At 33.6% G+C, this 72089-nt stretch overlaps 1 protein-coding gene across 5 annotated transcripts; it reads left to right on the top strand.

Annotated features, from left to right (window-relative positions):
* Nucleotides 1–13691: 13691 nt before the first annotated feature.
* Nucleotides 13692–57213, top strand: LOC145739360 (segmentation protein cap'n'collar-like). Of its 5 annotated transcripts, XM_081994809.1 has the most exons (12): nt 13703–14891; nt 32651–32848; nt 33210–33285; nt 45004–45143; nt 45209–45385; nt 47857–48097; nt 48150–48277; nt 49784–49886; nt 53072–53547; nt 54473–54474; nt 55559–56012; nt 56271–57213. In XM_081994809.1, the coding sequence occupies exons 1-12, from the start codon at nt 14463–14465 to the stop codon at nt 56424–56426; spliced, it is 2580 nt and encodes an 859-aa protein (XP_081850935.1). In that variant the 5' UTR covers nt 13703–14462; the 3' UTR covers nt 56427–57213. The 5 variants fall into 5 exon arrangements, with proteins under 5 accessions (XP_081850931.1, XP_081850932.1, XP_081850935.1 ...); XM_081994805.1 differs by lacking the exons at nt 55559–56012; nt 56271–57213 and having other exon boundaries at nt 13692–14891; nt 53072–54557; XM_081994806.1 differs by lacking the exons at nt 55559–56012; nt 56271–57213 and having other exon boundaries at nt 13698–14891; nt 53441–54557.
* The last annotated feature ends 14876 nt before the right edge of the window (nt 57214–72089 follow it).

Below are 72089 nucleotides of genomic sequence, written 5' to 3'. Positions count from 1 at the left end.
TTGTATGCCTGATTTCGTGCTGATAACTTTGTTTTGTATGTCAATGATCTAAAGTGTTTTGTCCGTTTAATAGTTTCAGTTCTTGCATTTTTTAAGTGTTTTGTAAATTTTAGTTTTTGGTCCAGTATTAGTAGTATTTAAGTAGTAGTATTAAAGTATTTTACGTCATGTTTTTTGTTCAGTTATGTGGCCGTCCGCGGTTATGTTTGGGGAGTAGTCTTTGATCTTATGATTTGGTAGTAAAAGTTGGTTTTTAGTTGGGGGTCAGTCTCCATCTGTAGAACCATGTCATAGTATCGTCAGTAAGTGATTGTAGTTTTGACACTGCTTTTGACGTAGTTTTGTCGTGTACTATAAGTGCAGTGTCGTCTGCGTATTGTAATATGTATGTGGTTTTGTCAAATTGATTTTTGTCCTGCTTGTTGAGATTGTATATGTCGTGGCAGTGTAGGTTGTAAAGTAAAGGTGAGAGGGGTGATTCTTGGGGTAGTCCTTGTTCAGGACTGAAAGGAAAAGAATGTGTGTTGTCTATTCGGACGTGCAGTTGTCTATTTACTAGTAAATTTCTGATTGTGTAAAGTAGTAGTAGAGTTCGTTAAGTTTTCTTTTTAAATCATTGTCTTGTGTGTGCGTGTATAGTCTGTGTTCTCTTTTTCGTTTGAATAGTCTCAGTATACATTTTTGCAGGGTATGTTGGTAGAAAGTGTTTTTTACCCGTGGAGAAAACTTTTCTACGGCCAATGTCAATTGTTCTTGTAAGTTTTCTATGGAAGGTATGAAAAAATAATAATAAAAAATATTGTAATTATTATAAAAAAATAAGTGAAAGTTGTACTTAGACATATGTTATATTATTTAATATTTTTACCATACAAGGTTTATTAATGACAAACTCTTTCCGACTTATCAATTTAAATAATTTTTCTTCAAAAGTAACGTAAATTAATTTAATTTTTTTCAAATTTTTGAATGTAACCCTGTGTGTTTAGTTCTCCTAAAGTGTTTGAAATTTTAATTTTGATCAATTATTGTTAAGTGATCATTACCTATTTCCTTTAGTTTTGGCTTACTTAGTGCAATATTGCAAAATAAAACATGCTGGGGTGTCTATTGATGAAAAAAATTTAATTTATTAAAACACTGAACTGACAGCTAAATCGATAATAAATTTGATATTTAAATGCTGTCAGTGAGTTTCACGGCACTCTAGAAATTTTAAGCTACTTATTCTTACGCGTTTTTAGATGATAATTCAGAAAAATTAAAATAGCGCCAAAACAAGCGAAGATAGGTATAAGGATATCATAATGAAAGTTGAAGAGAATTGACAGGAGAATAAAATGCGACCCTTAAATACAGGTCGTTCCATTTAAAAAATCGATTTAACTAATTTTGAAATTTTCTAACTTTCGGGGCCAAATTGGACGCATTTAAATGGGAAGTGCTCTTATTAATAGAAATAGACGAAAACTTTATTTTAGACACGGTTTTTAAGCTACGCACATAAAAATTGTTTTTTTTTTAATGGAACACCCTGTATATTATTTCATTTTTGAAAAGATCTTAAAATTACCATTCTTGATATTTAAAATTTATTTCTTTCTAACGATTTTTGTATGCGTATCTCAAAAACCGTGTATAATAGAAAAAAACTATTTACACTACTGAATTCTACGCGAAAAGTTGGTGTAGAAATATATTTTAGAAATACAAATCAGTGCACCTGGAAGTTTTGAAGAAAAGTACGAATTCTGAGAAGCACCCTATATCTGTCAAACGGTAACAGATATTAACCAACGGTTTTCGTCATTAAGTTTTGTATCAAATTTCAGCTTCAGACACCGACATCAGTTTTTGTCTATCTCTATTAATAAGAGCACTTTACAGTTAAATACGTCGAATTTGGCCCACACTGTACAAAACACCTTGTATGACGCAATATTTTCTAAGCCTATTTGAGCTTTTACTTACATTTTCGACTTCCCTTAGGCTAATTTTGATTACTATACAGTGCGTTTTTTTTAACATGCAACATAGGATTTTACGTGTTAAATTTTTAACCCCTTGTTATTTTCGAACTACAGGTCTAAATCTTGACGGGTGTATCTTTAGTACCCTGAAGCTTAAGTAAGTTTACCAATTCGGTCTAAAAAGTGAATAAAAACTCTCAAAAAATCATCTTTTTTCGAAAAGATTTTATCTTTCCATACTGCCTGTATGTATGCTAGGTGCTTGTTGTTTTTGATACTTGCAGGGCAGGTACCAGGTAAAATTTGGTGTAGAAAGTAAAACAGGGTGGTCAAAATGCGAATATTAACTTTATATGAAGAATTAAGTACAGAAGTAATTTTTTAAATAAATTGTTCAAAGTGACCTCCGTTTGAAACCAAACAGTATCCCAAACGATCGTTACATGCCTTTTTGACGTTATAAATAAATATGTCACTCTACCTGCTACCTGCCCTGCCAGTATCAAAAACAACAAGTACCTACCATGCATACAGGGAGCATGGAAAGATAAAATCTTTTCGAAAAAAGATGATTTTTCGTTAGTTTTTAAACACTTTTTAGACCGAATTGGTAAACTTACTTAACCTGCAGGGTACTAAACACACACCTGTCAAGTTTTACACTTGTAGTTCCAAAACAACATGGTTTAACATGGGCTTAAAAATTTAACACGTAAAATCCTATGTTGCGCGTTAAAAAAAACGCACTGTATTACAAGTCATTAGACAATTAATGCAGATAAAGATAAAGATTTATGTTTTACCCCTAATTTCATAATTTTGTTAAATAAGTTGGCAACGCCGCCACTTTATGCAAATCTGAAAACTGATTCAGATGCAGAATTTTACAAGGAATCCAAATATTCAAAAATATATGGGGTGTTTTATTTAAAAAACAAAAAACATTTTTGCCCCGCCCTTACGCAACATCCTGTATAGTCGAAAGTATTTCTATGTTGTACACCAAATGATTCTGGTAAACTTTTACATAAAGTCTTTTTTTCGAAAAATCAAAAGCAACAACAATATGGGACTTTGGCACACTATTGCGCCACCACAAAACCGTTTTTCCATGTTAATCTCCTATGTCCAGGGTGCTCTTGGACACCTGGTATATTTAACGGCTTTCACTTACTTCCTACTGGAGCACATGCAGGTCGCCATGCATTAATAAAATGTCTAATCATGTAAAAAAATATTATCTGTGGAATGAATTAAGGAAAGATGTAGAAGAATTTATACGGAATTTTGATGATTGTAAACGTTATAAACAGTTGATTTCACATACCGAACCAATGACAATAACATCTATGGCGTCTTCGGCGTTTTAGAGAATATCTTTGGATTTAGTTGGCCAATGCAGCCGGACCCTTGGTTATAATAAATTTATTTATCGCAGTTCGGAATAATTAAGCGGGTGTTTTGCGATGCCACTCTCGAAGATTACGGAGCCAAGATGTTCTTTTTCGTCGTGGACCTCTATTTCCGGCAACAAGGAGGTGATATTTTTCTAGGTGCCTCATCACCTGGCCGAAGTATTCGTGTTTTCGGCTTTTATATCCTTACTATTAACTGCGACCTTAGCAAGTTTGTGGAATGATATGCCTTATGAAATAAAGAGATCGAAACTAGCACTCCAGTTTTTGTCGAACAGTTTATTTTGAGACATTGTATTTCTGATGAGGTTATCTCCCACCAAGGTACTGAATTTTTATCTAGCATATTTCGAGAAAGCTGTCAGCTGTTAGGAATTAAAACTTTAAATTCTACAGCATATCCTAACCAAACCCTAGGTTAGCTCGAAAACACGCATGCAAATGCAAATTTCAAAAAATCCAGACACTTCTTGTTCATGGCTGTTCATACATCAACAAAATAAAGACCTTATGAATTAGTTTTTGAGAAAACAGCCAAATTACCATCCAATTTACTAAACAACATCAAATTAACATCATTTTGTTTAAGTAACAACTATTGTTATGACTACTAGGTATGTACAGGGTGCTGCATTTTCGATGGTTTTACGGGGTACAGAGAAAACGGTAATAGATAGACAAAAAGTAGCATACGTGTTCCGATCTATTTTTCCGAGCTGAGATGACTGGCGAAGAGTGGGCTGCGCAAACTTCTTTTGTTTCAAAGATACGGGAGGCTTTTGAAAATTGGTCATTTTGGAACCTCCTCTATATTTCATTTGCTATTAAAGTTATCAAAAAAGGAAAAACGGTTTCCGGTAGAAGTTTTGACGTAGAATCCAATGGCGTAGTCAGTTTTTTTCTATTACGTTTAGTTTCTGACATATGACAGTAAGTTATATTTTTTTAAATGGAACACCGTATATATTTTTAGTTCATTTAATTATGTTGACTTTTACTTTTTAAACGGTGTAACTATTAGTAATAAAACATTAAAAACTAATCAAGTCAAAATGCCTGAATTCAAAGCTGAATACTTGAACTGCATTCCTACATTTGATGGCAAACCTAATGATCTCCAAAGATATCTAGCAGTTTGTCAAAGTGTGATTGATGCATTCTATAAACCTAATCAACCCAATGATTTTCAAAATATTTACCTACTAAATTGTATTATTGGTAAATTAACAGGAAATGCAAAATTAGTATTAGGAACCCAAAATGTGACAACATGGGACGAACTTAAACATATTTTGAATAGGAATTTTGCGGACCAAAGGGATGAGGCCTGTTTAAATCGAGATTTAGTCATGCTTCGTCAACAAAATAATGAAAAACCAAGTCTGTTTTATGACAGAATTTTGCATATCCTAAATTTACTTTGCTGTTATATTAATGTACATGAGGATAGTGATGCTGCAAAACAATTAAAATTTAACCTTTATAACGAACTAGCTTTAAAAACATTTCTCTCGGGACTTAAAGAACCGTTAGGAACCAGAATACGTTGTATGCGTCCAAGAGATCTACCACAAGCTCTTCAATTCGTAACTGAAGAATATAACACCCACTATTTCCAAAACACTAATAAACTACCTACACAATCGGCAGTAAGACAACAATCACCAACACAAAATTTTAAACCATTTCAAAATCAATTTATGCCTCAAATGCCCCAATACAGACCAAACTTTAGTAATTCATATAATCCTCAAACACCTAATAATTTCTTTAGGCAAGGACCTCAGTTTCCTTCACAACCGATTCCAATTAGACCTGACTACTCTAAACTTAGACAACATTTTCCAACTAATTCGCAAGTTTTTAAACCTAGACAGGGTAACAACGTTTTCCGCCCTAATCAAAATAAGTCCCTTCCAAATCCAACTCCGATGAATGCTGACGCAAATTTTTAGGTACCAGGCCCCAGCAACCAAGAAACATAATACCTGAACCTGAAATAATACCCTTTAATAACGTTAACACAAGTGAACTCTCATATATTATCTTCCCAGAGCATAACTTAAAATTCTTAATAGATTCGGGTTCCACAAAATCATTCATTGATCCCTATGTAGCCAAAAAGTATTTTTCAAGTTGCATATCATTTGACCCTTTTGTAGTTTCAACTGTATTCCAACAATCATCTCATCAGCATAGTCCAGTCATACCCGCTTCCAAAATTTTCAAATTACCTAATCCCCAATTTCTCAATTTTTATCTCTTTAAATTTCACAATGTTTTTAACGGTTTGATAGGCATTGATAATTTGAAATCTTTACAAGCAAACATCGATTATAAAACGGGATTCTTAAATACACCTTATGCCAATATCAAATTACAGTTTCATGAAACAAAAATGCAAGTAAACAATATTACTGTTGCTCCTCGTGCACAACAAGTTGTTCGAATTAAAACAAGTGTTCAAGATGGTGAAATAATAATACCATATCAAAAACTGCATAATTGTGAAATTCCAAACTGTATTAAAGTAGCTAACAACGGTTATGCGATAACCACGATAACAAATAACACTTGTAACCCTGTAACTCTAGATCTTTCAGAGCCTTTGATGTTGAAAAATATGACACCAAATATGACCAACTAATTGATAGTAATTTGCATAATTTTGAGAATGGCAGCGACATACAGAAACAATTCGACCCCTCACAGATAAGAACCGATCATCTTAATTCGGAAGAAAAACAAAAAATTTTAAACTTGTGCAAAGAATTTTCCGATATTTTCTACTATGAGGGAATGCCACTAACTTTTACAAGCAACATTAAGCATGCAATTAATACGAGTGATGAACTACCTGTGTATGCAAAGTCATATAGGTATACATTTATACATAAAGCAGAAGTAGAAAGTCAAATAAACAAGATGTTAAAACAAAATATAATTCGCCCAAGTAATTCACCTTGGTCAGCACCTATCTGGGTTGTACCCAAAAAGGCTGATGCATCGGGAAAACAAAAATAGCGTGTTTGTGTTGACTTTCGGAAGCTAAATGAAAAAACAGTGGACGATAAATACCCCCTTCCGAATATTACTGATTTACTCGATAAACTTGGCAAGTGTCAATATTTCACTACTCTAGACCTTGCAAGTGGTTTCCACCAAATTGAGATGGAGGAAAGGGATATTCCAAAAACAGCATTTAGTACTAAACAAGGACATTTCGAGTACATGCGAATGCCGTTTGGACTAAAAAACGCTCCGGCGACATTTCAAAGAGTCATGGATAACATCCTCCGAGGAATCCAAAATGAAAAATGTTTAGTTTACTTAGACGATATCATTATATTTTCCACTTCTCTACAAGAACACCTAGAGCGACTTAGATCAGTATTTCAGAGACTTCGTGAATCTAATTTTAAAATCCAGTTAGATAAGAGCGAGTTCTTACGTCGAAGTGGCATATCTAGGACATGTAGTAACACCCGATGGCGTTAAACCTAATCCCGATAAGATACAAGCGATTAGAAACTACCCCCTACCTACGACAACAAAACAAATCAAAGGATTTTTAGGCTTGCTTGGATATTATAGGAAATTTATCAATAATTTCGCCAAACTAACAAAACCACTTACTAAATGCCTAAAAAAGGGTGCAAAAATAGAACACAATCAAGAATTTGTTGACTGTTTTGAAACATGCAAAACTTTGCTTATGAACGAACCAATTCTCCAGTACCCAGACTTTACAAAATCTTTTAATTTGACATGTGACGCAAGCAATGTTGCTTTAGGAGCAGTACTTTCCCAAGGCACTATAGGACAAGATAGACCTGTAGCGTATGCTTCAAGAACACTGAATGAGTCAGAACAAAATTACTCAACGATTGAAAAAGAATGTCTTTGTCTCGTATGGGCTACCAAATATTTCAGACCGTACTTGTTTGGCAGAAAATTCAATATAATTACGGATCATAAACCCCTTCAGTGGTTGTTTAGTTTAAAAGATCCAAATTCAAAATTATTACGCTGGCGCATAAAACTTGATGAATTCGATTATAATATCACATACAAAAAAGGAAAATTGAACACCAATGCCGACGCCCTTAGCCGAATAGAACTACACATTAAAGAAACGGACAACTTTCAAAACTTAGTTGAATATATGAACGAATTCAACAAAAGTCTAGAAAAACCCGACAACAAGGATGCTGATGACCCGAATGACGACCCGGATGAAAACATAGATCAGATGTCAACAGTAGTGCAACCTGACCTAGACCAACACAATTTGCCTGAGGAAACAGCAGAGGACGATGACCAAACAGTACACACTAATAGAGATCAAGATCCGATAGTAGGTGTCCCAATTATAGAATCAGCTGTTAATTACGGCGCCAATCAAATAATAATCACACGAGTACGTCATTCACCAGCAAACACTAAAACAGTTATCATGTTTGAGAAAAAACGTCGATTTCACGTTCAATTATCCGAAGATAATTTCGAAGCTGACATAATGAAATTCATTAAGGAGAATATTGTACCGGGAAAATTGTACCCGATTTATTTTGATGATCCAAATGTGTATGAACCTTTCAGTGACGTAATTAGTAGAAACTTCAGATGGCCCTCCTTAAAGTTTAAGCGATGTACTATAAAACTCATAGACGTAATTAATAATGATGACGTAAAAGCAGTGATCAAAAATTATCATGAAGGCAAAACCAACCACAGAGGTATCGACGAAACAGAACAACGAATAAAAATGAGATACTACTGGCCCAACCTAAAAAATTCTATTCAGTCTTACATCAACGAATGTGAAGTATGTCAAAAAAGTAAGTACGAACGTCACCCAATTAAAATGGAAATGAATATCACTCCCACAGCATCCAAACCATTTGAAATCATTCATCTAGATACATACACACTAGACAAAACTAAATTTCTAACTATCATTGACAGCTTTTCTAAATACGCTCAAGCGTATCCGTTGCATTCACTAGCAGCCACAGAAATAGCTGAAAACTTAATCACATTTTTCTCCCATCATGGAATTCCATCTAAAGTAATTGTAGACAATGGTACTGAATTTAAAAACATAACTGTTACCGAACTTTTACAACTACACAAAATTCAGATACATTTTTGCTCACCACCCACCCCCAATCAAACGGAGTCATCGAACGTTTTCATTCGACATTGACTGAACATATTCGACTCTTAAATAATCAAGGATTTGACAAAACACCTATCATACAAAAAATTAAATATGCTATACTGGCATATAATCACTCGATCCATTCATGTACCAACTTCAAACCTATTGACATTTTAAGTGGTCATATTAACAACGACGACCCTTTTAATATCCAATTTGATCAAATGTTAATGAGTAATTATGTTTCAGAACATAAAGACAGAGTCAAAATATTATATTCAAATATTAATGAAAATTTAATTAATAAAAAGGAGAAAGTTATTGGTAAACTCAATGAAGATAGAGACCCACCGACCTTGTTTACACCAGAAACTCAAACTTATATAAAAAAACATCAACGACAAAAATTAGGCAATACATTTCACCCGCCTACTAATATCGAATTAATCGACCCTATTCGAAAAACTGTGACTACAGTTGCTCAAGGAAAGACCCATATGGACAACCTTAAACGTCCTTTTAGACATAAATATAGTTTTAATAATTAAAATTTAACTATAAGTATTTAATATAAGAAATTAGTTTAAACTCTCGCACTCTAACAAATTGTGTTAAGACAATTAGACGACAACATTGGACTTATACCCGTTAAATTAGGAACTGCAAAAATCACTGACGTAAACACCGTGCATATAAGTAATGATGTAGATGGAAAAACTAGTGAACAACCAATCTTATTTCCTGATTTTGCTGACACTGCTGCATCTCTGCCTGTTCTCAACCTTAGTGTACATCTTAGACAAGTGAAGCTGGATGAACTCCATCAATGGGAAAACGAAATTGTCAATAACCAACCCTCGATGATGTTCTCCGAAGTGTCGACAGTTCCTAGCCTTTGGACAATTCTACCCATCTTACTTTACAAAAAGACCCAGAACACTAACGTAAGGGCCAGGGAATCCATAGATGTTGAACTTCCTCGTCTAGCCTAGAAGTTCATTCTCAACGGGGGAGGAGTTAAGTCACCCTAAAGTGCCGACTATATATTTCTAAGTGCTTAGTATACATTTATAAATGCTTAGCTTGTTGTTTTCTCCTAGATAGTTGCGCTTCCAGTTTGGTTAGAGTTAGTCAGTTGAAGTTAGTTGTAAGATACACTTATTTGTAATTTTTAGTAATTAAATAATTTTTTAAAAAAGCAATCTCGGGTTTTGACTAGTTAACTCATGTAAAAATTAATTTAATAGCATGCTGCATTATGTAAAATTCAATTTTTTCTCCAAACTATTTGATTTCTAGTTTTACCATTATACAACCTTCTACTAAATAGAAATGTTAAAAGCACACATTTTGCTTTGAATATTGTAATCCACAAAATTGGGATACAGGGAATGTTACATTTTGTAATTCGACTTGGTCAGCTGTGTCTCTATTTTGGTGTGAACTTTTACGAGTTGATTTAAACATTGCAACTTTCCTTTGACAATCAATATTATCGATTTCATTTATGTTACTTGTCTGTAAATAAGGATGTAACATTTTCGATTGAATAGGAAAATCGGACTGAAACTTATTAGCAGTTTTTGATTTGCGTTTTTCGGAAACGCAAAACATTGAATCCTTTGTCGTATTTGTATTGATTAATTCATTAACGTCGAATTTACCTATAACAGAATGCTTTAAAATAGGAACTGTTCTAAATCCCTTATTGACAATTTTAATGTATAAATTGTGCCCATTTTGCAAAAATTGTGTGCCTACACACAGATTTCTTGGACATAAATAACTGTCTCTTTTAATAAAAATGCATTTCGTTAAATCAGGCACATTATTCGCGGTTTTCAATCTTAACATTATTTGCGTATTTGGTTTTACAATATATTTTCGAGCAACTTTTAATTTTATTACAGGTTTTACTGTTTTTTTCGACGTCAGAAATTTCTACACCCATTAGAAACTCTTTCTGAACTTGGTTTTTAGATGTAACATCTAAATCAGGTCGATAGAGCTTGACTGTAACTTCATCACCGTTGTTATTCGGGGAAATACTCAAAGTATTTTATTGTAATCAATCATTGCGTTAAAATTCGATAAAAAATTATGTCCCAGAATTAAAGGTTTAGAAAGGTACTAATGCTTCAATGTCCAACTTTATGTTGTTAATTTTTAGAGTTACTTTTGAAGTACCAACTGGGTTAACAGTATAACCTCCTACTGAAGTTAATTCGATTTTCTCTGATGATAAAGAAATGTTAATTATAAGATTTAAATCAATTAAATTTGGTTCAAATTAAATCAATTAAATTTTTGGTTTTCCTGTGTCTAAAATTACATCAAACAAATTGTCTTCGTTATTTATTGAAGCTTTGATTGACAATAAATTGCTATCTTTACTGTTTGTCGAATTTAGAGCAACTTCATCGACACTTAACATTGAGTTTTCACATTTACTAGGATTCTGATGTGTAGAAAAATTCTTATTTTGTCCAAAATTGTAAAAATTGTTGCTACCTCGATTAAAATTTTTACATTTTGATTAACAATTATTTCTGGTATTACTATTTCTTATACCTCGATTTTGATCAAACCTAGAATATTTTTGCTTTTCTCGTGACACATTTTGATAATAGAAATCATTTTTGTTTAACTTGGTCCCTTTGTATTTATTATTTCCACAATAATTGTTGGACTGAAATTCACAATTTTTACAATACTTATTTGGCCAAGTACGATTAGCACCGTATTTGTCAAATTTGTTTTTCAACCGATCATTACGAGACCGAAAATTTATTCCGTCCGAAATGTAAAATTTACTTTGCCGATTCATTTGACTAAATAATACACGCTCTTTAATATCACTTATTTTCAAGACTAGTGGGTTTAAATCACTCAAATTTTTATTATTAGAGCTTAGCAAATAATACATTTCAAAACACGACGGATTTAAACCGTTTTTAAAATAATCTCTAAAAGTTTCAAAAGACATGTCTGGGTTAATTTCATTTGCCAAAGTACGTAAGTCACAATAATAAGTTACTGGATGGTAAGTTAAAATGTAAATAAATATACTTATGTACAGATAATATTTTAAAAAGGTTTTCCAAGAACTCTTCCACAAGCAGAAGCTCTTTGGGAGGTACACAAGTTAGATGTTGTCTTGAATCTCATAGTACCATTTCCTGTTATAATTGACAGGGTCAAAGGCCGATGGGTTCACTTATCTAGTGGAAGAGTGTATAATGAAGGATTTAATTCTCCAAAAGTACCCGTATGTACATATATAATTCAATTTTTGCTAACTTACTAAGCTAATGTTTTGTACATTCAGGGTAAAGATGACATAACTGGAGAGCCCCTCATTCAAAGGGAGGATGATAAGCCTGAAGTGGTTCTAAAAAGACTTCAACAGTATGAACAACTGACTAGACCTGTCATTGAATATTACAGAAAAAAAAAAAATTTACATGAGTTTTCTGGAAATACTTCTAATGAAATTTGGCCTCAGGTTCTTGACTGCTTAGCTACTTACCTTTGCAAATAACAAAAAAGTGAAATTAACTATGAAGTATTTATAAATATTTTAACATAAAATAGTATAGAATTTAGTTATTTTGAAGAGACATATCATGTGGTATAATAAATACAACTTTATAAATATTCTATAAGTAATAAACAATGTTTCCTTATAAATTTAATACATTATTAAAAATTTAGCAATGCCTTTTGTAACCCATAGAGTGTAAATCATTCACAAAAAATGGTTAAATTAAACCTCTTCAAAAGCAATTAGAAAAAAACTGGCAAACAGTCAGCAGACATTTGGGTGACCCTTAATAAATTGTAGTGATTATTTTTATTAGGTGCACTTTACTTATGCTTATGTCTACATTCGAGTTTTATTGACGTAAATTTCAAAACGTCATAGTTATTTATATTAACAATTTATTTCGTCTGACCGTCTGTTAAGGCCAGTATCCATATGTCCAAAGCTGGTTTTTCTGTCAATTTTTTGCAGCCATTTACATTTTTAATAAATGTTTCTTGTCTTAAGGTGGTTTTACATTGAAGCAACTAGGTCAACCTAGGTGCTTGCTGCAAGCAACTATATTGTTGTTCCACATTGTTTCAGTAGCATGCTGCAAACGGGTTTTGTCACAGCATGCGACTAACCTAATTACATAGGTACAGGCAACCGATTGCTTAAATTTTTCAACCAGCTTTCTCCAGGATGGTTGGTGGATGTAATCGCATCTGTGTATTATCACATTCTGCGCAAAAATGCGAATTTTGGCATATAAAACACTCAGGAAGGAAAGGGACGAATTAAACGTCCATTCGGTTTTTGGAGAAGTCCCACTTTTCTGTTTTTTTTTTAAATATTTATGAAAAGTAGTTCTTAAACTTTTCACCTATTCATTTCCTTCACAGAAGTTTATAATTCCTGAGTCAACTTTTCCCACACCGCCAATTTTCTTAAACTAAGCGTTTTTTTCGCAGGCCGCATGCTACTTTGATACTGAACCCATTTGTGATGAAAACGCTTGCAATCTCTGTAAACGCCTTGCAAAAGTGGAAAAATCAGCCGCATGCTGTCAATCAGGTTGCCTCAATATAAAACAGCCTTTAGAATACTTCTCCCACCACAACCCAAGAACCACCTTACTTAAAAAAGGTATTAAGCTAAAATCTTGGTGAGATAGGACATGCATATCCATTATCATATAAAACTTATATAGTACATGGACGTGACTATTTTAGTATACAAGAAAAATCACAGTCGTTCGTTTTGTTTGTGTGGCATTAAAAAGTATAATTTTCAATAGGTATAGATCAAAGGGCACAGTAGTATCGTTTGAATTGAATGGACTTTTTCTGTTAACGTATTAAACTGTATAACGTTCACTTTGTTGATATTCTGAATTTCACTTTTATTGCCCATCTATAGAATCTTAATAATAGATCAACCAGCTAATTACTCCCATAAGTGATGGCATTAATCAAGTTAGAGCCGCAGGTAATTCACTCTAATAACTCATTTAAGTTAGGATATGATTGTTAGTGCTGTAATCGTTTTTGCCACAGTATTATCATTATTATATTGATGTACAATAGTTGTATAAAGGAGTAGAAACACGTTTTAAAAAATAGTTTTACATATATGACAAATGCTTTAGGTATTTGGTTGTCTATACATGGGTTCTTTATAGTCTTTATTATGATTGCGTAATATTGCATATTATTATTTATTATCAACGATGTTTTTATGTACGTAGGTACCAAAAAAGTTAACGTTAATCCGAACAAAAAATAAAAATAAAAACAAAAGTAGAAAGCACCGCGTGTGTCGTGTCGTATGTGTGTTGTTTTTACCCCTCTCCCACATTTACGTGAGAAAGAGAAGTCAAATTTCGTTGCGCACTTTGATATGATCATGATACGCGATACGCGAATAATTGTGAAATGTCTGTGGTGTTGCTCGTCCTTTTCGAATAATTTGAAGTTCACACTTGTGGTTTATAGTCAACGTGTAAGGTAAAAAACACTAAGTGAGTTCTGATTTGTTTTAAGTGACTCAGGTTAAGTGTTCGATAATTAGAACGATAATACCTAAATCTTCTTTAAATTGTGTCTCGGTGTATATAACCTTACTTTTGCCGGTTTTTGACCTGTCATCCTATTTAAATATCAGCTGATGAGTTTTTGTTTACAGTGTGTTTACACTGTTAACAGTAACAGTGTACATTCCCTACAATACATAGGGCAAGCAGGAACTTATTCCTCCAAGTGTTCTTAAAATGATTATTAAAAAACGGAGGACCAGACTTTTTGTTCCTTAATTCTAGTAAGGATTATTAGGACTAAAGACATTTTTGTTTGAAACTTTATTTGTGATCATCTGTAAAAAAAAAAACAATGTTGTGTATAAAAAAAGTGTACAGAGAGGAGCTTTTACAACTCGCCCTGATTCTTTCTCTCTCTGACAATGACATACTTAATGGTGTAAATGATTTTGATTTGAACAATGGCACTACTTGGAGAACAGGACTTTCACCTTCTATATTGAGAAGTCATTATGTGCATCCTAAAAGCTTGGATTCAGTGCTTCTCAATTATGAAAGAGAGCTATTTGCAGACTTGAACTCACTTGGAAGATATAATCGAGGAAACTTCAGGCATCGAGATGTGCATGCCTATCTACTAAACATAGAAAGAAATGCTGCAGGGAATGTTTTAACTAACAGTGAATCTAGATCAGCACCACTGCAAAATGCTACTTCAGATACCTTATCTGATGTTGTTCTCACTAATGAAGTTTCAGATGACCTCCAACTCTCTCAAGAAGTAAGTTACATTTTTCTAGACATTTACATTACACACATCACACTTACATTAATTATTAGTACTAACATTTTGTTGATTTTTATTTGTTTTCTATATTATCCACTCATAAAAAGTACATATAGAAAAAGAAAAATTCTAACAATATCTATAGGTTTGTACAATTATGTGTATGAAGTATATAAAACTGGTAACCAAAAAATAAGCTTGTAGGTAATTTTTTTACTTGTCTCTTAAACAAATATAATTTATATTTTTATAAAATTAGTTTCAACAAGTAATAGCTAATTATCTATCCTCTAGAACATCAAAAGCAAAAGTATTGTGACCATTTTTAAACAAATAGATATATTTTTGCAACTTGTTGTCCAATTAGTTGGCTGGGTGGATGGATGTTGGAAAATTAAACTTGATTTTTGTTATATTTGAATCATAAATCTCCCTGAATTTAATCACCAATGTATTTTTTTGAAAATATTCTTCTCTGCAAATTATGCTCATCTTTAAACATAAAAGAGATAGTGTAAGTCAGGTGTAAATCCTTTAATAAAAAATCCTGGACACCCTGTATATGTTTTAATGTATAATGGTGCAATAGAGTTTTGCAAATTTTATACAAAATTTTAGTTTCAATTAATTGAGGGGGGCAAGGATTGGTATTAATATAGTATTTGCCAATCCATCATTTTCATAATGATCTTAGCACTAGTTTTATAGATTATTATTTCAGTTAGAATTAAAATTTAAATGTTTGTTCATCTGGTGCAATTACCAGTTTTGCTTTTACTTAAGTTTCATTTATTTGCCATGTTTTTAGCTTGCAGCCAAACACAAATAAACCTTACTGTTTAAGCTGCTCTTGAAATATATAAGAGACATTGCCAAAAATATAGATCATTGTCCTCCATTTGATTGGTTTACTCAAAATCGTTGTATGTTTTACGTGTTTGCAACTTGGAACATCACTCATTGAAGAGCCTAAACTACTTTATCACCTGGCTGACAGGCAGAAACTGAGATGTTACAATTAAAAACTAAATCAAAAGTCCTAGGAAATTTCTTTTTTTGTTGTGGTGAAGCAAATAAAAACTTGTGCCAGTTACCCATACTTGATTGTCCTGAATGTACTCAAAAAGTGCAAAAACCACTGTGCTGGCATAGGACCAGATGTGAATAGCATAAATTTAGAATTTTTCTTTGAAGTGTGGATGTCAACATTGAAAATTGATTCACTAAATAAACGTCGGCTTAATTATGTTTTGCATGGACATAAGGTATTGGACTAGAGACCTTGACACAAGGAGAAACCTCTGACTCATATGATTTACAGCTATTGTAAAGTTTTCTTTGTTTGCAATAATGATGGGATGACGAAAATCTACTCCAAAATTTATGTTCTACTGGGCTCTTTTATATTTCTAGTAGGTAATATAGTGAATTGAATATAATTAGCGATTGCCCTTGTAGTCCTGGTACAGGTCTAAAATGGATGTCGTAGCATATGGCCACCTTATTTCGTGGTTGGCAATAAAAAAAGAACGCATTTATTTTTATATTCTGTAGAAGTGCAAGTCTGTTGCACTCAAATGACCAAGATTGTATTTTTAAACTAGTAAGAATACAATAACAGCCTCACACATCCAAAATAAAATAAAGTAAAATTTATATTTTCTCCTTGACCTCAACTTTCAAATTATTCTTGAAGGTGACTAAATAATGCTTTGTTTTGGTCTGTATATATTAATTTTCATCAAAGCAACATGTTTCATCAATTTTCCCATGTTGTAATAAAGAACTTTTAATGTACTACTAAAAATTTGTAAAAATTTGTTAATTACAGTGGAGTAGCTAAATAAAGTTTTCCTTAAATATTTTTATTTCAGTATGAAAAGCATAACACTAAATAGAATATTTTTTTTTACCTATTTGTCAATCTATGCAGTTTTCTAGTAAATTTAGTGTTTAGTTTAAAATAATAACCTGATTTATCAATGTGATCAAAAACTTGTGACAGTCTGGCAGTCTTGAGGGTCTTTTTTTTTTTTTTTTTCTTTCTCCATGGGTCTGTCGGCTGTCAGCTCCAGATAGCACGTAAGCCTGATGGCTTATTGTACTGTCCCCATGTTTGTGGTACTTTAGTTACACCAGTCCATTATCCCCGTTTTCCGTACGAGGTGAAGAAGGTCCTTGCTTGGTGCTCTTTGTATCTCTTTCAGTACTAACTTAGTTTTCCCGAAGATTGTTTGTCGCCTTTGACCAAGTGCTTCACATTCACATATGATGTGTTCAAACGTTTCGATTTCCTCCCCGCATAGTCTGCAGTCCAGGTTATCATCGAATAGTTTCATGGTGGACAGGTGTTGTCTCACAGGTCCATGCCCTGTGAGAAGCGCTGTTAGGTCTTTCAGTTCTTTCCTGCTGTACTTTAGCAGTTCTTGAGCCTTATTTTTATTTGGTCCTGCAATAGCTTGCTTACCATGCTTATTTCCTGGGTACGTCTTCCAGCGTTCCAGGTGTTTTGTGTTGATCCATTCTCCAGTGACCCGTCTTGTTGAGCATCTAGGTATGCCAACAGATGGTTCTGGTCCAATCATGTTTGCATTTGAGCCTTGCCTGGCAAGTTCATCTGCTTTTTCATTTCCAGGAATGCCTGAGTGACCTGGTACCCATACAAGTTTTACCCTGTTATGTTCTGCCAGTTCCGTAATTCTCTTTAGATACTCATCTACCAGTCTTGACGATGTTTTGCACGTAAGCAGTGCTTTCAAGGCCGCCTGGCTATCAGTTATTATTAGAATTTGCTTATTTTTGTAAGTCCTTCTAATGTTTTCTTCTATGCACCATAACAGAGCATATATTTCCGTTTGAAAAACTGTGGCGTGTTTTCCTAGTGGTATGCTGATGCTTACCTTAGGTCTCTCGCCATAAACTTCTGCACCACTTCCCCTTTCCTATTTAGATCCATCTGTGAACCATATTAGACAGTCCTGGGTCAGTTTTTTCGCATTATTTACCCAGAATTTTTGATCCAGTATTACCTCAAATTTCCTCTGAATGTGATATTTAGGACACATGTAATCCGATCTCATTTCAAGAATTGGATCCCTTACTGTGTTCCAAATTGATGTTGTACCTGTCGTTGTTATGTTCCCCGGCAGGTCAATCAAGTCCCGGAGCCTTTGGTAAGCACATCTTGCCTCCCCTAAAATTATTAGGTCCAGTGGAGGCAGGTCTAATATAGCTACCATGCTCGCAGTAGGAGTGGTTCTTATTGCACCAGTTATGCCTTAAGGGTCTTAAGGAAGAACATCTCCACAGGATGTCTATTTCTAGCAGGACTAACACACTTAAATAATTACAGAAATACTTAGCATTAACTAAAATTGCACTTGTCAATTCTAAAATCTGTTAATAATCGTACTTCCACATGCATTGCAGTTTCGGAGATCTCCCTGGTGTGTATTTGTTTTTTTTAATCTTGGACTCATGCTATGTTAGGTAAATTCAGTGATCAACCAATGCTTTCTTGTACTGCATTAAGGAATAAATAAAATAATGGTATTAAAAGGATTCTATTTGTATGCAAGATGCAATAAGTTTGACTGCGTCTTAAGGTCGATCAAAGCTCAAACGAAACAAAACGGTTGATGAACCTCATTCACAAGCATGATCATAAAAAATATTTATTTTAAACTTAAATTTAGAAGCTGAGGTTGGTGCAATTAGTAACGCCCATGCACTCACTAGAAGCTGGAGGTAACCCAGTTTACTTAATTACGTTTTTAAGGTCAGTTGTTTTGATTTTACACAGTCTGACTCTATATGGTCAAGACGTATTGTATAATTGATTATTTTACAGGCTAGGGCATTTGAGCAAAAATCTTAATTTTTTTGGTTGTCAGAAATGAGTAAATAACGTACACTAAATTTTAACTACTTTAATACGGTTCTTATGAAGTGATAACAATAAATTAGACCTGAAATGTATCAGTATATTAGTATCTCTAATCTACACTCTTGTCAGTTTCTCATGGTTGTGCACTGCTTTGCAGTTTACAAATTGTTTAGCTATTTACCGGATGTTGTTAAAAATCATCGATTACTTGTGTCAGAGGCGTACTTAATTATTTTCAAAGTTAACAAAGCCCTAGAAAGTCAGTAAATATTAATCCAGGAAATAAAAATTCAGAAAACGTATGAGCATTTTTAGTCTCATCCTTGCCAAGATTATATCAATACAATGCAACATAGGTACTGTTTGGCTGCTTTGTGTTGTTGTTTTTTGTTATTACAAACATAACAAAGACTTTTCGACTACGTTTTAGGAAGGTTTTATATATAGATAAGGCTTATCGCTATAGTTCCATTTATATTGAATTTCTTTTAACGTGTACTTAAAAATAATCTAAATGCTGTATCCAACTATGTAATTAACCAATCCAAAGTACGTTAGTATATTTGAATACTTGAACTTCGTAACTGACATACCGCGACGTTTTGTATATTGTATGAAATCAATAATCTGATTGATTTGAGCCGTTGACACTGACCTATTGCGTATATACCTACTTTCTTTTGAGTTCAAGTCCGAGACAAAAGTTGTAAGTTTTGTTTGGATTACACCAGTGTGCAGTGCAATATATAGGCAGTTAAAAATAGGATTAGTAATAAATCCAATCTTTCTTGAATCTGAAATTTTATGTTATTAGGTATTATATATAGTGTGCTTTGGAATGAAAAGACTTTGAAGATGTTTGTCTTGAGTTGGATAGGGGATCGAAACATGATATAAACGTTCTGACCTACACAGTAAACACAATGCCTGCTCCTCTATTGACTATATGTGAAATTATACTCGAACCATTGTCGAACTTAAGGGTACCTGTTACAGCTTTAATGGGTAATGCTAATGTATCTAGTGAGTAAACTGCAAAGTCAATAATAGTGGTTGAAAATTTCACCGCGAGATGGCGCCACCATCAAAACCAAATTCGTTTTAGTTTTAGCATTGTTTCAGATTTACGCTCTCGCCTGGTTGCTATGGTTAGCTATATGCATGCAAACTTTTATTTGTTTTTAACGTAAATGAGTTTCTAATTGTGTTTATTTATTCAGTTGTAACTAACAAATCCACGAGCCGTTTCTATCTGAACCTTGACGCTTTGAATAAATTTCGTTAATATAGATAATTCAATATATGGGAGTTGCTTCTTAAACTTATGTTGGCATTTCAGTAGTTTGAACTTTTATCTATATAATTGTTGAGTATTAAGTTCTTATTTAAAGAAAAAATTGACATAAAACTTCTGCTTGTACTCCTATGTTTAACTAACAGGGTATCAAAAGAACATTTTTCTGTTTACTTGTTATACTAAAAGAGCAGAAAATTCAACAAACTGTATTACGTTTTTCCACGTGTTGGCACTTGTTTCTTAAACAGGGATATAATCCAGAATGTATAAAGATAACTTTACACTGGGTTGTAGTACCACTTCTCCTGCATGAATTAGAAGCGCAAATCAAAGAGAATAGACTAACGCAACCTTTGCTGTAATTCGTATTCAAGCGAATTTATAATTTAAATGACGATTGACGTCATTTGAAACCGTCTTGAATCAAGATGGAGGCGACAATCTGCTATCTCGCGCTTCGTTTGAAAATATTTAACAGCGTTTCACCAGAAATTGAGGCAACCATACACATTTCGTAAAAGTATACCAGTCTCGAACATTACACACAAACGATAATTACTAGCAGACCACTCGCTTCTAAATGGAAATGGTACCTTAACCATTATTATTACAAAGTCAAGGATTTGTTATATTGTACTAATAACATACGACAGCGCTTCCTAGCGTGTTGTTTTCTAGTTTTATCAACCTGTTGACATTTAGTGATACTGACTGGTGCGTGTCAGTTCGTTTTTGGTTTTGTGATGATTTTGTGAACGGATTTACTCATCCCCATGGTAAGTGGAAAAATCTTCTCTGTATTAGTGTTCATTATGTATGACCTAAGAGGATTTACCCAATGTTGCTTTGATGTGGTTTTCCTAACATTATTGCGTAATTTAGGTAGTTCAACCGTTCAATAAGCCATATACACACTTATTTCTTTCATAAATATAATAGCCGCTCAAACATTTTAGTTCCTACAACTTACACTTGAACTATGATGATATCGTACATCACTGAGTAGAAATTCGTCACTATTTAATTGGTGTTAGGTATTGTCATCAATTGATAATACAATGAACGTCGCTGACCTCTTCAATATTCAACGCGTTCTAGAATTATTATCAATTAATATTCCTTCACTCAAACTATAAGTTGGTATTTTTATCGTTATTCAACTTGGCTGTTCAATAAAAGCTGTAAGTTTGGTTAAAATTGCGCCAGTGTGCGGAATGGCTATTGTTGACTTTTACTTTAGTTTCTGGTGTCACAAGGTTTTTTTACATTCATAACATAACCTTGTCGTATAATAAGTGCAGGCTGCAGTCTATTATTGTGGTTTTAGGCCATTTTTAGTCTCCTCATTTTCGTAACTTACAAGGTTCCATTCAAAACACTTTTCCTTAGATAAGAGAATTTGGAATTCAACGTGTTTTCACAAACTCCTCGAATAATTGCTTTCAGCACGTGTACACTTTATAATAATAATATGTTTATTTATGAATCCGGATGTGTGATTCTCGGTATGATTGCTGATGGCAATCCAAGGTTCACAAGACTGAAATTATTCTTTTTTTTTCAGGAATAATTAAGCAATCGTAAATTTTGTTGTTGGGTTATTTTAAGGTTTTTTATAAATATATTACTAACCTTGTTTGTCAACTTTATTGTTTGCTTTACTTTAGATTCTTGACAAATCTGTAGAAAAACCAAGTTCGAATAATTCTCAATTTTCAGTTTCGATTTTATCTAAAAAAGTTGCGAAGACTCCCTAAAAAATGCCTTCTGTTTCAAGGTAAAAACTTAATGGTTTTTAAGTAATGACGTCAAGAATAAGATAATTGATGTTCTGTGCTCCCTTTAGAGTCCTCAAAAAGTTTGATCAGTCAAATAAAACTCGCAAACCAGACCAGACCAAATTCGGTTTGCTCGGTATGTGCGTACTCCATCGTATTGGAATTGTAACAATCCTTACAAACTGTATCTACGAATGGTGTCATTGAGGTTTAAGACTGCAATCAACGAGTTTTGACATTTGAAAATGCGCATCTTCTTCTTATCACGCCCTCTACTGCCGAAGGTTGGCGATCCAAATGGCAATTATTATAGCCCTGGAAATTGCACCACGAAGGATTTCTGCAGACGAGCGGTCGAACCATCTCCTTAAATCTTTTAACCATGAATTCAGGGCCCTAATTCTTGAAACCGGGGAACGGAATTTTCAAGAGGAGTGTTGATGGAATGTAGGAATCCGCAATTGTCAGTGTGTTCTGTCACATTCTACAGACCTTTGTCTCGATAACTCCCTTCCCTCGTTTAAAGAATACGCACCCTGGCGACTTTCTACTGATCTTTTTCCCGCAGTAGAAGTGCTCATGAACACTGCTTATTATTTCGATCACAGTAAAGAAAACGACAAAAATTTGACAGGGCGCGCGTTAGTAATAGAGATAATAAGCGTATTTTAAGTTTAAGCTGTAGTAACATAGGCCGTCTTAGTTGTTGTGCAACATCTGGTGACATCTGTACTCAACTCTATGAGTTAGAACGTACAAATAACACCCCCAAATCTAAAAACATCCCCATTGATGCTGCATCATTCGGTTCACACCGATATGATTGGTTAAAAATGATGTGGTTTTGTTTTTTGTTTATCAATCCCAATCCTTTGACTGGTTTCGCCGTATTACATTATTATTGCAGTGTTAATTGACTGATGCGGCAATGAGGGTGTTCCTAGAGTTGGGAGTATTTGTATGTTCTAACTCATAGAGTTAAGTACAGATGTCACCAGATGTTGCATAACAACTATCATGTCTGGCATCCAGTTCATATACTGGAATGAAGGTTTTGTTCTTTGGTTATCAAGCCCTATAGCCTCTCTGATGACTGATGAACCGTAATACGGCGAAAAGGATCGGGATTGGGATTGATTAAGAAAAATCAAAACCTCACCTATAAAATTGAATTGGTGAGGTCGACACTAGGCGCTTTCTTTCAATCCACGATTTTGTACCCAAAGTATTCCAAACGCGTTATAAACTAGTTATGAACAAAAAATCACATGACACCATTTTTATAAAATCACATGGAGATCACGTGACTTTTGAATCATAACGTGTTTGGATCCGAAATCACAAACCGAAAGAAAACGGCTACTGTAAACACTGACGCCAAAATATGTCTAAAATGTTTTACATAAATATTGCAGTCACGTGGTAACTGTCAACTTTGACCTATGCTTGGCAAAATGCGGAATAACTGAAATAACCACCCGAAAGTCAGATGAGATTAAACATGAATTGTCAATTAGCCGAAAAAAATCTAATTGACATTATACATCGTGTATACATTTAGATAAGGATACCAGCCAATGTAAATCGGTATCATTGACGTATCGTGTATTTTTTAAATAATAACAGACATGACAGAAATATTAATAGTATCGAACGGTCGGTCTATGTTGTCCCGATGGTGGTCTACGACGATTACAAAAGGGCCGACAATGTCCGAAGTGTCTTTACATCATTTGTCATTTGGGATATTATGACCACCCCCTAACTTGAAAAAGTCATTTGTCAAATACCGATTGTTTTCTTATCCGTAATCGGTTGACCGCAGTTTATTACCTTTTTACAACCCTTTAGAAAATGTCAATCTTTTTACCTGTATATTTACTATTTAGAAACCTTCAATGTCCAGCGAATAACCAACGAGTTATATAGGGTGAAACATAAGTAATGGGACATAGAGCTACAGTACACTCCTGACATTAAAATAATACGATTTAGCTAAATACCAAAAGTTAAAATTAAGAAACATCCAGGGTGTAAAAGTTAAGAATTTTGTTATGGTTTTTGTGTCATATTTTCAAGCTCTTTTGATATAAATTACTGAAAATTTATATAAGGGGGTTTTGCCAGTCGCTAAATACGATGCTTTCATCTATTTTGTAGTAGCTAATAGGGGACGCTACCTACAACCATTTCAGCTGCTTAAAAAGACTTACGCGACTTTTGTTTTACGCAACTAAAACGGACATAAGATTTTAAAATATGATTCTAATATGTTTTCTACGTAAAAAGGTATACTAATTCTAAGTCTTAAAAGTAATCGTATTTCCCGCCTAGCAAAACCCCCTTGTACACATTTTTAGTAATTTATATCAAAATACCTTGATAATATGATAAAAATTCAACTTTTACAATCTGTATCTTTCTTAATATTGACTTTTGGTATAGGATAGTAGCTAAATCGTATTATTTTGACGTCACGAATATGCTGTAGCTCTATGTCCCATTACTTATGGTTTACCCTGTATATTGTTTTAGTTTTCGCCTGAATAATGTAGTCATAATACTACAGAATTAATTTTATGCTAACTTGTGTATATTTTGGTGAGTGCGCCGTTGGTTGTGTGTATGTATGTTTTGAATATAAAGTAAACCTAAAATTTTGTTGTAATATATTTTATGGATTGTGCAATCAAGATATTAATTAGAAAGAATTATACTGATCATATTGTAGTTTTTGTCCTGAAATGCGATAAAGTGGTTGTGGTTTACACATTTTCCGATAATAGCCGTCTAAATCTAGACATTTCCTTCTTTCTATCTAGGATTTCTTACCAAACTCGTGAACGATTTAAATATTAAAAAATGTCCTTTATTGAATTATGTATTTTATGTTGCGTGTTTTTTCATACTATTTTTTTTCTTTACCCAAAGTTTAGATAATGATGTTAATGAAATAAAGTAAAAGAATATAACCGCATCAATGTCATGGGTCCTACATGTACTTTTCAAGTAGTTAGATGTGATTCTAAACCTCTAAAATCTTCTAAATCTTCTCTTATCAATTGTCAAGTAGTCACGTATCAGTTTTTTTGTCAGATTTAACGTACCTGATGGTGAACACTGTTATTCGTCTTAAATTTTGCATTAGGTAAATAATACTATGATATTTGCATAGTGTTTTTAAGTAGTATGATACTGAGTGTCCCAGATAAAAATAACTAACATGGTGACTTCGGAAAGAATGCAATTTTAGTTAAATTGGAAAAAAGTGGCATTATTTTGAGCTCAAAAAAAACAGTGTGTAACCAGTTCTGATCATGTGAGGGGCCGTTCACATTTCAGCAATTTTAGTTTGCCAACTTTAAAAACTACTGCTAGAGTCAGTAGGTAATTGAAAATATGCTTCTTTTTAAGGAGAGCTTATGTACGTAGGCTCCTGTCCTAAATATTTTTGTCTTTGCAGGTCCGTATTACAACATTTCTCTCATGTAAATATAGATTCATATTATATAAAAAAGTTTGTTTAAAGTCTTGTTTTGTCACTAGAAAAAAAAATGTTTTGAAGTTGAGTTCATCTGATCTGTGTCTTTGTAGTGTTGGCGTCTGTGACGTGCATACAAAGTAAGGTTAGATTCGTTTTTTAAAGTTTGTCTTTTGTCTTGGAAAGAGGAGTACCTAAGTATGGTCCAGGGCACTAATGGGAGCGATGCACGTCATCAGTGAGTTTGACGTTTTGAAAATGCATTCGTATTGCTTAGCGATTAGTTGCGACCTGTAGCGCTCTCTTTCTAACACGCGCTTATTAACTGAACGCAATTCTGACACTTCTCGATCTCGACGTTTAACGAGTTGTGTACGTTGTTGCCAGATTGCTAGATGACCGTTTCCTGTTTTTGTTTGAGAGACAAAAAAAATTCAATATTGACTAAATAAATAAATAAATAAAATGCCTTTATTTCAACAACAATAAGTTAACAGAAATGTGTTGAAATACGTCAAATGGTTGCGTCAAAACGTCAAAACTGACACAAAGAACATTTACAGTACAATTATTACTTAAAATAAACTTAGATAGACTAATATTGTTATTCAAAATTCTCTGTTAAAAAACTGCGTCAACTTCTATATAAGAAGTAAATAAATAAAAACAAAATGTATGTAAAGTTTTACGTGTTTTAATGAAAAAACTAAACATTTGGCAACGAGGCGCGTTAAACGTCAATGACGTGCATCGGCCGATATATTGCCTTCTACTATAGTAAGGAAAATGATTTAACAAAACTTGTAGGAGTATAAAGCGAAGTACGGACCTGTCTTTAATCCCGGATAAAGGCATGGGGCCGGAGCCTGGAGGTCAGCTAAGGCAGACGGCAACACATGAAGCGTGACTGTTGGAAAAAGAAACGCCGACATAATCAGCCCGGACCAATCAGCGAGCGGTTTTCAACAGCACGATCTCTACGGGGAACGATGGGGTCCCACTTCAAACGACTGATCCGTGTACGCAGTGGTGGCGCAGTCTGAAATTGTCAAATTAATGACTCAAATTTTCAAACAAGTTTTTTCTTCAAATTCTGGCTCCCTCTTGTAAAGTTTTTATTATTCTAAACTTTTCTTCTAAGTTTAGAATAATCATTACAAATTCAGACATCTCAGAAGTGTGTGTGTGTGCTACAAATTACTTCAACATAACTTACTTCATAACTTAAGAAGACTAGAAGAAAAGTCATTTAAAATGTAAAAATAAATATAAACTATCTTGTTCTTAAGGCGCAAACGTCAAGTGTCTGCGGAGTTGCCTGTTTTTGTCACATTTGATTGTCTATGGGCGACGTGCCCGTCGAGGTAGACATAGCCAATTAGGATATTAACTAATTAAAATTTAAAAAATGACTGTTTAAAAATGTTTAGACCGTTAAATCACCCGTTAGTCAAAACTGAACTTATCTAAATTTTGCTCATACCTCACACAGACATTGACAGTTTTCCAAATAATTATTATTTACTCGGGATAAAATGATGCATATTACACTCGGTATAACAGGAACATCTTTTGTAAGCATAAAGAATTCACTAGTTAGTATGGACGCAATCGGTTTTTTATTATTTTGTAGGTGTATTGATTATGCAAATTCATTGAAGGTATAACATTTTGCGTGCCAATTTAGATATCTAACAGCGCCAACACCGGTACACGGTTATATAAAATAAAAGATGGCGGTTGTGATAAATTACTTTATTATGCAGATTTTATACGTTTCTTGCCATAGGCCAGAAACAAAGGAATGTTTAAACCAATTTTGATCTGGCCATTTTAATGTAAATTGGTTTCTTGATTGACTTCAGTTCTAACCAGGCGACGCGTAAAGGTTCAGACTATTTACATGCAAAACCGAAAAATAATTAGTATTTTGATGTGTATGTCCAGCTGAAACAGAGAATTTTTCTTTTTTACTCGTTTTAGATTGATTTATTGAACGTATAGTCATTTGTGACTATACAGGGTGTCCGGATTTAGAGTGTTTTGACAGGAAAATCTCATTTCCCAGCTAGATAGGAAAAAACTAATATACATGTCTAGAGGTGGATTTTTGAGAAAGGCTTAATGACAAAAACCGTAGGTATATCGATATCTTGTCAGTTAGCGACGCTAGAGGGCGTTTTTCAAATTTTGCCCATTTTGAAAACTCCTTTACAAAACATAACTTTTTGTTTATTAAAATAACATTCTCAAGGCACTTTTTCGATGTGATTCCAGTGGCGTGCTTGGTTTTTTGTTAATGTCTACCGTTTTCTCAAAAATTTGCCTAACTTTATTATTTTAAATTGAAATGACACTTGGCTATAACTTTAAAAAATGTCCGTTTTATGCCGTTTACTACAATGAAAGTATGCCTATAGTTAATCTTAAAAATCACTGAGAATGCACTTTGACTCAGGTTTTGAAATCATCAGCTATTAGAAGTGACGTTTATTTATTTTTTGTTTCTATGACAACACTTGAATGTTTAAAATTATTGCGTTTTTTAGTTACTTTAATGTGTGTGAAAAAACTGAAAAAGTGATTTGTTATTATAGGTCTATATCTGGTAGCAAAAAACTAAGCGCGCCACTGGAATTACATCGAAACAGGGCCTTAAGAATGTTTTTGCTTCACTTCGATATTTTAATAAACAAAAAAGTTGTGAAGAGTTTTCAAAATGGGCGTAATTCGAAAAACGCCCTCTAGCGCCGCAAACTGACTGAAGTTATTGAAATAGGGTTTGTGCCATTAATCTTTTTTCAAAAATCGAGCTCTAGACATGTATACTAGTTTTTCTCTATCTATCTAAAACACACTAAATCCGGATACCCTGTACATTCATTAACAGTAGGTATATTTATTATATTTATTAAAAGTAGGTAAATCATCATGTACAAGATGTTATTCAAAGATGTGGCTTGGAAGGTTAAATTAGGGCAAAGTTACGCAATTTGGAATTTGGAATATTTTCGGAGACAACTGAAACAAATTTTCCCAAATCACTGCATGTTATTTTGGCATTTGTTACAATAGGATTTTTTGTTTGGTTAGGTTTGGTTAAAAAACACTTTAACGACGTAAAAATCTAAGCGCTCTAGCGTAGGACTAATACACAACAAAACACTTAATGATGATTGGCCAAAAATTTAGTTACTTTCACTAAATTGCAAACCTGAACCATAACATCTGACACATCATCGTAATCAGAAAAAACTACCCAATTAAAAAAAATCCAAGTTGAGGATGGAATAGTGGCATTTATTTTTTATTAGTGTCGTTTATTTAGTTTTTTAATATTAAGTGTTAATTAGCAAAAAAATTGTTTTTTGGATTTCCGCATGTCGGAATATTTTTAATTTTTTTATTTTATTGAGCTGCAAATATGGAACTTTGCCTCAATTTAATCTACCTTGTAGCTCTTATTGAAATGACCGAGATTCCCATGACGAGGCTTGAAAAATCAGTACGCTGTGTAAGTGTGTATACTTATGTAATTAGTAACCAAAGCGAAAAAGTAGCCTAGTATAATAGAATTGTAAAATTATTCAGCTGTTCTGGAAAAAGAATCCAACCCTTCTGTGTTCGAGCCCGTATGTATTATTATTTGTGTAGAGTATCGTGGAGACAGATGATAAATGATAGTTCTTAATAGGAATCCAGATCTCGTCTGAATTGCTTTATCGACCGTCTTCATTGGATAAAAGCCGAAGCGGTACCCTATTTTACTTTAATCAACTGAAAGATCCATTATTTTTAGTAACGGTGGTGATGGGAATTATTGCAACTTGGGAACCCCCACCCAACTTATAAATACTTTCGTATTGTTCTCGTGGATTCATCCACTATGGTCGCATGCATTCTGATCAATTTATATGTATCGTCAATATTAATGAGCATGTCAAAAATGACGAGGGTTATTTTTATTTGTAAAATGACAACAAAAGTATAGAACATATTGTTAAACAATCATAGTACGTTTAACACATTGGCTCTAGACGCACTACCATATAGGAGAATGATTTTGCAAGTTAGACAAATTTTAATGTCATCATGACAATTTTTGGGGTATACCGAAATGAGTCGGAACCTTCCATAAACTTTTAGTCGTCTTCGAAAATGTTAGTGGGCTACACGTGCATTCGAGTTTTTAAGAAAACCGAAATGCAATTATTATTGCAAACGCGTTTTCGTGCAATTATTGATCGTTATGCAAGATTAGTGCCTTTTATGGAACTTCAAATCACGCTCGGTATGTAGTTAATAAGTTTAATATTTTTGTTATAATAGTCGGGTTACCTATTGACAGGTTAATTTTTCGTTTACATGTTTCATGCTATTTATCTAAATTAACTCAATACACGCTTTGACTGTATTTGTCAACAAATAACTACATAAGTTGATTAAATGTACCTAAGTAATATATTTCTAAGACTGATGGGTATACCCCTTTTGAATCAGCACTGTTGTTTATAGGACAAACAATCCTGTACCTAGTGTAAAAAAAACTGTGGTTACTTCCTTTTAACATTCGTTAGACCATTACGTTAATCCATTCTAAACACTTTTTATGTTCTGGCTAAGGACGGAAATTATCTTCTTTCCTTTTTTATTACGGAGATGAGATGATGAGAAAAGTGTACACATTTTTTTAAAGTTAAGTTCAGGAGAAAGTCGTCGAAATAAGCGTTCCTTGTTTGATTCTGATCCTTTTTTAGTTTTAAAGCTTGACTGCCGCGAGAAAAAACATTTAAATGATATTTTTCCTATGAAATAATTTCTTGTAAGATCAGATTATTGTAAAATGATTTATGTACAATTTTCGTGTCATTGTTTCTTCTATTTTTTTTTCTTTTATATGGGCACTAGAAACAAAGGTATTAAATATACATAACCATCATTCCCATTGAGGCCCTAAAGCGAACCTATTTTCTTTTAATAAATATGCATTATCAAAGAGCTCACGCAACACGAATAGTTACCGCTTAAAACAAATATTAATTAACAGTGGCGTTGCCTTTTTTAAATGATTAATGGATACATGCATGTGATTTTAAAATTTTCTCGGCAGGTCTACGTAGTTGATAGATGAAAGAAGGCGTAGAAAACAAAACAACTCCTACTTTTCCATTATGGTTGGTATAGGTAGAAAATTAAAGCTCTGCGTGAGTTATATCATGAGCTCATAATTAAAAAAAAAACGAAAAACCTCTCACAGGTATTGCCGACATTAGCGTGCATGCCGATCTGACCAGTGACGTTCAGATTTAAATATGTTTCAAAATACTTAAATTTTTATTAGTATAGGTACGAGTACATCAAACCGAGCATGTTTATAAATAGTATCTAAATTTAATTTGAGTATTAGGGTTAAGGATGAGTCACTTTGAATTAATGAATTTTAAAAATTATTATTAATGCTTAATTTTTTAATGTCTACACAGATACCTTAATGGTACCTACATCCTACATGCTGGTGATTCTATGAGAGAATTTTAATTTTCACAATTGTCATAAAAGCTATATTATATATTTTTCTATTTCTACAGTGACAGATACATACAGCATTACAAATATAGATCTTGACGAGCTATTTATTTGCTGCCACATTTAAGGTATAAAGTGTATGCATCGCCGCCTATGTGTGTATACTGCATAATATATAGGATGTATCGCAGCGGGTCGACAAGATGGCGTCTTTTCGTGACCGCACCGAAACGCGGGTTTCATTTGAACAACCACGCGGGATACGAAAGTGTGGTTCAGAGTAATTCTTACTACCCCACAGCTATCACACCCATTGTTTTCATACATGCTCCTCCCAAAATGGGATCACATTTTTCGATTATTGCAAGCGGCAAAAAGTATACTGACTTTTGAATAACCTTATTCTGAAAATAAGTTGACAAAACCAAAAACTTTCAATTACTCTCTAACTCTGTCAAAGATATTTGCTGTAAGCGCAGTGCAATAGAAATGAGTCACATTTGAAACAAAAAAAGTAGCCTAACGACATGAGAAATTAGAAAGCTCCATGCATGTGCGAACGTATTTTTTTGTCTTTTTACAAGATTTTTCCTTTAGATTAATATTGCACTAAATCGCCTGATGATAAGTATGATGCAGTTGTATGTAGTTTCACTGTCGATACATGAAATTCATTATAATTATTATATTATGTTCTCTCAGGACGTATAGGTTTGAATTGGTCGTATTTCTTAACATCATATACATTTATTTTTTGCAAGAGACATATTGATACTGGTATAAGATTTTGGGTTTTAATATATTCATATAGCATCTTAACCTACTTTTTTAAGCTGCTAGTTCTCCATCCAGAAACTCGTCAACGTTCGCTTTTAAAAAAAATCCAAATATTCTTATCTCTCTAGAGAGAGAGAATATCCAATCTCTCTCTCTGTCTATAATCCAAGTATTCTTCTAAAAAGATTAAAATGATAGTACAAGTTCAAGTATTACGGAATTCGTTTTGGATAAAACAAATAATGTTATCTACAGGGGTTTTCAGTTTATCTCGTAAATATGAAAAACTCTTGGCTGTAATAAGTTTTGTCTAATAGAGTACAACGACTAATATAATCACTTAAATTATTTATTCCTTAGAACTCTATCTGGCTACCGTTAAATATTAATATATTTTATTATTTTATATCTTTAATATGCAATTTTGAACTATTGTTGCTTTAGAATCTCCAAATTTATGCATCAAATATAATCAATATTAGAAAATTTTATTGAGTAAGTTGCAGTAGAATATAGTCGTAACATACGATATCATTATATACCAAACGTCAACAACTTTTCCATATTTAATATTATAGACTTGAAAAGGAAGTTTTTCTCTATTTTATGAAATAGGTAAACAACACAGCTCAAGGTTATTAATTGTATGCCGTAAAATTGAAAGTCTTATCCTTATCGCGTTCGATAATTAGCTTTCCAGTGTTATCTTTACGCAGTTTTTAGCAACACTTGTATTATTTTGGATCTAAGTTAGTACGGGCATTTATAAAGTCTGACTGAATTTTACTCTGGTTTAATGTTCTTCATTTATTCTCTTTTTGGGGTTATGCGATTGGAACAATGGCTGTAAGTAAGAGGTTAAGTCCCTATAATTTATTGTTTTGTCATTGATGTGGCACAAATTCTCATCAAAATTGTGTTTATATACTTATATCCTCATCTATAATAACTCACTAATTTGATGTTAGTTAATATGTTGTAATTTTTTCTATTATTTCGCATTTACAGGATATGGATCTTATCGAAGTTTTGTGGAAACAGGACGTAGATCTTGGTTTCTCTTTGGAATTAGCCAGACAAGAAGAGAAGCTGAAGGACAAGGCGGCTGATGTAGTTGAGACTTTCAAAAATGATGCTGATGCTTCTACATCGCTGCTTATCGAAAAGGAAGCTGAGGAAGTTAAAGCTAAAAATGAAAAAGTTAAGGTTTGTGATTTTGTTTCATAAACTTCAAACTAGCACCACATTTATCTAATGTAACAAAACTATTCTTCTACCACAGTTTTTACATCAGTCAATTTTAAAGAAGAAAGGAATCCCAAATTTTTTAATACTGGATACTTTTTACGACACCAGTTATGTAGTCGAAAGTATAGAGTTAGTCGCTCTATTGCGTCAAACGCAATGCTTTCAATATAACTCATAGTAACATTACTAACGTCAGTTATAACAATTTTTTTGGAAAACATGCAAAACTGTGGGATTGAAAATAGTAGTAGTAATATTCTATTCACTGAGCTAATTTAGCATCTAGAAATTCTCCTACTGGATTTTTTTAATGTTACAGGAAGAAGAACCAGAAATCGAAACCGCCGAAGAGGATATTTGGGCTGGAGTTAACTACACAGTAGACACAGAAACTGGTGAGTATATAGTTGTTGTTTTTTTATGAACTGTCAGAGAGGTTGAGCCTGTTTAATAAACGACATTAAAAGGGGGTCGTTGTAAACTGAAAGGTTGTTCAAAAAAGTTATTAAACGAAGAACGGTACAACGCGTCGTGTGTGGTATTCATATCAATGTGCATATAATGATACTCATGCATTTGTGAAATGGTTTGTCACATTATGACAGACACCCATCAACGCGATAATTTATTTTAAAATCGATTCTTATCTCGGGAACAAAAGGACACACGAACGTCAGCCACTTAAATAAGCATAAAAAATTGTGGCAAATGTGTAAGTCGCTTTATTGGGTATAGTTAAGTTAATTGTTGTTAAAGTGATGGGAAAGAACACACAGCCTTCTCCACAAAAAATTTATTCAAGCCCCCCAAAATGTTAGAGGGGCCGCTCGACATATGTTTCGGGCACATAAGTACCCATCTTCAGGAGCTAAAAGTTAGAAAGTCTACAATGTATTACCCCTAAATGGTAGAATCAAACATACCCCATATGACAAGGTGAAACGCCGGCTGTCTTTCTTCAAAGGGGAGACAGCAAGACCCAAGTTTAAAAAATTAGTATGCCGTAAGGCCAAACATTACTGTTGTGCTTAAAAAATCTGTAATTAAGACTAGAATGTTATATAAAATAGAGAAAAATACCAAAATGTTTTACCTTATTATGGAGAAAAAAACTAAAACTAAAGTAAAACTAAATAATTCACATTATGTGTTTAGGTCGGGGCGACCCTTAGAATTTAGGATTAAAAGTTCAATTATCTTAAAATTTTAACAAATGTCCGGTTGCACGAAGCTAACAGAACAAAATGGGCGATAAACGTTCTAGAATTTACAAAAAAGTTTTTCGTATCAACATTCGCAAAGCGAAGCCGTTATTTTGATGGCGGGGGGATGGCGCAAAAAATAGTTGCAATGAACAACATAGGCGGCACAGCGACAGCACCCGGCAACACCGCCCGCACAAGTGACAGACGACAAAACGACAGTCGACGACTTAATGTCAAAAGCGTCAACAGCGCAAACTACCGTAGATCAAGGAGGGCACCAAGAGGTATAAACAAACATAAGTGAGGTTAAGGCTATAACCTGGTTGAACACATTGAAAAAATACATTGAAAAAAAAAAAAATACATTGAAAAAAAACTGTAAAAAAGGCAAATCTGGGAGAAAATTGAACACTAAATAGTGCGTGCAGACCTGGGAGATGAAGCAGGTGAACAAATGTCCAGAGCATGTCAACAAGATGCTCGAGTGTCAACACAATATCCAAAAAAAGAAGAAAAACTGAGTTTAAGGAAGGGGCTATTAGAAGTTCAAAGATTTGAAGAATGGAGCCGAGGTGTGGTTTAGCTGGTCATTGAGGCAGGTATGCCCGCCACTCTGAGAGGCCTTGTTAATCTCGAGGACCTCTAAGAGGTTCAAGAGATTATTCTTATCACAAAAATGTAAAGCCCTGAAACCTTGTTCAATATTAAATGTATGTTGATTGTAATAGAGATGTCTAGCACAATGAGACTTAATGGAGTTTGCATTAAGGTTGGGGTTGTTGGAAAATTTATCTGCCTCTCTAATATGTTCGTGGATACGAGTGCCGAACCTCCTACCAGTTTGGCCAATGTAGAGTGCATTGCAGTTGGGGGTGCAGCAGGAGAGTTCATAAACTCTAGATCTGTGAAGTGTGGGTGTTGTGTCTTTGGAGTTGCAAAGGAATTGGCGTGAAGTGTGTAGGACTTTGAAACAAATAGTGATGTTGAGAGGCTTAAATATGTTTCTTAATTGTAGGAAAACAGGGCCTAGGAAGGGGATAGAATAGTAATTTGATATTTTAGGTTCATCAGTTATGAGTAGATTCTTGTTAATGAACTTGTTAAAATGATTGTAATAAACCTTGTTGAACAGAAAAGCAGGAAAATCATTATTTGTGGCTACGGTCTTAATCCAGGAAAGTTAAGAAACATATTTAAGCCTCTCAACATCACTATTTGTTTCAAAGTCCTACACACTTCACGCCAATTCCTTTGCAACTCCAAAGACACAACACCCACACTTCACAGATCTGGAGTTTATGAACTCTCCTGCTGCACCCCCAACTGCAATGCACTCTACATTGGCCAAACTGGTAGGAGGTTCGCCACTCGTATCCACAAACATAGTAGAGAGGCAGATACATTTTCCAACAACCCCAACCTTAATGCAAACTCCATTAAGTCTCATTTTGCTAGACATCTCTATTACAATCAACATACATTTAATATTGAACAAGGTTTAAGGGCTTTACATTTGTGTGATAAGAATAATCTCTTGAACCTCTTAGAGGTCCTCGAGATTAACAAGGCCTCTCAGAGTGGCGGGCATACCTGCCTCAATGACCAGCTAAACCACACCTCGGCTCCATTCTTCAGATCTTTGAACTTCTAATAGCCCCTTCCTTAAACTCAGTTTTTCTTCTTTTTTTGGACATTGTGTTGACACTCGAGCATCTTGTTGACATGCTCTGGACATTTGTTCACCTGCTTCATCTCCCAGGTCTGCACGCACTATTTAGTGTTCAATTTTCTCCCAGATTTGCCTTTTTTACAGTTTTTTTTCAATGTATTTTTTTTTTTTTCAATGTATTTTTTCAATGTGTTCAACCAGCTTATAGCCTTAACCTCACTTATGTTTGTTTATACCTCTTGGTCCCCTCCTTGATCTATGGTAGTTTGCGCTGTTGACGCTTTTGACATTAAGTCGTCGACTGTCGTTTTGTCCTCTGTCACTTGTGCGGGCGGTGTTGCCGGGTGCTGTCGCTGTGCCGCCTATGTTGTTCATTGCAACTATTTTCTGCGCCATCCCCCCGCCATCAAAATAACGGCTTCGCTTTGCGAATGTTGATACGAAAAACTTTTTTGTAAATTCTAGAACGTTTATCGCCCATTTTGTTCTGTTAGCTTCGTGCAACCGGACATTTGTTAAAATTTTAAGATGATTGAACTTTTAATTTTAAATTCTAAGGGTCGCCCCGACCTAAACACATAATGTGAATTATTTAGTTTTACTTTAGTTTTAGTTTTTTTCTCCATAATAAGGTAAAACATTTTGGTATTTCTCTCTATTTTATATAACATTCTAGTCTTAATTACAGATTTTTTAAGCACAACAGTAATGTTTGGCCTTACGGCATACTAATTTTTTAAACTTGGGTCTTGCTGTCTCCCCTTTGAAGAAAGGCGTTTCACCTTGTCATATGGGGTATGTTTGATTCTACCATTTAGGGGTAATACATTGTAGACTTTCTAACTTTTAGCTCCTGAAGATGGGTACTTATGTGCCCGAAACATATGTCGAGCGGCCCCTCTAACATTTTTGGGGGGCTTGAATAAATTTTTTGTGGAGAAGGCTGTGTGTTCTTTCCCATCACTTTTACACTTACACCTCCACTTTGAGAAAAATGGACTACTACTTCACATTAATTGTGGTTGTTTTTGCGTTGGTTGAGAGGCAATTTGTCCATTTTGTACAGCATCATATAATAACGGTCTAGGTTAGGAGTTGTGACCATACAAAAAGTTTGGTTTCGTACCTGGGGACAGTTCATACAAGGATACGTCTCTATTCCCGAGGGATCTAAAAAATAGTCGTCAAAAATAAATACAATCATTAATACAGACGGGGAATAATAGAAAAATTTTGCTGATCTCATCGGATGTCAAGGAAGACCATTAGTCATAAACGCCATTGCTACTGTGAAATACCCTAACCCTACAGAAACGGGCTCAGCCACCCTTGCCTTTAATCTAATTGAATAACATAATACCAACAATTGTTATGCTGTTACTATAAATATTCTATTTTTACTGGGCAGAGTGGTCCATAAATAAAAATATTTAGATTTAAGTACAAGCTTCTGATTAGCTAAGGTCGAAAAAACATCATATCTTTATGTGTCAGAGCACTTGCAAAAGTTGTATTTTATACGGGGTGTTCATTTTTCTATCCCGAACTCTGGGTTTCTCGATTATTTCAAGAGATGCAAGAGGTAGGTTAAATTAGGGCACAGAGGCAAAATTTGGTGTACAATAAAATGTCGCATTAAAACATTACTAATTGCGAGTACTAACTTCTCTTAAAATAATAAAGGTATTCCACGGTAGGGCTCGAAATATGTTTAAATCAAAATCCGCATTTTATTCATTAGGGTTGTGATACTTTTTTGATATATGGCATAGACTTATTTTAGTTGATAACATTTTAAGAAATTATTCTCCATTTGCTTCCAGTATTGATATAAATGGTGGTTCAAATTCAGGGGTGGAATGTACAAAAAAAAAATCTAAAGTGTCATATAATTCCTAATCGAAAAAAAGTTACTCATTTTAAACTTTTACTCATGCCAAATAAAATTTGGCATGTGTGTTCATCACCATTTTAAAATGGTCATTTGAGATTTTTTTTAATTTATAAAAATAATCTGGACAGATGGCGTTTAAAAAGTTTGACAGCTTCAACTTTCTTTAAGCTGTAACTTTAGAGCATTCTGATGTAGCACATGTAATAGCCCATACTTTTTCCTAAGAAAAGTTTATCTGCTCATTTGTTTTCATTTTGCATAGTTTTTCAGATACAGCATCCTACAATCAATTTGGACCACCCTGTATTAGGCATTATTCGATCTATATGTTTATGTAAAACGAACGTAATTTCCAGCTTATTCAGCTCCTTTTTGTTTTTACAAAAATTTAATTTAATTTAATTATTTCATCATGGTAATTTTGAAGGTATAAAACCTTTTCAAAAATGAACGTTCTTTGCCGTGGAATCAAGCCTGACACGGGGTAGGTATTCTGAGAAACATTCGTATAAGTAAAACTGTTAAGTCATGGCGTATACTGGGCTGAATAAAAAGTTATATTGAAGGCCCAGTACTTTTTTTGGCTGTTTCATTTATACCGACACCTGCCTTTAAATTACTTAATTTAAAACTTTCAACGCACCTTACGGCTTCGCTTTTTAATGGAGACTATTTTTTTCCTTATTTTGTCCTTATTAAAATTGTGAAATATATAATGAAACGAGTTATTATCAATTTTCAGAGGGTGGAAATAAATAGTACATTTTAAAGTGTTTGCTATAGAATTTTTTTAACTCTGGTATATGTACAGAGTGGTTGAATATACACAGACTTAATTTAAGTTGCACCCTTTTATAATTCAATTACTTACAACAGCTTTTATTATTAGTACTTTCTTGGCAATAAAAGCTATTTTCAACGGGGCTTGGTATCTTGGTAACATAATATTTTTATAATAAACGATAAAAGTAAAAATAATAAATTCATATAGATAAAAAAAAGAAGGAACAACGTTTAATGGAAAAGGCAGCGGCAAATTCCTTGGATCAAGTCGAAAGATTAATGTTAAAGTCGCTATAATAGTTGGGGGTTAAATGTGCTTCGATCCCCCCTTGTGTCAGCCCCTCTGCAATTCCCTTTCCCTGGCCCCCATTGTCTGAAATGGCGGCCATATTAGTTGTTCGAGTACGCTCTGTTGCCTCTGTTCTGATTGGCTTTACCAGCTTTTAACTCGGCACAGTCTGTATAGTGAACGTTCTTTGATCTGAAGGATACATACAGCATACTTGAAAAGTACCGGTTTATTGTTAGTTTCGTTTTTCTCTTATTTATTTATTTATTTACTTTTCATGACTGAAAGTGAATATGTCACGTGGACTAATAAACTCTGAGTTTGTGCCTGACAACATTTTGTGTGTGATCCGTTTCTGGATTTTTACATTACCGTATTATAGACGAAATCAATCTTTTTTGGATTTTAAGGTAGGTATTCTGGTAATCCTTAAAATTTAACGTGCTTTTTGTTTCGATGGCATCATTAGCCTCGGCAGTAGACCATATCTATAATATATTAATAATTTTGGTTTGCTGCACATTCAAAACGTCTAAAAACTCATATTGTATCCAAATTTATGATTAATGATCTAGGGTTAGGCATAATAGATATAAAGGTATGCCCAAGAGACCTTGCTGCATGACTCGGTCAAATTAGTTTTGATCTTGAAAAATGAAATAATTTCTGCCTTTTGGGATCCCTTAGGTTTATTCCTCACTATTATCCACATCTAGGTAGAATCTACTATAGTATTTCTAAGCAGTCAGATTCTAGTCCTGCACATTTTCAACAAACCTAATTAAGTGCCCCGACAATACTGTATAGCAGTTTTGGCTTCACACAATTATTATTGCCTTAACTATTTGATAAAAAAAAGATTTGAATCAAAGGCCTAACTATTTGATTATATTGGAGAGTCGATAGGAATTCCTCGAAAAAAAAAAGGACAAGTAGCACTTGTTCCGACATGAATCGAAATACGAAAGGGCCCATCACTCTATTGTAGTGGGTAAAGTGTCAAAAATTACATTTTCTATGGTCGGTCAAGAAGGTAAATAAACAGTGGATGACGTTGATGACAGCAGTCCACATTTAAGAGAGCTCAAAAGGCACTTGAGACTGTCTAATAACATTTTAGATAATAATCTTTTGAAACATAACAGAAGTAGCGCAAAAATTAAATTTCAATGGCTTAAAGGGATAGCGATGGGCTGGAAAGGATTTTACTTACACGTTTTAACTTGAGATCGTATAGATTAAAGCGAAGAATAAAAGGCTGAAAAGGAACAAATCTTGCAATCTCTTCAAAATCAATTTTGTTTATTACTCGTTTAAAGTCCTTCTTAATTTCCTGTGTTTTATTTCGTAACTTGAGGGATCCATAGCGAATTTTGTCGAAAAAATCCTTTCTCTCGTTTCGCATTAGCAATGGTTTTTCAAGGGCAAACAAGAACAGTGGTAAATTGTCTTTTTATGGTTTATAATGTTTTGTCATACCTTGTTTAGGAAAAAACATCGACACTCGTACATAGCGTAGAAACTAAAGAAAATTTTGTATCGATATTGATTGGATTTGCCGACATTGTTTTTAACATAGGTATTTCCAATTATTCGTGGCATTGGGAATACCTTCAGAAGAGTCTAATTCAAGTATATGAACATTTATTACACAAAATAAGATGCTATACTAGTACTTCACATGGTTTTCCTTCTTTCAGTAGATTTATTAGGCGATATTTCGTAAAAAAAAATACAAAAATAACAAACATTTTATAACATTTAGCAATTATTATATGTATTGTTTTGCTTTATCTTTCATTAATTAACTCAAGCAATAATAACATTGTATTTTATTGTCCTGACGACGATCTAAATGCAATTGAAAAAGTGAGTGATGAATTCAAATATAAAACGAGATCCTTTCCGGTTTTTTTGTTTGTTTCATAGAGCTATATTTAAAAGTACTAACAAAAATGTTATTTGCATTCAGACCTGTTTTTTTTCTTTTTTTTACAAAATTAGGTAAGCGTAATTTACTGAAAATAAAAAAACTGATTTTGTTATAACAAAAAAAGAGGGCTTGCACGACACTGGAAGGCACAGAAAACCATTGGCAGATGTAATTTTTAAATCAAAATCATTAGCGGTTTGTTGGAGCGGCAGAACCGTATTGCGAGAGAGAGACAGGGAGAGGGAACAGAATGGGGGAGGGAACATTGGCGGTTTCTTTGATGGTGCATTCCTTCTACGCGTAAGTGGCTTTCAGGCCGAACGAAATATATCTTTCCGAACCAAGAAATTCAGTTTAATCATCCCGCCTTAATTGCGCATAATTAACTTTTTCAATAATAATTCATATGTCTAAATAAAAACAGAGGTGGAGTTTAATAAAAAGTAACGGCGATTCGATAATGCTACTTGGATTAATTAAGATTACATTGTTTAGTTTTAAATATCAGCCCTTAGGACGTAAAAAATGTTAAGTTAAAGTAAAATGCTGAAACATAGTGATAGAGTAAATATTAGTAAAAATATATACCTGTATAGGAATGTATAAGTATGTAATTATATTATATACGTAGCGCTGGTAATTCTTTTGTATTCCCGACCATTGTAAGGAAAGGTAAATATAATATCTAATAATAGCCTAAAAAGTAATAACTTTTACTTTCGTTGATTTGTGATGCCTTCATTTTGGTAGTTCTGTTTTGAACTTAAATTGTTTACTTTTCAACGCCAGATGAAATTGTTACAGATGTGGTTATTATAACGATTTCGGCAATAAATTACTTTTTGACCTTCTCAGTTTTTTATCCACGAAACTATTTCGCAACAACTGGGTCTGACAGTTGGTTTTCAATTACACCTGCCATTTCTAAGCTGTTTGTGAAATCGAGATAACATTACGCAATTTCTCACTTGCATTTCCTAGTTTAAATTGATTTTAATCGTAAATGACGATTAGACAAGACGTCAGAAATATAATCTAACCCAACAATCGTAGGTCAGTTGGCAGTCAATTCCGTATAAAAACTTAATTGCTTGAAAAGGCAAGTAAAGGCCCTTTCTAATGAGAAATGATGTATATAAATTATTATAATCCTATTACGCTATAGGTTGGGTTTATCAGTATTTGGTGACTTCCATACTGATAATATGAAGAACACAATAATAATAGATTATTTACATTACACCTGTTAATCCAAACTGTTATATGCATACCTAGTGCCAAAATAAAATTGGAATTTCGTTAACTTGTCATCCTTGGTCAGCATAAAAATTGTCTAGTCATTTTTGAGAGAAGTAATTGTATTAACATTACCCGTCGCATACTCAGTCGCTATTCAAATAGCTTTTTATTTTGTTAACTAATCTATGTTTATCATTTATTGCTCTAGTTTTTCTATTATTTGGTTATGTTTACTACAATTGTACTAAGCAGGTTTTATACCGCAGTGTGAACTCAATAAATTAAATCTGAAAAACTAATAATAAATAATTAACATTAATTGTCAATTTGGACATATCTTTGACTTACCTACGATAAAAATTTTAAGTAATTCAAAAAACACTGCAAAATTGCATATGGTCTGATATCAAATATGTCTAATTTTTTTTTCTTTATTCTAAAAATGCAATAACCATAATGAATTCAATTATGTATACTGTAGTACTTTTGTTCCATGTTGAGTTGTTTTAGTTACAAGATGATAAATAAATCCCGAAACATTTTGTGTTTATCATTTTAGTCTATAGCCAATTTAATGCGAATAACTTTTTACAAAAATAGTTTTTACCAATAATGACTATCACATTAATGCGATTTGGGTTATTCACTAGTTAGTCACCTTTGGAGTCATTTGGTGGTCTATGCTATGCAGGACAACAAAGTTAATCTTTTTAAATGCATCCTAGACTTAATTTCACCAATTTAATGGATTATTTTGCTAAAGTCAGCCAAAATAAGTACCTACTTCAGAGTGATAAAAGAAATATAAAAGTCTCTCTCCTAAACTTATATTTTTGCTTAAACTATATACCAAAATAACCACACTGGGTTGGTTTTAATTACTGTGTTAATGCGAGATTCACTGACCATAGTTTTAACTACATTTAATTAGTTATTCACATTAAATTGGCTTATTTTCAAAAATTAAAAAAGTAATAGGAACTGTTCTTACAGGGAGTAGGATTACCTCTAACCTAGTAAACTCACTTGGGTGGTAAAATCGTTTTTATCGACAGCTTAAGATACAAATTTGGGGTGTGTAAAACGATTATCATATTTGACTTGAATCTATTTAACGCAAATACATTTATAAAATAAATGGGTTTAACTTTTTAAAGACCATGTTAGATTTTTTTTTATTTTTGTTTCCATGTACATCATACCAAATTTATTATACAATAAAAGTTATAAACCGGCCAATTAAAAGTATGAAATCCTCAGAAGAACAAAATTATGCTACGTTCGACATTCAAGCCAATACTGATAATGTGTCAAATATGTCTGTCGATTGTCTTAATTAGAGTAAAAGCTTGACACATAAAATCTTTAGAAATGTCATTTAATTAATTTTATTAAAAAATGCCTAGTTATGGAGCACTGATGTGTTTTTAAAAACAATTTGTAGTTTCGAAAATAGCTGCAAAACGGAAAATCGGTCTATCATCCGCCAAATATAAATAAAAAACACTGTTAGATATCGTTTTAGTCTCTTTTAATTAGTTACTTATTTTAAATAAACAGGTTTTCTTGTAAATTTTATTAGAAGTTTATTAGAACCTCACAAAAAATAAGGAATATCCGATATTCCTCGGCCATGGTAATTACGTAAAATTAGACCATAGACTGGGGTGGAGAACTAAAGGCCCATAAATATGTTACATTTTATTGGGTCGGACCAATGAGATGGAAGTAAAGTTAATACCTTCGTAAGGGGAGGGGGGAAAGATACCATGCTGGTAGGCTTTTTAGTCACGCTTATTCCTCCGTCGGGCGATCATTATATCAAGCTTTCGACCACTTGTTTTTTCTTGGCCTTTGTTTGGTCATCCCATCCAATGAAAATGTTCCAAATTGCTTGTGAGTGCCGGTTTTTTAGTTAGTTTTTGTGAGAATTTTGGGAAAACGTTTATAATAATAAATTGGATAACATTATCAAGGTAATTTACTTAAATATTTGATTTTGTGCGGTATTTGAGTGATACAATATGAAAGGGCCACCAAATACTGCATTTAAAACTATAAAATAAATTTGATAACCAATCTAATGTTTTGATTGTGGTGGAACATCGGTTTGTTGCCATATTCATGGAAAATATCGATATTCGTAAAGTTGCAATTATGTTTTGATACGGAATAACCAATGTTGAGTGTTATTTTCTTTTAAAAGAAAGAAGAGTCAATAAACGTAGTATCATCTTTGTTTAAATAAAATCGTAATTATCCAAGAATAACCATTCGCAAATTCAAATCCGACTTAGAGCATGCATAGAAAGTCAATCAAGTATCAAATCACGCAATCAAGTTTCTGATTGTAAAAATAATTACCTTTATACCGAGACCGGGTACTAATTTGAATAGTTAATAGATCTTATAAGCTGTCAATAACTTTATCGGCTTTTATATCTGCGTATATCCTGGTCGTTCCGGAAAAAACATATAATTGCATTTCGCCTTTTGCAGTTGTTATTAATAAACAGCCATTTTGAATGAAAATTTAGAAAATTAATTTAAACGGCGTTCAATAGAAAGTTGATGAAGTCGACTAAATAACGAAGATCTTGTTTTTATTTAACCATCTAAAGAGTAAGACTGCTCCAATTCCTCGGGGCACCCATCCTTAATAAAGTGAAATGTTAAGGCTTCCTACTTTTTCTACTAGTTACAAATTTGTTTTAAAATTATTCGTTATTAAAAAAATACGGACTGTTATTAATTATGATTAATTAATAGTAATACATCCACTGGCATTCGTAAACAAGCATGTAACTGAACATTTTTAAAGAAAAAGGAGTTTTCTTTCTGTAATATTGTAATATTGCGGTAAAAGGCATAGTTTAGACTATTGTTTTCTTTTCTGTGTTATTTTTTGCTTAATATCTATTTTGATAAATCTGAAAATAGTAAAAACCATTCAAAACCCACATATACAATGGAAATCGGTAACATTACCATTCTACTAATTCGGTCATGTTGAAAGTTTAAGTATTGTATAAATTAAAATCGATATATAATTACCGCCACTGAATTGTAACACTAATTGTCGTTACTTTCTCAATTTACAGGAGAGTATGTGATAAAAGGAGAACTTGGGGCCGAGGCTAATTCTTCATGCGACTTAGGAGACCTTGCCTTACCCCTGTCCGAATTCTTTCTAGATGAAGCTCTAAGTTTAGTAGAACTTGACGATGATAATTCGCAACAGGTATTGTTTTACCATTCCTGGTTAAAACTGGCCGGTTTGAAAAACGCATACTTGCATGATTATAGAAAAATTCCTCTGGGCTGTTAGCAAATCTTGAGGCTCTAGAAGAAAGCAACAAGAAACCAGGAGAAGCTTCAGAAGCAAATGCTACTGGCAGCGATTTAGGGGACGAGTTTGATTTGTTTGCAGACATGATTCAAACACCCCAGTTTCACCACCCTCATCATAGGACTTTTTTTCAGGTAAGAAATAAAAAAAATTGCTGCTTTTTGAATCATCGCTCAGTCAAAAGCACCGACGCATGAAATAAGATAAACACTCAACCATGACTACTTACCAAATAAATTAAGTAAGGAAAACTACCATTATCTCCAGTTTTTTTGAATTGGAATGTAATTTAAAAAATCTACCGAACCCTTAATAAATTCATTAATCGTTCAGGATCAATTCGAACATTCATTGTATCTCTCAGATATTTCTATTATAAAATCTTCAATTATTTTAAAGACATGCCTTCGGAACTGTAATATTATGTGGAAAACAGAGAGTGAAAAATACGTTAATATTCGCATATTCACATATATCATATTTACATTTTAATGAAGTATTCTATGACTGAAAGTAAATGAAAGTTTAGATAAAAGAAGTATGTTTAAAAACCCATTTTGTACTACGTAGTTAACAAACACATATTCAACCAAATGATAAAAACAAATGTTGATTTAATTTGTTGAATTTTAGTTGCAAATATTTAATTATTTACTTTTAAAGAACTGGGGAATATAGAAGGGGGAACAGCCCTATTTAAACTTTAAAGAAACATTATACAAACTTATTTACTCTGGTTATAGATACAATTCATTTTCAGTTAAAATATTATTTTTATCCTTCGTCATGTTATTGAATAGATAAAACCACTATATAAGAACATCTTGGTATTTTTATAAGTTAAAAATCAACCTATTTTAAGTTTGTACATGAGATAAAACCTGCTGTAAGTTCGACGATCAGACCACCGTATCTAGAGATAATTTTAAAAGTTTTAAATAGGTACGTGGCTGTAATTATTCGTCTACACCAGTAAATCTGTAAGAAACTAACTCATTTAATAAATCATATCTTGAAAATAACCGCTACCACAAAGCGCTTTAGAAACGCATAGTAAAAATTTCAAAGCGTATTTTTATTATGACAAATGAACTGCGGAGTCTGAGGTAGTGTCTCCTTTTGTTACTTGTGGGTTCCTCTTGTCAAATTATCATTCGGCGATGGTTTTAAAGCGCCATCATCAGTATATTCATCTTTTATGAAAGTCGCATTGTTAGGTACCTGTCCTAACTGTCAGTGCAGGTGTAAAATGGTAAAGGTTCACAAAAGAACTCCTAACCACATAGGGTTAATTTGTTAAAACAACAAGGGATTCAATGCTATGTTAATCCCGTTAATCGTCGTTCAAAAGTAGAAAGAAGACAATTTCCTTCTTGTTACTATTATAATAGGGTATAAATTAAACTTAAAAATTTTGAAATTTGAATCACACACATTTACATTTACAATATTTTCCTAATTTTGTTGACCAAGTTAATTGAAAGTTAACATTCTCACAAATCTAAACTTTAGTACATATCGTTAGAATATATTATGAATAATGAAAAAGTATAATCGAGGTCATACTTAGTCTTTAAACAGATCAGACGGATGTCGTATAAGATGGAACCCTCGTCACAAGAATTAAATTAGAAAATAATCGTTTTTCTATGTTTGATGTTGAGTTTTGAGGTGCATTTTAACAAAACCATCGTGACATTTAATTTATTAGGTGTTAATAGTTCTCATACGAAATGTCAAATTTATCGATAAACTTTACTGTAATGGGTTTGTAATACCTACAGTGTAATAATTCTTCACTAGCTTCGTGTAGGGTACCTCTAACTAACGATTCACATTGTAGTATTGGTACTATAATATCACAATAATATTGATTTTAAGGGATACAAAGCACTTTGTGGGAAGCTGGGTGAACCCTGCTGGCAGTCGCTCTTATCTTTTTAACTGTCCAAGTGGTAGAGTGCACTTGAGTTTGGGGTATTACTGAACAAAAATCAAGATGATTGACATCCGGTCGGTATTTTATATAACTTATATAGGTAAAAAAATCGATTTTAACAAAATTAATTACTATTTAAAAAATCTTTTGATCGGTGTGCGGATTTATCGGTATATCATGGCAATTTTTTCAAATAAGTTTTACGCCACTTTGTATAATGCCAGTCTGACACTTTCAGTAGATATTACAGAAAAAAAGTGTTCTCAAACGCAACTCAAAATAAACTTGAGAGATTTGTTGGCTATGGCTAGTTTTGTTTATTTGTCAACCTTTAGTTTGATTAGACGTCAATTTTGTTGAATTAATATAAAAATGTTTATCACAACTTGCAACATCTCGAATCTCGTGAATTTAAAGCTCCGACATAATATGTTTAAAGAATTTTTTCTGTTTATTTTTGCAATTTTCATTGCAGCGATCCGTTATCGTTATGGAAGAATCTAAGAAACAAAATACTAAAAAATTTCATTTTCAGATGTTTAAAAAAACTAATTTTCTATATCTTAGCCATTTAGCTATAAATCCCCTTAATCGAAAGTCAGTCTAAAATTGTGTTTAATTCCTCGATCAAGTTTCGGAGCAAAAAGTAACGATTGCTATTTTCAGAGCCGCATGCCTCTCGTGCGCACTGTAAGCATGGAGCAGCGCTGGCAAGACCTGGCAAATTTATTGAGCCTCCCCAACCCCGGCGAGATCCACCCCTTCGGGGCTCACCACGCCCTCCCCAACTATCCCCACCCTCATGCTCACCCCTCTGCTTACGATACCAGGGGCGTCCTATTGCATAACGCTACGTTGCCTACACCTATGGGAGATTTAAATAGTACGATGCCTTATGGAAATTTAGGTTAGTTCTTATTTACTTTAATTTTATAAGGATTTATTGAAGTTGAATTTAGGTGGAACTATTGGAAATGCCGTAGCCACATCGATGAATCTTACGAACAGCAGTGAACCAATGGGCGAATCAAGCACGGCTCCGCATTACAAATTAGAGCCACCTTCCAATGACATGATGTATTATCAGGTAATTTATTTATTTTTAATTTAAGATTTGTATGTTTATGAATTGAAATCGACATTATCACTCCAAAGTTAGGATATGTATATACAGGGTGTCCCGCGAGGTAAGGGACAAGGTTTCACTACATGTTCTTTAGGTGAATTTGAGTCGAAAATGTCTTATAAAAAGGGTCCCCAAATGCTTCCTTGCCAAGATATGATTTTTTAAAATTTAATAGTGTTATTGTGCCGGAAACTACAATAATTCCGAAATAATAATTTTATTTAACACTGTGAAAAAACCTTTTTACAATAATTGTTCAAAGTGTCCACCTTCATATTGTAAGCATAGTTTAGCCTTTTTAATGATGTGGCTGATACCTTCCCCATTTTTTCCCAACACGGTGGTTATTTTAGGTCGTCAGCGATATTATTAATTTCAGCGATATTACTAAACTCTTCATATGTATCGAAAAGTATTAGTCCATATGCCCACAGTGGAGTAGTGAGTGTGAGAAAAAACAAAACTCGGAGTCGATCTCCATAAAATATTTATTAATTAAGTTGTTATCTGCCTAACATGTTTCGGGTGTATTCAGACACCCATCTTCAGAGGCTTAACTAGATCACTAGTCTGCTGGCTGTCATTCTACAAGGGGGGACAGCTGAACCCAGATGTACTTAAGTGTACTTCTTCATATGTGCTTATTTACTCTACATCACTAAAATCAGAATAAAACGTACTATTTTTTGGGCTAAAAATCCAAACGAAACGTCGTGTGGCAAATTTGAATCATTGGGAAAAAGTGGCAATAAAAAAATGCTTTTAGTTTTGGGATATTTCTTCAAATAAGGTTAGAAATAAATAAAAACAAAAAATATAAATTTTCAGTTTTTTTTCGGATATCTTCGAAAGTACTAGGATAATCGAAATTTTTAAAACTGCATTTGGTTTAATTTTGGCTTTAAATTGCGCAACTTTGCCCCAATTTAAACTTTCTCGTATCTCTCGTAATCCCAATGGTGAGGGTCGAATTTGAATTACCCTGTATATATTTCAGTAAAATTATTTAAAGTCAAACAAATTTGTCACAAAGGCAGACAGCATATTATTGTAATTTCCATTTTATCGGATATGTTAAGGAAGTCAAAACTCTGCACTAGTTAAATTCCAATTAACCTTTACTTCTGATTTGTTACGTGTACAAATAACTGGATCACAAAATCGCAAATAAAAAAAAATAACAAAATAAAGTATAATTGAGAAACTGATAGATAAGGATTAATATACAAAAGTGCTTGTTTTAATTAATTCCATTATTTTACTCAAACCCCTAGACCCTCTTGTGAAGACGATGAAATATATAGCTTTCTTCGTGATTATTCACGCTGAACTCTATCAAACAAATATGTAGAAGTATTTTTGTGAAATGGACCTTTTTGCCGTAATCAAAAACACCTGAATTATATCTTTTACAATTTGTCTTTCACTTACCAATTATGTAAATAAGTTATTTTAATGTGGTTTAAGAATAACTCAGGATCGGAATTTGCTAACAACCAGACTGATGGTTTCTTATCTAATTTGCTTAATGACGAAGATTTGCAGCTGATGGACATGGCCATGAATGAAGGTAAGTCTAGCTATTTTTTCCAAATACTTAAAATAGTAGGTACATATATATTTTTTTAAATGTACTTATAAGTTTTATAACAAAGACAAACTGAGAGACGAGAAAGTGTGAAACACAATGACGTGAAGTTTAACTGTCACAACTGGAAACCAAAATTTGATCTGTCAAATGTCAAAACTGTTGTTTAGCGAGTCACAACACTTGCCATCTACGATACGTCTTTAGTTGAGATTATCGTCTATTCCTTTCGAACAGTATCAGTGAAAAGGGCTTGAAAAGTACAAATAAACCCCGATAATATGGTGAACGGTTTTTTCCCACTTTTATTTTTAGTCTAGCTTTTTTCAATTTTAATTAGTGCTTCAATTGTATTAAATCTTTGAGTTAGTTAACTTCTCAGAACCGCGTTACTTAAGTTTTTTAAACCCGAGAATACAGATATGACCCTGAATTTCTGGCACATAATATCGCTCGCTTCCCAAATATTCGGCAATTTGAAAAAATTTTATAAAAAAGTTTGGTCACTTTTATCCCTAGTTTAATCGGCCTTAACTGGAATTGATCGTAGGACGATGTATCCTGTAAAAACTCGAAATTAGGTCGCTATTTAACGTATGTTTTGTCAGCAGAGCCTAAATAATAGTCTTGAAATAGCCAAGTCATTGTTGAATGTAGATAAAAATAAAACGGCCGAGTCTATTTTGGTTTGATCCAGTCAAACAATTTAGTGCATTGTGTTCGTTTTTCTAACAGGTGGTGTCTATATGCGAAAATTTTGAATCGTCCTTAAATTATATTCGCCGTTTGCTCAATTGATTAGTATTTGTCTGCAAATATAATAGCAGTTAATAATTAGGGTGGACACAGCTTCCTGTGCATATAGTTAATGAAAACCTCGTCGCTAGCTGGTTATCTGCGTTGCTGGCATTGGGAAAAATGAGGGATACTAAAAAAGTGTCTGGCAATTTAAAAAAAATGTGTTACGTGATCAGTGCTGGTGCTGGTTCCTGTTACTCTATGTTTAGTCTATTCGGTTGTAGATATGTTTTACCCATATGTTTTACTACTGTAAGTACGCCATAGTTTTATTCTGAAAACGACGACTTGTTCCCATATAATTTGGTATAATTCTGTTTATCTACAGCAATAAAACAGTTAACATCACTTAGAGTAACCGAGTTGTTACAATGTAACGGATCAATTCTCGAAAATTGATAACAGAGAGTATCAAGAAATAAGGACAACGGGTCAGATACGTTTTGATCAAAACGCAAAATATTCTGTGGCACTGATGTATCCCATTATAAGTTCTAGGAATGCAATGAGAATATTCAGTGTAGTAATATAAACTGCAGTTCATATCTGCTTAAAAAAGTTTTATAAATTTGTAGAATTTACGTTACGCATTTCATACCAAGTAACAATACTACTGATAAGCAAGATAAAGACCCAAATGTTTTTTCTTTTTTATTCTATTTATACTCAAACTATTTAAAAATATTCTAACTAAATTTATTACTTCTTTTATTGCAAATTTGTTACCAATTTTTGTCATAAATCAATATGTAAAGTCAAAAACTGACAGTCATTTTTATCAATATTATTATTATAGTATCTCATACGATGAGTGTTATCAGTTATTAAGTCCAACGTTTTCTTAAGTACTTAAACATGGAAAATTTAGTCTGATTAGGTACCTATATTAAATGAAGCAATTGTAAGGTTTGGATCAATTGTAACTACTTATACAGACGGTTATTTTTTATTTCCGAAACGTCTTGTTTACTAAAACGCACGAAACTTATCTGAGCTACTGAAAATAGCTTAGTCATTGAAATTAAGAAAAATATATATGTTCGTGTGAGATAAACCATTATCCAGTACTGGTGCCTATCAGTGTTAACATTCAAATTAGTTGTTAGTTCGTGTTGCTGACGATCAGTAACGAATTTTTTCTCAGTTATTGCGGTTTTCAGAAAGTCACCTCGGCAACGTCGCTCGCTTGTGACACTTATCTTATTTTTGATAACAGATATTTTAATTTAACTTTATCATAGCACCGGTTTTTTATCTACGTAAATCTTCTTGGCAACTTTTGAAAATGAACGGAAATTCTACTTTGATAAGTTAAACGAGCATATAGTCGCGACCACTTCTCTGTTTCTACTACGTCAAGTTTTCTGTTAAATTTTTGGTACTGGTAGAAAATCGAACGTTGTATCGTCAATTTTAGAAAATAGTGTATTTGCTTATACTTCTTCGGTTTTCTGTGAAAGTTATGCATCCACAAGGGTATAGAAGCAACGAATTGGAATTGTTCTCCCTCTGTTCTTTGTTCCTTTACTTCTTAAAAATCATGTGTTATTGTCGTTGTTGTTGTTGTGGTATTTGTTGTTGTGGATGTAAAATTTGAACTACATAAAATGCCAATGAATCTTTGCGTACGTGACCTCCCAAACAACAAATTTTTCTATACCGAAATACCTTCTGTGGAAACGGATCCTTACGTAGGTTTGTAGTTTTTGTCCCAATATTAAAGAAATACTTATATAATCTATTCAGTTTCCAGTATTGACGTATTCAGTTATGCGATAAGACTATAAAGAACCAAAATTACGTCGGCGAATTTGATACTCGTTTGTGTTACACTACTAGAACATTTTTCAGTAATTGACTAAAAAATGTTTAAATATAGTACGATTTTTAGGACAAATTTACAATTCTGGTCGATAGTTTTTTAAGGATTTTTTACTAACCTATTTAGAATACAACGGTATTGTCTCTTATTTGACGAATGGTTTCATTCATAATATTGTCAGAGTATTAATAATCAATTATTCTAAAAGTAACGTAGTGAGTACAAGCAAGTACAGTTGGTTGGCTCCATGTCTATTCTTTTAATAATAGTAAAATGAAAATCAATTTGAATTTTTAGAAAAACCAGGGGCAGGCTGATTTTGCAGTGACATATAGCACATGGTATGGTACGGTACCTGTTTTAATTAAACTATAGGGTTTTACAAAACGAGGACTTAAATATAGAAAATTATGATATATTGTTGTGTATTCTACAACATAACTTATCCTACATTAAACAACTGATGTGTAATTGTGTCGTACGTCTTTATTGATCGTTTTCTTGAAATATTCAACGGAAATTTAATGTTTTGAATTATGTATTTCAGGGATGTACACAATGCGCATGTTGGAAAGCAACAACACTGTGAGCAACTTGAGTATGAACGCAACACCAGTAGATACCACTACCAGCATTTCCCGCCATGACATGGAACGCTTGGATACATCTAGTGACAGCGCTGTAAGTTCCATGGGTTCTGAAAGAGTACCTTCGCTTTCTGATGGAGAATGGTGCGACGCCGGTTCAGATTCTGGTCACACCACTACTGGGGAGCACTACCCCCAAGATTATCAAAACAAATACCGCCCGTTTGATTATAGTTACTCAAACTTATCTGAAACATCCCGTATGCCTCCTGTTGCCCAGAAAAAACACTTGATGTATGGAAAAAGATTTCACGCTTCGGGTTTTACAGAGTACAGAGACCCCGTTAGCAATTTTCATCAGGAAAATACTACATCGAGAGCTAAAGTACCCGAGGTAAAATATTCCTGTTCTTCTGAGTTTGGACATGTTCCTAGAGTGGACCATATTCAACACAATCACACGTACCATTTGCCCGCTGAAAATTCGGGTGCCATGCAACAACCGGGGTCTAGAGATAAGGGAAAATCGCGAAAGTCCGAAGAAAAACATTTGACTAGAGATGAAAAGAGGGCCAGGGCCTTAAACATTCCCATTTCCGTAGACGACATTATTAATTTACCCATGGACGAGTTCAATGAACGTTTGTCTAAGTACGACCTTAGCGAGGCTCAGCTCAGTTTGATTAGAGACATTAGAAGAAGGGGCAAGAACAAGGTCGCGGCACAGAACTGCCGAAAGCGAAAACTTGATCAGATTTTGAGTTTGGCCGACGAAGTGAAAGAAATGAGGGACAGGAAAATGTCGGTCATAAACGAACACAAATACTCTATGGTAGAACTGAAACGCATGAAAGACAAGTACCAGCAGCTCTACAGACACGTTTTTCAGGTAAGCGCATTTGCTAATGTTTGTTTAGGCTTATTGGGTATTATTAATTACTATCATTATGTTAAGAATTGTTGTGCGTTTTACTTATCAGTAATTTATTTTTGTCTTGAATTATGTATTTCAGGGATGTACACAATGCGCATGTTGGAAAGCAACAACACTGTTAGCAACTTGAGTATGAACGCAACACCAGTAGGTACCACTACCAGCATTTCCCGCCATGACATGGAACGCTTGGATACATCTAGTGACAGCGCTGTAAGTTCCATGGGTTCAGCGCTGTCACTAGATGTATCCAAGCGTTCCATGTCATGGCGGGAAATGCTGGTAGTGGTACCTACTGGTGTTGCGTTCATACTCAAGTTGCTCACAGTGTTGTTGCTTTCCAACATGCGCATTGTGTACATCCCTGAAATACATAATTCAAAACATTAAATTTCCGTTGAATATTTCAAGAAAACGATCAATAAAGACGTACGACACAATTACACATCAGTTGTTTAATGTAGGATAAGTTATGTTGTAGAATACACAACAATATATCATAATTTTCTATATTTAAGTCCTCGTTTTGTAAAACCCTATAGTTTAATTAAAACAGGTACCGTACCATACCATGTGCTATATGTCACTGCAAAATCAGCCTGCCCCTGGTTTTTCTAAAAATTCAAATTGATTTTCATTTTACTATTATTAAAAGAATAGACATGGAGCCAACCAACTGTACTTGCTTGTACTCACTACGTTACTTTTAGAATAATTGATTATTAATACTCTGACAATATTATGAATGAAACCATTCGTCAAATAAGAGACAATACCGTTGTATTCTAAATAGGTTAGTAAAAAAATCCTTAAAAAACTATCGACCAGAATTGTAAATTTGTCCTAAAAATCGTACTATATTTAAACATTTTTTAGTCAATTACTGAAAAATGTTCTAATAGTGTAACACAAACGAGTATCAAATTCGCCGACGTAATTTTGGTTCCTTATAGTCTTATCGCATAACTGAATACGTCAATACTGGAAACTGAATAGATTATATAAGTATGTCTTTAATATTGGGACAAAAACTACAAACCTACGTAAGGATCCGTTTCCACAGAAGGTATTTCGGTATAGAAATTTGTGGTTTGGGAGGTCACGTACGCAAAGATTCATTGGCATTTTATGTAGTTCAAATTTTACATCCACAACAACAAATACCACAACAACAACAACGACAATAACACATGATTTTTAAGAAGTAGAGGAACAAAGAACACAGGTTCTGAAGGAGTACCTTTGCTTTCTGATGGAGAATGGTGCGACGCCAGTTCAGATTCTGGTCACACCACTACTGGGGAGCACTACCCCCAAGATTATCAAAACAAATACCGCCCGTTTGATTATAGTTACTCAAACTTATCTGAATGTATGGAAAAAGATTTCACGCTTCGGGTTTTACAGAGTACAGAGACCCCGTTAGCAATTTTCATCAGGAAAATACTACATCGAGAGCTAAAGTACCCGAGGTAAAATATTCCTGTTCTTCTGAGTTTGGACATGTTCCTAGAGTGGACCATATTCAACACAATCACACGTACCATTTGCCCGCTGAAAATTCGGGTGCCATTCAACGACCGGTGTCTAGAGATAAGGGAAAATCGCGAAAGTCCGAAGAAGAACATTTGACTAGAGATGAAAAGAGGGCCAGGGCCTTAAACATTCCCATTTCCGTAGACGACATCATTAATTTACCCATGGACGAGTTCAATGAACGTTTGTCTAAGTACGACCTTAGCGAGGCTCAGCTCAGTTTGATTAGAGACATTAGAAGAAGGGGCAAGAACAAGGTCGCGGCACAGAACTGCCGAAAGCGAAAACTTGATCAGATTTTGAGTTTGGCCGACGAAGTGAAAGAAATGAGGGACAGGAAAATGTCGGTCATGAACGAACACAAATACTCTATGGTAGAACTGAAACGCATGAAAGACAAGTACCAGCAGCTCTACAGACACGTTTTTCAGGTAAGCGCATTTGCTAATGTTTGTTTAGGCTTATTGGGTATTATTAATTACTATCATTATGTTAAGAATTGTTGTGCGTTTTACTTATCAGTAATTTATTTTTGTTATGCTGTTGTTCAGGTTCATTCAGGTGGGAGGGTTTCTATCAAAATTCAGTTCAAACACGGATAACATGCCCAGACATTTTACAAACTCTTATTCATATCATATCACGTACATTTCAATTGGTTAAAAACAATATTTCTTTATTTTTTTCAGAATTTGCGTAATCCCGACGGCAACCAGTACTCGCCATACCAATACAGTCTCCAAACGGCAGCTGACGGTTCGATGTTAATGGTACCACGATCAAACGCCGCCATGAACACAACAGCAGAACGTAAAGAACCCCCGTCGCAGAATCAAAAAGACTAAATTATTTGTTTTTGTTTATAAATCTCGATCGTTCCAAAACTGAAGATGTTTTGTTTTAAGGTTCTCTCAAACTGACTCTCATTGAATGATTTTGCTCTTCAGGGGGCATCCAGTTTGAGAGAACCTGGATGCTGATGGAAAATTGGCATTTATTTTTTTTTTGTAGCAGTTTTATGTTAAAAATGCAGAATAATATATTTTTATAAAAATAATTCAGGTGATGAAAAATGCCTTTTTCATAAGCATTGTAAATATTAGTTAAGAATATTTTGTGAATGGAGCGATGTGGCTGGCTCTAGTTCTAGGTGCAATAAAGCATGCTAGATTTTACTATTTTTCCACACAAAGTAGAACTATCTGTAACAAAATTCGACATTATAATGCCAGATTTATTTGTTTAGATAATGCTATAACAATTAAAGCTTAACGAGTTTCTACTCGTGGTTTGTACTATATTGATATGCCCGATTAGAGCCCAGCCGGAAGACTCGGCTCGTACCACAAAATGTAGTCGTCCCGAATTCTGCAACCCGCACCGGGTTCATAATTAAATAGTAAACCAATCTCTTAAACTATAATAAATTGCGAAGGCCAAACCCTCCAGAAAGCTGCCCTCATCATTGTGTAACAAATGTAAGTATATATTTATTATTGTGCATGTAAAAGGTATAAAGTGCTACTTTTGGGAATTATGTTTGAAGGTTTTATTCCGATTCACTATGTTGATAAACCAACCATCTTGTCAATTAGTTTTAACTGTTATTTAGTTATTAAATTATATTTTTCTACCAAGTGGTTTGATTCTACCTCTGAAACAAGATCTCGGTAAAAGCTTTTATTAAAGTAATAAACGCACGTCTCGTTTAACTTGTTGGGCCAAAGGGGCTATACAATTTAAACGTGACAATATAACTATTACAATGACAAACAGGCTTAAGAATGCAGTGGTACGCCGGTAGGGCAAGGAGGCACCGTGCGCAATGCAAAAGTGGGACTAGCGGAAAGATATTGTTGTGGTGCTGGTTTCATAGAGGAGACCAATAAGCTGGGAAGGGTATGCGTGACACAGAGCTGAGACGGCTGCGACAGGAAGAATCTCGGAAATGGGAGAGGTACTACTACTCAAATACAGCCATGGGAATTGCAAAGAGACAACAAAGTGAGAAATTACAGTAAACGCAACCGAGAATTTTATCAAGATAGTGATGGATACAGGAAAGAGATGCATGGATGCATAGAGCTTTTCAAGGCAGAAATACTTTTAGTAAACCACTTTACGGTAGGAGACAAAATTCTTATAATAATTCGGTGTATAATGATAATTTGGTAGCAAATTTCAATCATAATGAAAATTGAAAACAGATTTAAATGTATGTTTTCTTGGTGCGGTTACAGCTCATAGAGAGGAAAAAATGGTTGGTAAATAATTTAAACCTAATCCAATAGCAATATGTTAATTATTGTTAATAGGAATAGGGTTTTTTACTTGATGGAATTATGTAGCTTTGGCTAAATAAATAAATATTACAAATTTTTGGATGTGTGAAAATGACACTTCTTGCTTGCCTTGTTTTACATGGACAAATCTCTATAATTAGTCACTAAAGAAATTAGCGCAAATTAACTGCGACCAAATACAAATATTTACCAGGGTTTGATAGGATTTTAAAAAACATTTTACAAATTAACTACTTCTTGTTTAAACCCTTATTGTATAAAATATGTTGTCATTTAATTGTTTTCCCGCTCTTTGAGAAGTTCTTTTGTATTCAAATAGTTGGGCTATTAGTTATCATATTTTATTATAACTACGCTTTATATGTTAGTATTTGATTCCAAAGAATCTTGTGAGCCCTGATAATGCAATAAATTCATTTCAAAATATCGGCAATACAAGAAAGGTAGTTTTCTATTTTTTCTTTTTTAATTTTCCTCTCTTAGTTTTTTTTTTTCCACTTTTCTAAATGTTATACATATAAATTATATCTTATGTTAATAAAACGAATAAAAAACTTCTACAGACAGCACATACTGTTCATGCTAAATAGTTGGGGTGGGTACCCGTACGGAACTGTATTTAGGTGTATGTGTGGCACCCAGGCATCATGTGGCGTGGTTCCTAATTCGCTCACCTGAAACTAATCGATAGAGGTACAAAACCGGAAATACCAAATATTTTGGTTCATAGTTTTCATTTATTTGACGTTTATGATTTATTCATACTGTAACGAATGGAAAATCCATTAATTCAAAAGATGGACTTACTGACTTAAAAACATAAGAATATTTGAGGATTGCGAAATATTAAGTGCACGAGGCAAGGTCGCACCATGATGCACCGAGTGCATCATATCGGTGATGAGTCACCACCACCTGCTTTGCAGGAATATGAAAAACAGGCGACGAACAATAACAAACTACGTCAGCCGATCAATCGGGTATAAAACACGCCGATTGCAGCAGTATAGGATGAGTGTGAACCAATCGACATTAATGCGACCAGCTGAACCAAGAAGTCGGGATGTCGACTCTCTTCGCGAAAAGAAGATCAAGTTAAGTAGTCCATTCTCCAGAACTGTTCCAACACGAAAGTGACTAAGCCAGCCGCCAGAAAATGCTAAGTCCTTAGCTTATGTATTCATGTAAGTACAATTGTTGAGTTATTAACTTTTAGTGTGACTGTATTGTACCGATCCACTTATAAATGTCTAATGGTTAATAGATTTAAGTGTTTAATAGAAAACTCAGTGTTTGATTCCATCCTTAAAACTGAGATCCCGGCGCGACGTTTAACGTCGTGAGTCAGTTTAATTGATGAACCCAGAAGGGCTCATAAATTAAACGTGACATTTGGTGGAGGCGCCGGGTATATAAAAATGCCATTGTTATTATAAAAGATAAGAAGTGTACACTTTAGTTTTGTATCGTGATTTTTCATTGTATGAGTAAATGGATTAATTGAAGACTTTACTAAATAAAACTGGGCTAAATACTTATTGAACATTGACAAGTAAAGACTGTATTGCACGGTCAAGATGTCAAGATACTAGTAGCAAATTTTGAAACTTGAACACTTGTCATATTAGGTTATCAGAGAAATTTTTCCAAAAGGTTAATGAGTGCACCATGCTTAAAACCATGGAATTCGCTGGTTTAGCCAATTCGGAATAATATCTCAATGAGACCAGACATTGTTCAGTACAGACCAAGTAATGCATAAAACACGAAATGCAATTGAAGCATAATATTGAAACAAGGTAACAACTATAATGTATAATAAAGCTCCACATATTGAGCTGTGTACTTATTTTTACAGGGCCCAAGGATTTTATTCTGTTATCTGGGTCTGAATTTTGATTGCGCAAATTCTTAAAATTTAAGAACAGATATCAGTTTAATTTTCCCTATAAGATAAAAAATGGTTACATGCAATGAAAATAAAAATATTGAATGTTGTCAGTGTAATGTAGGTACCTACCAACGTTTTTTTATTAAGATCTAAATTTGTTGATTTGCGAAACAAAATGCTTCAGGAGGCATTTGCAGATTTTGTATCAGCGAGGAGAACAGGTGTAATAAAACTCCCCCAGTTAATTTATTTCAAAATTACACTTTTGAAAGCCTGAAGAATTCTTCAAGGGTCAAAGCATGTATTTGTCGTTCTGGCGTTCGTTTACAACTCTGGAAAGCAACTCAGTTTACTTTATGACCACTCAGGATGGTGACTACACTTCTGCTAACAGTCGCGATGGGGGGAAGAACAACATATAATCTATTAAGGACTCAATTCAGGCAAATTTCAGTAAGACGAATCGGATGTGATGAACCGTCCATTCAACCCAATCCATACTAGAAAATCTTCCGAAGATCTGGCTGCCGAAAGGAAAAACTGGCTGGATGTATGCGAAATTAAACACAGACAAGATCGAGAAAGATTAAAAAGTTTATTTAGGCTGCGGACTCTGCAAATCCAATGTAAAGAAGTAAAGTTTATCATATTATGCTGTTTCGACAAAAGGAGATTAAAACTTGGTGGCAACTTGGTTATTTTCTGAAGCGTGAAAACTGGGACTGTGTTTTAATGTTTAAATGCTGCAAGTTTGCTAATCAAAATGGAGATGACCCTCACTATCCATCCAAGTTCTTCTCGAACTTTTGTACTTTTTCCCTCCAAACCAGAACCAAAAAGATCTCTCGCACACAGAGCTATAAAATGTGGTTACGAAGGACCGACCTTTCACATCAAGGGTTAATTCAAACAAATATGTTGATACCAATTTTAAAGAAACTCAACATGTAGAATATAAACGATTAGAACATATTTTCGCTGCTGGTACATTTACGTCCACAATTATTAACGCCCTTCATAGTGAATTTGCTTTGCAGTATACAGTAAAGACACTCTCGGATTTTCCTTTGAAGTCGGGCCCTCAATAGCTTGCCGCCGTTTGCTCCGCCTACCAATTATCTCTTGGTTTACGAGGGTCAAAATTTGTCGCGCGCTGCGAGTCGCTGAAGCGCACACTTGAACTGTGTATACAAGGCCGGTTCAAAAACTATTTTGCTTAATGCACATTTTACGGTTTTTGTTCGGCTGTTGTTGTTGAATTAATATGTGTGTTAAAAAAATGTTCAGTTGAATGATTAAAATAGTAAGTACAAGCCAATAAATAAATAATAGGTATATTAAATGTATAATATAATAACCACTGTGTTATAAATAAACAGAAACTAAATCAGTTATAACATAACAGAAGTTTAATTTAAAAATATAACTAATTATTAGGTTAAATATTTACAAATGTTGCAAAATCATAAGTTTTGCATTTTTTTTTTGTTCATCTTGCAAATATTAATATTCCGATTAGCAAACTTCAATGTGAAGTAAATTCGTACTCTTGTATACAATGCAATAAAATATTCCAAAGGAAATTGATCACATGGATGTTTAAACGGTACTTGAAGAAATTGTGATTTTAATTTATATCCAACAAATGGCTGAGCAGCAAGTTTTTCAAAATTTTGTACAAATATACTTTCTAAGGCCGCAACAAATTCTACAATGCTTTTTGGTGGGACAACTAGTCCTCCAAATTTGTGCTTTTCAGAGTTAAATGCCTTTAATTGTAAAAATAAAGTCTCCGGCTCTCCCAAACTATCAGTGTCACTCAAATTCATACAAAAATCGCATTGGTGTTTAATATAAGTCTTTTTTAACAGATAACCCGTTACATATATTAGGGCATTTCCTTCAAGTGAAGTTAGATTCTTATAATCATTGACAAATACTGGAAGTGGTACTTTATTTGACTCAGATTTGCTAAATTCCTGCTTGAAAACAATGTTTCATTAATATCTTTCATGCAATTAAACCCATCGCTTTGGTGGAAATATTTTAATGAAAACAGTTTTTTGAAAGCTCTACAAAATTGAATTGACGTCGGATTTTTTTAATTTCCACAAAGCCGTCCAAAAAGGAATTTCATTTGTTTTGTAATGTTTTTGCCTTGGACATTTTCAACTCTCAACGTTTTAAAGTGTTCTGCCATTTGATTTAAAAATAAAACTTGTTCTTCAGTACCTTTGAAAACAGCAATATTTAGAAGCGACGCCGAATTTAAAATGTCAAACAAACTATTCATATTTTTAATAAAATTCCCAGTGGCGGTAGCAGATTCTGGCAAAATATTAAAATCTATATAAGCTGACATAGCTGTAGTAACTGACCAACTAAATACCTGAGCGGCTAATTTCACTTTCATTTTCTGAAACGCGCTTGGGAAAATATGTGCGTTAGTCAGTTTAGGCATTAACCGAATATTTTTTGTTTCATCAATGTCATATATTTTTTGAAGATATTGTTTACTAGTTACTCCAGCGCTTGAAAGAAATTTATGTTGAAAAAAATTGTTTCTTGTTGATTTTAATAAGTGAGGTACATCAAAAATATAAACTATTTCTTTGTTGTCAACTGAAAAGCATGGGTTATCTGGAGTTAAATTTAATACTGTTTTAACAAGATTATAGAAATTTGATCGTTGATCAGAAACGACTCCTAAAACATTAAGACCTGTAGAGTTTAATTTTCGTATGGTTTCAAATAATATATTTTTAACTTCTTGTGATTTAGGAGATGTTTTATATAGAAAGTAGGCTACTGGTTGTTTCCATTGACTTGATATACCTCTCACCATTAAAACCAAAGCAGATCCAACAAGATTTGCCTGTCTATAATCCACGCCTTCTTCAAAACCAATAATTGTATCTTTTGAAATGTCATAAAATAGGTTACATTTTAACGATATTTCATCTAAGCATACAATACAATTTTTAGCATTACTGTCAAAGTGTTCAACTCGTAATTGTATTATTTTGAAAACAAAGTCGTTAAATCCAGGGTTAATTTGCCACGGTCGTGTAAAACGATTTAGAGTTCTTACAGTTGGTAAACGGTATACTTTCGAAAATTGTTTATAAGCTGTAGGCCCCAGGAAATACACGCTCAAAGAAAATTGCTTGAAGTTGTCTGTGTATCTAGAACCTTTAGAAGTCTTATTTAAAAGACAAAATTGACTTTTTAGAAACTTTGATGATTCCTCAGAATAATTTTCATCTATAAATGTTTCTACATCACTCATAGTAATTTTCTCGTCTAATCGCCTAATATTCTCATCTGCAAGTTTTTGTAATTCCTGGATGGACTTTCTTCGCTTCATTTTTCTGGGAGTTGAAGCCGATATAAAATCAGCCGTTTGACTAGCCATATCTAAAAAAAAATGTTTGAATGCCAAAAAATATTTCCTTTCATTTTATACAACGTGTCTCTAAAAGGTCTGTACAAAATTCTATGACATATTCCTGACATCAAAATAAGCCGATTTAAAGCAACTTACCTTAGTCCGAAATTGCTCATTTTTCGAGATACAGGGTGGTCAAATAAAAATTGATTTTTTAAAAATGTAATGTATTTTTTGTAACCTATTACTTTCAAATCTACTACCCAAGGGTTTTTAAGATGCGAAAGAGACACCCTGTATAGCTACGGCGATAAACTACTCTATTTGAAAAAAATTAAAAGCTAAATAAATTTCATATAAAAAGTTGTTCATTACCTAATTTTATCGTGATTTGTGTTTGGGTAGATTGATCTTCATAGAGCACTATGTTGGTTTGAATTCCCAAGTCGCACATATTGTTATGTGCCCTTTGTTCACTACTTATGTTGGGAAGTAAATTAGCATCTATTGCTGCAGATTGTCCGGAAACTAATAAAGTTGGAATCGCTCTATTAAGTAAGCGATTATGTAGTGAATTCGTGAAACTTTTTGTCGAAAAATGTAAAGAACACACAATTAACCTTGTGTGACATTGTTCTGGTGTAAGTTTTGAAAACGGGTGATTTCCGGTAAACCCCAGTTTTATTTTCCACTGTTCGCATCTATAGAAATACATAATGTGTTACACCATTTTCAAAATATGACATTATTATATATTACCTCAATTCATCTTTGGGAAACAGGAAAAACGGAATGTTTTCTTTTCCACGATGGGAATGACAAATTGGTACTGAACAATAGTCACCAGGCATTATTATTTATAATTAAAATCTTAGAATTAGTTAAAAGTTATGACAAACACAAAACAAAGCCACCCGATATCAATAGGTTAAATATACGCTACGAAACGCAGCGGCACGTCGCCGATTCACCGTGTACTGGGCTCCGCCTGAAACTGGCCTGACATGGGCGCGGGGCAAGGAATGGTCACGTTTCGATGCCGACGCAAGTGTCCCTACTGTATACTGGCTATACTATGATAATAGTAACCATAATAATAATAATAATAATGATAATAAAAGGCCATTATTCATAAATAATTACATGTGAATTTTTTTTAAAGAAATTGGGTATAACTTTTGCGCAATCTAGCCTAAAGGCTACTCTAAATAAATTTCTGCAACCCAATCGAATACCCGCAACTCGTCATGAGAACAGTATACCGCTTTCCATTCCGCATTCTAGTCTTGTAAGGGATTCTCTCATATACAAGGGTATAAAAATATACAATCACCTAGATCATAATTTTAAACGCATGGTTAATCTAAGAGAGTTCTGAATTGCGCTTACGAAGTCGTCTGGCTGCAAAAGCTCTTTACAAAGTTGATGATTTTTTTTAAGCTTGCCTACTATATTTTTAAATATTTAGACAACATTTTTTTTTATTGTGATTTTCACATGATTATGTAGTAGGTTGAAACATTTTAAATACGTGCTTATGCTTGACTCGTTTCTGTATTTTATTTATTTTTTGTTTGTTTAATTGAATCATATTTCTTAATTTTTTACAATTCGATAGTTCTAATTTGTACTTGTATCTTTCATTACTGTCTTTTATATTATTTCATTGTTTTTAACCCTTGGGCAATCAGACTGAACATTGGTAACATCTTGGACAATAAAGCTTTTTACCTACCTACCTACTACAGTAGTAGAGTAGAGTAGATCACGGTCAAGATGAAGTCGACGGTTATTTAACCTATTGAAAATTCATATTTATTTGTTATTATTGTTTGAAAGGCCTTCAATAAGACGCCAACGCTGCGGTTCTAGACGTCGATCCTCAAGAAGGTCCAAAAAGCGTAGAAGTAGATGCAGACCTGGAGTTATGACGAAAAACTCTTTTTTAAACCATTTTAAATTCGGGTTTTTTGGAGCAAATACTGCGGATGGCCTCAAACAAAAATTGTCATCGAAGGAGCTATATAATTGTAAGACCTTTTTTAAAAACGTTTTTTGACGCGGTCTTAACAAAGTTGCAGTTTAAGCCTAAAATAACAGACCAACAACAGCATGCGAAAAAAGACAAAATGAAGCGCTGCCGCAGAAAAAAGCGTAGCGGGAAAGGCAGCTTTAAACGCAGAAAATCCAAAAAAAAAACCGTCTTATCATAATATTTTATTATTGGGAGAGAGCACAATGAGTCCACGCATTGTAAACTGCGTATGACCGATTTATTAAACAACTTTTTGGCTATACATGTTTTTGTGACTGTAGTGTGTAGTAGATATGACAAAATTCGAAGTAAGACTTAACAATGTAATAGAAAAGTAAATGTTTTGAGTGTGACAAAGAATCCAACTTGTACCTGGTAGCATGGTAAATTATGGAAAACTAGCGCTCTATTTAATGGTAGATGGCGTGTCATCTGAGGCCAAAAAGGCAAAGGAACCACATCAGTCCCTGAGGCTGGGCCCATGGTGCAGTATGTGGCAGACACCCTGTATATTGTGGTTATTAGTTATTAGTGTTACATAGCAATAATTGTAACTCGCTGAGGCAGCAGTAAGCGCGGGCCAGGTGAATGTATTGTAAAACATGACTAGGACAGAATAAACTAGGTTATCGAAGTAAAGTGTTGTCTTTCTATTCGGGAGTCCTGACTAGAGGAAGCGGACTAAATATAAAAGTATTACATGGCGACCCTGCCAGCCCTCTAGCGTTCCTACATGACGTCGGCACCGCTATGAACAATGGGAAAAGCTAATTCCAAGGAGGAAATTGTAATAAACCAGGCATCAAATGGGGATGCGAGAGGCCAAATTTCAACAAATGGACTTACGCTATCCGAAGCCCTATTAATTGGATTGGTGGTAGCCGTAGTAGCAGGCGCAACTTATTTGGTAGTCAGGCGTTGTCGTAAGGGATTAAGGACGACTATAAGACGACAAGTAAACAGGGAAATGCTGCGTCGATCCGCTGACGCCTTGAATCAAAACCAGGAAAAAGTTTAAGTTTTAGGGTTTTTTTTTTAGGATAAATGGAAAGAAAGACATGTAATTAATGGAGACTCCAATGGAATAATGAATTGATGAACTAGGAAAAGAAATATTATAATAATTAATTACCAAGGGACTATAGTGATGAACAAAAAAGGGATTAGATGTTAATAAGTTTGCATGTAAGTTAAGAATATTATAATTAATTTGGGGATTATTTTATTAATGTAAAGCATAGTTATAACACTATTTCGGGGATCAGAAAGTAAGGACTCGTTATAAGCCACGATTTTATTCTACAATTTTACTCTTTATTAATAAATTACGTAAGGGTTCTTATGGGAGATAAACTTAATGAAATACTAGGCTCTTTAAATAATATAAAAACTAACTTATTTAAATCAAGTTACGAAAGACGACAATCGGCATACGTACAAAAAAAGGTTGACGAAGCAAAAGTTATTTTTGGCGAGCTCAAAGGGGAGGTTGCTGTTATAAATAGGAAAATAAACGCCTCAGAAGTAGAGCAAGCTGACATTTAATTAGTTAAAGATATTGTGGAAAAAATTAAAAGAGTGTATGAAGAAATTTTGGCTTTTGGGCAAAGTCAACAAAATACTAACAAGTCGGAGGCAATCATGGCGTCTTTTGATATAAAAGTAGCTTCTAACTTGTTACCTGTACTAAATGATTCCGAGGAAAATACTAAAAGATTAATCGATGCTGCTGAATTTTATAATTCTACACTTAAAAACGAGGATAAAGAAAAATTAATCAATTTTATTTTAAAAACTAGGCTTTCAAGCAACGCCAAGCTAAGATTGAAAACTACCTATAATTCGCTCGAGACCCTTGTAACGGATATAAAAACTTATCTTTTGACTCGAAAATCACCAACCGCTCTTCAAGCACAGTTATTTTCTATAAAGCAAAGCAGTCGATCTATTGAGGAATTTGGAAAAGAACTAGAGGACCTTTTTGTTGGTCTAACGATTTCGCCAGCAAACGACGACCCTGATATTTATGAAATTTTGAGACCAATTAATGAAAAATCAGCCATTAAAAGGTTCGCGAATGGTCTTAGGAGCCAAAGGCTTAGTACCATTATTTCAGCAAGAAATTTCGAATATTTAAAAGATGCAATAAAAGAAGCACAAGACGAAGAGAATTCTTTTCTAAATGATAGTAACCAAGTTTTTAACATGAGTCATAGGGGTAGAGGAAACAGTAATCGGAATTCTTATAGTGTTGGGATCCTCTTGGAAATGAAACTTGCACAAACACTAAATGACTTTTATTAAAAATACGAATTACAAATGTCGGGGGACCGACCGTACGTAACTTGTCAAAGGACTAGAATGCGTAGAGCTAGCGATAAGGTCGATTTTTATACTACTTGTTATCTGGGAAAATGGGTTATGTGCTCTTGCCGAAAGGGAATCTTATTTGGATTTATTAGTGGCTTTTAAGTGATAAAAGTAATTAAATGGGCAACCAAACCTAATCGACCGAAAAATAGCTTAATTAATATGACAGATTTATGCGACAACTAGTAATAAACAATATTAAAATATTTGGGTAAAGGTTACATTTTAGTAGGGTTTATCGCATTATTCTAAAACTATTAGGAACAGTGTTGAAATTAATTTAATGATAAAAGAAGGCCTACGTGACGGTCCTAACATCTCCCCCTCTAAATGTTTTGCTAATCATCTTTTATTAGCTAAACACGCAAAATTCTATTAATCTAGATACCTATATGGTAAGAAAGAATATAAAGTAAAAATTATAAAGATATAAAATATAAAATATACCTAATATGTATATAAAATTATTTGTGTATAAAGTTCCATAGAATAAAAATAAAATAAAAGTAAAAGGAAGAGGTAAATAAAAGGTAAAAGAGTATACAATGATAATATAAAAGGTAAGGTATATAAATGTGTATAGCAAATAATATAAGAAATAGTAAAGGTTTCCTTTTTTTTTTTTTGTTGAGGATCTACCTTATGATTATAAGATGATTATAGTATAGCCTTTTGCGATAATTACAGTTTAAACGCTTTTCCTCTGAGATTCCTTCGCGCACTTTTTACACTTGAGTCTAGACTTTCACTTAGTTTATCTAGTTCGATGGGCACTTCGTATTCATGATCTTCGGGAGACGTCATCATCAACGATTCCCTCGGGGTTGGAATCGGCGGTCGTTTTTGGATACTCTTCTGTTTCGGATTGATGTATGAATCAGATCCTAAACTGCTATGACTGATGTTGTTATGGCTGTTAATGCACACTAAGGGGTTACAGTTGGAACCACGACACATCCGCGTTAACCAAGAGATTAATGGCCATCGACATTTTCGGCAGCAACACCAGCAAAATGAAAAGATTATTGCAACTGCAGCTATTATTCCAAAGAGAACGTTGTACCATTTGGATTTAACGACATACAGGGGTTGGTTAATCCTTTGAGTTAGCTCATCGTCAAATTGTTGAATTTTACTCTGAGCATGACGTAACTCGTTCAAGTTCAAGTTTGAGAGTCTAATCGGCTCCATTTCTTCTGTTGCTAAGTAGTCTTGTTCCATTATGCAGCAATTGTCTTTGGCGATGTCGATAGTCGGTATATAATTGGAGTAATTTCCGGTCTGATTGGAAGTGGATGTTAATAATGTCGATGTAGTATAGCATTTGCATCTAGGTTGTAACATAAACATTCCAACGCCTTGTAAGCTGATATCATAGACTTGTGGATTAGAGTCGCAATTTATGGTTCCTATGGTATTCTGGCTCACGATGTATAACCACTGGTTGGGTGCCAACGGGTGCCAAATCTCGATTTCCGATTTTATGGTTTTCGTCTCGCATCTGCTGGGTACGTTACGATCCCTTGCCATTTTTAAATCTATTTCGCATGTGGGTCGTTCGTTGACTAGATGTATGACGGCTCTCGTGCAAATAAATTCCATTGATGAACTTTTCTCGCACGTTGACAGATCGTTGAATTCACTGTAGTACGTCCTCGTAGTGCTCAGTAGTAGGTAAGGTATAGAAGGGTTGATATAGGAGTAGACGTTTGGTTGTTTCGTAGGTGCAGGTAGAGGAATTAAATTATATATTTGATAAGTTTCTTTGGTTACAAGTGGAATTTTTATCGCAAAAATTAAAATTTTGTTAACGTATGCTACTGATAGTTTACATAAGTCAAAATACTTATATGAATTATCAAAATCGTGTAAATCATAAGGTAATTCCAAATTTGATATTAATTTTAATTTCGTCAACTCATACCTTAAGTGCCTTGGGGTAATTATGTTTGGGTGCAATATATTTTGCCTTGAAAATAAGATTGATGCTATCATTACGTCAAATTCTTCGTTTAGTTCATTGCATAATTGACTAATTAAGTTGAGATGATCAGTAACCGTTTGACTGTAAGTTAAGGAGTTGATTCTTTTTACAGTATTTTTAGAAAAATTATTGAATTTTAACATATTTTCATTAAGTCTTTGTTCGTTAAATTGGAGAGTAGATGCAGTTTTATTATAATCACTAATTGCGTCAGACATTACATGAACTTGTTGTTTCATCAATAACTGCATGTCGTGATTTTGTTGAGCGACGGCTTCAATGGCTTCTGTGTAAAATTTTGCATCATCGGCATCAGGAGTTCAAAAAGCCATTTGATAGCATATGAAACACCGTCGAATAATCCGCGTCTAAACCTTTTGACGTCATTGTGACCAGTAAGGTGGCAAATCGAATCGAATTTATCATTTAGTTTATCAATATGATGCTCTATAAGTTCTAATGATTCTTTACAAGCGAATTTTAGGTTACTGCTTTGGTCTTTAGTTTTATTATTTCTTTTACTATCAATTTTGAATTTTTGGCACAATGGTAGAGATGCAGTGTACATGTAACCAATTAGATTGAATTTTTGTTCATAAAGACTTATATTAGTATAGGACAACAGAGTATATGAGTCAAGTGATATTCTTGCGTTACCAATGTGATGGAAAAATATACCTGCCGAAGCATTTAAGGGTTGGATGGAATATGGTTTTGGATCGTCACAAAGGACAACACGTAGGAGACTAAGCGCGATCAATAGTATCATTTTGATCATCTGAAAAGAAAGGTTTCAGAAGATTATGATGATAAGTTGCTGTTTTATTATTATTTAAAAGTATTTTTACAGTTTGATTATCGTAAACTTCTATTACTTTAAATGGTCCTTTGAAATTTGGAAGTAATTTCTTATTCATTCCTTGTTTTACTGAATGATTCTGAACATACACATAATCACCTTTATTAAATTTATGAATTTTGATCTTTTTGTCATAATGTGTCTTCGATTGTTGTTTTGATTTTAAGATGTTTTCTCTTGCAATTTCGAAACTTTTATTCATTTTTAATTTAAGGTTATTGTAGTAATCATCATAGGTATACTTAAATTCTGGTTTGGAATTTAATGAATTTGGAATACGAGCTTTATGACCAAAAAGTAGTTCAAAAGGTGTGTAATTAGTGGTTTTGTGGAAATGTGTGTTGTAAGTCAACATTGCTAATGGTACATATTCGTCCCAATCGTTTTGTTGCGAATTTATGTAATGTTTGAGATACTCTTTAAGAGTTTGATGTGAGCGTTCTAAAGCTCCATTGGTTTGAGGGTGATATGGGCTTGATAAAATATGCTTGACTTTAAATAGTTTGTTGACGTCTTTGATTAAAGCAGAGGTAAAATCTGAACCATTGTCTGTGAGAATAGTTTCGGGAATACCAAATTGACAAATAAACTTAAGAAATTGATCTGCGATAGTTCTGGATTCGTGGTTTGGGATAGGTATAGCGTAAGAATACTTTGTTAAGTCATCTTGCATAGTAAGTATAAATCTATTTCCATATTCGGTTATCGGTAAGGGTCCTACTATATCAAGGGCTAAACGTTGAAAAGGTCTTTCACTTGTCGTAGTAATTTCCATTGGTGCTTTAGGATTTTGTTCTTGAATTTTATTTTTTTGGCAAGAAGTGCAATTTTTTACAAAATTACGAATATCAGATTTCATATTAGTCCATTTATAATTTTCTTTTATTCTTGTATAAGTCCTTCTAAAGCCTGAATGTCCAGCGATTGCTGATTCGTGATTTTCTTTGAGAATTTGATTGATTTCACTTTTATTTTGGGGTTTTATTTTCGGCCTGTTGATAAGGATTACATCGATTTCATGTTTTGTAAATAAAAATTCAAGAAGCTCGCAAAATAGATCTTGCTTTAAATTAGTAGATCTTTCTGTAGGATTTTTAATATAAATTTTGAATGTTTTTGATTCCAATAATTTAGTACGTAAATTTTGAAGAGAATAAAATAAATCATTGTATGTCAACTTATCAAAATGGTTTAAACTGCTAAAAATTAAATAAGTTTTTTGATTCGATTTATTTGTTAAGCTTTTGACATCGTATAAATTTATTTCGTCGGGATTTAATTTATTTATGTCTTGATGAGCGATTAAATTAGAGAAACAAGTATTGTTTTCGTCTAAATCTTTGGAGAAAAAGAGAGCATTAGGGTAGCATTTGAAAATGTCTTCTCGTATTATTTCTATGTTAGGTAGATCTTGATTTTCATAATGAAATTTTGTAAAATCGCTATATGATTCCGTAGAAATTGGATAACAAGATTTAATCAAGTTGATAGCAATTGGATTACGAGATAAAGCATCAACATTTGAGTTAACTCCACCTGGTTTATATTGGATTTCGTAACTATATTCCTCAAGTTTGAGTCGCCATCGAAGAAGTCTACTGCTTGGATTTTTGCAATTGAAAAGCCATGTAAGTGGACGATGGTCGGTGAGATTAAGAATTTTCTACCATACAAATAA

The sequence above is a fragment of the Ips typographus genome, unplaced genomic scaffold, assembly GCF_016097725.1.
Source record: "Ips typographus isolate SLU unplaced genomic scaffold, UJ_Ityp_2.0 IpsContig107, whole genome shotgun sequence".
Lineage (NCBI taxonomy): Eukaryota > Metazoa > Arthropoda > Insecta > Coleoptera > Curculionidae > Ips > Ips typographus.
This window is presented reverse-complemented; position numbering and strand designations above follow the sequence as displayed.

What these genes read in the sequence shown, in the direction of transcription:
- LOC145739360 (XM_081994805.1), top strand. Translation starts at nt 14,463, where the DNA reads ATGTTGTGTATAAAAAAAGTGTACAGAGAGGAGCTTTTACAACTCGCC. An exon ending in ACCTCCAACTCTCTCAAGAA is followed by an intron (nt 14,892 to 32,650) that starts GTAAGTTACATT and finishes TCGCATTTACAG; the next exon opens with GATATGGATCTTATCGAAGT. An exon ending in CTAAAAATGAAAAAGTTAAG is followed by an intron (nt 32,849 to 33,209) that starts GTTTGTGATTTT and finishes TTAATGTTACAG; the next exon opens with GAAGAAGAACCAGAAATCGA.